This window comes from Alligator mississippiensis, chromosome 11 (genome assembly GCF_030867095.1).
Source record: "Alligator mississippiensis isolate rAllMis1 chromosome 11, rAllMis1, whole genome shotgun sequence".
NCBI lineage: Eukaryota > Metazoa > Chordata > Crocodylia > Alligatoridae > Alligator > Alligator mississippiensis.
This window is the reverse complement of record NC_081834.1, coordinates 68,318,205-68,390,074: the sequence shown is the minus strand read 5'-3', so window position 1 is coordinate 68,390,074 and position 71,870 is coordinate 68,318,205. Positions and strand designations below refer to the sequence as shown.

At 47.8% G+C, this 71,870-nt stretch overlaps 1 long non-coding RNA gene across 3 annotated transcripts; it reads right to left on the bottom strand.

The window, feature by feature from the left end:
• Nucleotides 1-11,266: 11,266 nt before the first annotated feature.
• LOC132244221 (uncharacterized) lies at nucleotides 11,267-40,117 on the bottom strand. Of its 3 annotated transcripts, XR_009455791.1 has the most exons (5): nucleotides 39,915-40,019; nucleotides 39,317-39,498; nucleotides 34,141-34,191; nucleotides 27,079-27,201; nucleotides 11,267-12,461 (listed from the first exon to the last, which is right to left on the bottom strand). It is a non-coding gene; the product is annotated as an uncharacterized LOC132244221 (long non-coding RNA). The 3 variants fall into 3 exon arrangements; XR_009455792.1 differs by lacking the exons at nucleotides 39,317-39,498; nucleotides 39,915-40,019 and adding an exon at nucleotides 40,039-40,117; XR_009455793.1 differs by lacking the exon at nucleotides 39,317-39,498.
• Between the last annotated feature and the right edge of the window lie 31,753 nt (nucleotides 40,118-71,870).

Genomic DNA, 71,870 nt, shown 5'->3' with positions numbered 1-71,870 from the left:
CTGCTGTCACTGCTAGTTGTAGGTAGACAATTATGGGTGCAGCCGCAAGAGGGAACAAATATTGCGGTTTTGACATAGACTTGGAAATGCAGTGTTGGCTACAAATGCCCAACTCAGGATCCTTAAAATTCTGGTTTATTAGGCAGATTAAAGCACTGTAATGAGGTTAAATCACAAACCTTGGAGCTGCCCCCCCCCCACACACACACATGCACACACACAGTAGCGAGCTACAAGAGTCAGGTATACCTATCCCACAGGCGCTGGAGTCTGCCGTCGATGGCCAGTGGAGGCTTCTTTCAGCATGGTGTTATCCTCCAGAAAGGGGGTTGCCGGCTGGTCCTTCTGGCTGGACAGGTCGGGTGCTGGTCAAGTTGGAGATCAAGAGGGCGCTGCTGAGGGTCACTTTTCACTGCTTTTTATCTGTCCTTGGCAGACTTTGGTGACTCCCCAGTTTTCAGGTTTGCCCAATCCAGGGGTCATTGACCCTTGTGGGACTTCCTACTTGGTGGCTACTGGATGGCATCTGCCAGCCCCATCGTCCGCATGTACATGCAGGTTTGGGAGTCTGTTGATGAATTTTGAAAAGGGCTCTGGAAGCGGTTGATCTGGAGATATTCAGCCCAAAAGTTGGTCCCCGGCATTGATTAATTCAGACCAGGGCTTCTAGCCCTTGAGCAGTGAAGTTTAGAATATTCCTGTTTGCTACATTGTCTCCTAGTGATTTCTTCTGTTGGTTGATCTGCGGTTTCCCTAGGTGTTAATAGCCACCTGCTATTGTGTTACGCATTCAATCACTGATTCACTCGCTCTTTCAGGGGCCCGCCTGATACAGGGAAGCAGCAGTTAGATTCCTGCCCTTGTTAATATTGTTACAATGTATAACTTACTTCTGAAAGTAAACAAATTTAGTTGAAAGGTGAGGAGTATAAAATATAAGCTACAAAAGTAATGCCATGGCACACAAATAGATAAAAATACCAAAGTACAAGGGGAGATACAAAATGCACACATACAGTTTTAAAGCACAATTCCTTATCTTAAAGTGAAAGAAAGATGAAGGAAGAAAAGGAAGAAGAGGAAAAACATATCCAAGGAGGGGAGAGCAACTGCAGGCAAGAAGAAAGGGGGGCTTTCTGCTACAGCAGCATCTGTTTCAGCTCAGGCTAACCAGGCTGTTGGAGATCTCAGTTCTGTTACTTGTATCAGCCATCATAAATTTCAGGCAAAACATAAATAACAAGTAAGACATGTTTGGAAAGCTGGTGCAATGTGTCAAATTGAAGTGAAGCTTGCACAGCTCTAGAAGGGGTTATTATTTTATACAGGGAGATGCATATGGACTTTGATTTATGAGAGTTCCCTTGATTCAGAAAGGGAGGCACGCATGAGATCCAAATTCATTGTTATTGATCACAATACCCAATGCACCCAATTTTAATTTGTATTGACTTGGTGTTAAGGTTAAATCTGTGTCACTGTGTTCTCTTTCTCAGCAGTGCAGCACTTCCAGCCAGCACTGTAAGGATGCAGGGTTGGTTCTCAGTGAGCAATGTCCAGCAAGTGAAAGGAATATGTGAGATGCAGAACGATAACTGGAAACTAGCTAGAATGCTAGAATCCATTTAATCAGCTTAGTACTGTATAGTACTGTATGCCGTGCAGGGAAAAGGTCAAGCTGTCTCCACTAAGCATAAAGATGAATATGCAAATCAGAGGATGGACAAAACACCCCAAATTATCATGTATGTCAAGCTAATGCAAGGAAGATTGGTATGATGGCCAAGTAGGAGTCTCTAACAGCCCTATCAAGGAAAATAATAGTCTGCTCAGCATCTTTTTCCTGACTTGTAAAATGAAAAGCACCATTAAAATCAAAGCAAGACCCAATCTTTTTCTTAAGCACTGAAATAACATAATCAATATGTTCCCTCAAATTGTAACGAAGGATCTAAAAGAGGCCAAAATCTGTAACATTTGTTCCATTTTGCAATGTTTTTTTATCTGTTCTCTCTGTTTGACAGCAAATGCAATTTTTGCAAGAGATTTAATTTTATTCAGTGGGCTTCTAATGTAAACTGCTTTTCTTCTTGGCAGCCTAGAAACCAGAAATACCCACTGCACAAAGGCCCCTTTCCAGGAACAGTTCATTTGATGTGTGATTGTCTAAACTGAATCACCATGGAGGGATGTTTTAATTTTTCACTCTGGAGAGGAGGGGGTGCACTTTTGATGAGCCTGAGCCAGCAGCACTTGTATGAGGGAAGAAAACTAGCTATCTATGAACAACTGCATAATATAACGGCATACTTGCTATGCTGAAATGTCATAAGATGTAGGATATAATCCCATTCATCACTTCAAAAAGGAAAATCAGGAAAATGAGAAATAAAAAGCCTCCTGCATTTACATGCACTGAGTTTCCCTATTGCAGGGGTGTCAAGGCATAAATCACAAGTAGGTCCATAGAAATCGGTGGAGTATATTGCTGATCAATTAGCCAGATTCTCCTTTACACTTAAACCCATTCTACTGGGCTCTTGCAACTACATTTGCATCCAGTTTAAGGCCACTTACTTTCCACTGTCAAAGCAGTTTAAAACAAGTGTCAGGGGGAAGATGGGTTGCCCATGTATGAAGGGCTTAATCTTAACACGGTGAGATTTGACTTCCTATCACTGCCAAACTCTTCATGTTCTTATGTTGTCCTGTCACTCTGCCTGGCTACTCCCATTTGTCCTTTTAACCACTTGTAACTTGCCTGAGTTCTGAGCTGCAAGCGCTTTGGGGCAGGGACTGTCATTTTTGTTATCTTTATACGGCTCCGAGCATAACAGGGCTTGAAACTGGATTTCAGTAATGCTTTTAATATGTTGCAGAGGCTCAGGCTGGAAGTTTTAGCAACTAACTTCTGCATGACCTAGTCATTTTCACATGATAGTTGAAGGAAACAGAGGTTTTCTTCGCAGGTCATGGCATTATACAAAGATTTTTATCAAGTCTGCAGCCCTGCTGATGTATGAAAATCTCATTATGTATTTCAAAAAGTATGCAAGCGATGTGATTTTCAGGAAGTGTAATTGCATTTAGAACTGAAAGGTATGGTTTTTTTACAACAATTGACCTTTCTAATAGGCTAGGCAGGACGTCTAGTGGATGCTTCTGCTTTAATGGTCTTAGGGAAATGAGCAAAAGCTGACCTTTAAATGGGGATCCTACTTAGTAATTGCACCAAGAACATATTTGGCATAGGCATGTCATGACCCAAAGGTCTGATTTTTGTGTGTGCTTCGGCACCAGAATTATCCCCGTGGGATTGGAGCTTCATTGTACGGTGGAGTTTTGCTGCACAGAGAACCCGCGTGCAGGAGAGAGTTCCCGCCACTTTGCAGCTGTCTTTGCAGGGTGCATTTTCTTTGCAACACAGAAATGCACGGTGCAAAGAGTTCCCGCCATTCGGATGTAAATTTGTTCCCCGCTATTGGCTAGTTCTAAATTATTCCCACGTGGCGGCTAGCGATTGGCCTGCTAGCCGTATAAGAGACTTGAGCAGTTTCCGCCCAAGCCGAAGAGGACTCCACATCCATCTCGTGGGGACTCTGGGTGCGCGGCAGGGTCATAGATGCCCTGTGTGTTACTCAGAGGAGTTTGGCGGCCTGATCCACCGCCCACCTCTTCCCGTCTTCGAGCAGAAATTTTCTATAAGACGTATCGACGAGTTTTGAGGCACGCTTGTCCTGGACATCCGGAGTTCTGTCTGCGTGGAGCCTAGCAAACTCCACGTGATTGTTCGTGTTTTCTGTTTGTAACCGCAACTCAAGCAAGTTCTCAGCCTGCACCGCGACCATCTCGGTGTAAGTAAACAATCTTAAAATCAACCGTTAAGTGTCTGTGCCTAATTCTAGCTCGGCGCCCACCCTCTCCGACCCGGTGTGCCCGGGCTGCTGGCCACAGCCCGCGTGCAACGCGACAAAGGGCCGCGGGTTCACACCCGGCCTGCACAAGGCAAATGTATAATGGAAATCTAGCCTTTTTTTCCCTTTCCATTAAAAATCTGCACTAAAATAACCAGAGAGACATATGGTGGCTGTTTGCTAGCTGGCTGCATGGGGAAACCCAAGCTTTATGGGATGAACACCCAAGACTTGAACCAAAGAAGTGAATAGCAATCTTAATAGTAAAAATCAGAGTGTGTTAGATTGGGCCCACAGTATAAACACTGTCACTTCTCCAGGGCCTACGTGGGCAGGTGATTAGGCCCAACAGCCTAGTCTAAGGTTCCATCTCTGCTGTAGAGTCACATTGTGAAATTTGGGGGTGGAGCAAAATTCATTGCAGGTTAGAAATTATCCAAAGCAGGTAATTTAGGTACTGTGAAAAAATTGGCAAAGCTGGACAACTGGAACCTTCCTAGTTTCCCAATAAGATGTTGCTTCTGCTCTGTAGATGGCAGTCAGCTTCCTATGGCACTGCTTGAAGAGTGAACTGTGCTATAGACCCCCCCTTGACATGTTATATTTATACTGTAATTAACATATTAATCATGGCATAAGTGGCAAGGGTGATACGTGTGCACTCAATTGCCATAACATGGCAAACCAGCCATAACAATGTTTTATGCATAATGTAGAACAGTTTTACAGCTAGTTTGTATGGTGCCTTAAATGGAATGTGTAGCAGGTACAGTCCAAGATCAACAATCAGCTGATTGTGGGCCTGGCCTAGCCCATGCTGGGACTGATTCAAGACCCCATTGCAGTCTTTGCCTGGAGCCAACAATTCACTGGTTGTTGGCCCCAAGCCTGGATGTGTGAGCAACTACTTTGATCTTGCTGGTCTAGGGGAAGCCTGGGATTATGATCCCAGGCTCCCCCAGCAATGGCAAGTATCAAATATGTGATTGGGATCTGACCCACATGTGACATGGCAGGAGAAACAATTGTTGGGATTGTGGATGATCCAACTGCATCTTTAAATGAATGTTTGCCAGAGCCCACGTTATGGCACATCATTGTCTGAACAAGCGTACAGTCAAAAGAAAGCCACATTTTGTGCTGACTTAAACTCTGTTATTTTAATGAATTGTTCATAAACAGGAAGAGTTTTATATCGCTTCCCATATCAGGCCATTACCATGGCAATTGAGCACCTATATTTCTATTGCATTGTAACTGAAATGCATCAAGTTGTGCAAACTGGCAAAGAAGAAATAGCAAATGTTAGATCATTGGACCTTTTGGACTTTAACCCTCCTCAGAATGAGAGGACTATACACACCCAATTCAGCATTGTGGTGAAATGGAAAAAATCTATTTGATAAGTGAATCCATTCCTTAAGAGCTACAGGATAGAGACACTACACTCCATAGATACCAGCTACTGAACTGATTCTGACCTCTCTCCATGTACATTCACAATCCCTAATCCATTCTGTTTGGAGAGGACCGGGACATTTAAAAACTTAACTTGGAAAATATGGCTTTGTTTCCCAGTTCTGCCAAGGTTTTGAGAGATTGATCTAGCAGTTTCAGTCTGTGTGTGTGTCTCTAGTCTCCCATGCTTATAATAGAAGTGATCATTCTCTTGCTCTGTGTGTCTTGGGTCCACTTACGTTACATGTTCTTCAAGACAGGGACTCATTGAAGGAAGGGTGGTCCAGGAGCGAGGACATGATTTAGAAGGTGTGGGTTCAAGTTCTAGATAAGCTGTGAGCCTGGACAGGTCCCTTAGGACATGCACATGCCACTTCCATTATCCTACAGGTGCTCCCGAGAAGGCTCTGCTTACTCCTAAACACTGCAATATTGGTTCTACTCTGCTTTGCCAAAGCCTGGAAATTGGTGAACATGGCCAATTCGAAGTGCAGAAGACAGTGTATCATGGTCCTGAGGGTATATGAAGTGGCCTGCCTGAAAGTGGTGTTAAGTGCTTGCTGATTAGGTTGTTAAACTGAATCTACTGCCTAATTTGGGGGCTTTGATATGTGTAAGCAGGAGTGAGTGGATGTGTCATGATCTTTTGTGGTGCCTTCTGTATGTTGTGCAGAGGCAATGTAAAGTTTCCTTGACTTTCTCTGCCTCTGATCCTAATCTTTAGAGCTGGGGTGGGCAAAATGTGGCCCACCAGGCCATTCTCGCTGGCCCTCAGGGCCCCTAAAAAATTTAGAAAATTAATATTTAGCTGCCTTAGGCTGCCAAGCATATGGCCCTCGATGGCTTGCTAAAACTCAGTAAGTGACCCTCTGTCCAAAATAATTGCCAACCCTTGCTTTAGAGCAAGGATGGTGTCACTTCTCTCTCTCAACTGTCTGCTGTGAGGATACATTTATTAAAAGTTAGCAGGTACTGAAGCACTGTGGTACCAAAGGGCTGCATAGTATAGCATAGCATAGCATGGATGGATATGTACAGCAATTAGTACACTGAGTACTCTTGGCATTACTGTAACAAAAATAACTACTGAAGACCAAGTGAAGTAAGGTGTTCATTTTCATTGCTATTACTGCCAAAGCAACAGTAATTCCTAAAAAAAAATAAAATAAAAATAAAAAACCCTCTTTGGAGTATTAGCAGGCATAGGCAGTTTGAGGCTTCAGATTTACTAATATCAGCAAGCCTCCCACATATGGAAAGTCCAAGCATTTGGAGATGTATCATATGCCACACAATAGAGAGATTACTTGACAAGTATTTTATTTTTAAAATGTCACTAGCCAAAAATTAATCAGAGGTATAATGCATGTTTGAATTCATTTATATTGCTGTTGAAAGCAATATCTCAAGGGCCTCAGACTGGCGTGTGAAATTTGTTAGCAGGCAGAGCTCTCTCAGTGGATTAGCAAATGTCTCGCCTCTTCCTGCTCAGCAAACTTTCTTGTTTTTCCGTTCCTGACCTTCCTGCATAAACTGCAGGTTTCCATAGGCAAATATTCACACTGCTGGCCACCCTCCTGGACTTCAGCTAAATTAGCTGCACTTGGGTCATTTCCATGAATACTGTGTGTGGCCTGGTTAATCATTCAGGAGCATTGGATTTTCAACGCTAACTTTGCTTTGGCTTTGAAACCTGTGCTCCATCTTCTAAAATAAACCTAAATATAGAGACAGACTGGAGCTATCACTTTGTTTGCCCATTTCTGCTTTACTAAGGCTCAGCCATCATTAAAAGCAAATTGGGAAATGTAAATTCAACTGCTTTGAGTTTGCCAGGACAACAAGCATAAATCAAATTAAATGTATTTATTCAGATTGACAACGCAGTTCTTACTCTATACAACATGATGCCATTAAAGATCCAATGCTGATTGTGGGGTACATACTTATTTCCTATAGTACATTTTCTGCTTGCATTCATGCAGATTTTACTAGTTGAATCCTTACTTACTTTGCTGCCCACGCTGCTTAATTTTAATGTCTTGATGCTATTTATGCTTAATTTTTTAAGCTGCACATTTTCCCAATCCAATTGTATCTCACTTATACTTGAGTCTTCGCTGGTCAGGCTGCATTATCACATGAAACATCAGTTACGGTACATGTGGCATGACATCCATATTTTATTATAGCAAGGCGTTGATTATTCCGATTGACCTGACGTTTGCTTAGTCTCCTATTTTCATTGCCTAACAGGATTACTCTGGTAAACTAATTTTTGATGCATTTTCAATTGAACAATAGACTTGACTGATTGGTCCATAGATTTTACGGTTGCAACTGCAAAACTGAGAAGCTGACAAGTTGTACAGAAGGAGGAGCTCCTTTGTGTAGGGAAAGGAACACCAAATGTATAGGCCTGGAGTTTTGTTCCCAGCTCTGTCACCGACTTGGGCTTTTGTTTACTGTAGTTCAACAACTTCCACTGCTGTCACACTCAGCATATTCTGATTTTTGCTTGCTTGCTGCATTACATTAGCGTTCGTATTTCTTAGATTGCAACCTTTCCTGAACAAGAATTATGGGTTTATGTGATCCTACAGGACTTCCTATCACACGGTTTTGCTTCTCATTTAGGCCTTTGGGCTAGACTGTAATGTAAATATTTAGTAACACTGTTACGTGAGTTTAGAAGTAAGCAAATACATAGGTGCTTTGGAAAATTGAAGAGGGAGGTCACAGGAAAGATGGAAGTGTGATGGAGCTCTTAGTCTAACATAATAATAAAAAATAATCTATCCTATGCTTTCTTAGGCAAAACATGGTGATTTCCCAAATGGTGCTAAATCTTGTGCTGAGGATCTAGATGCACATGGGAGTTTGTGTGATGCACTTGACTAACTTGGACACTTGGATTTTTTCCCCTTTCAAAAGACGTAGAACAGACTTAGCAAGGGTTTAAGCACTCGCTGTTTTCTCTGTCTCTCATATGGTAAAAGTAGTGGATGGGTCATCCCTTGGGCATCAGGGGTATGTAGCAGAGCCTGAGACCAAGATAACTGTGGATCTGCAGCAGCCTTCGTCCGCCTTCATAGCCATTGAGATTTTAACATTTTCTTCAACCTGCCCTGCCACTGAGGACTTGTAGACCCATGGCTGGGTAGGCTTATTATAGTAGCAACCTATACTCACCATGTCATGTCACTGTCAAATGATATATGTGGCTTTTCAGAGGGAAAGCATTGCCATCTGCTGTCCTCACCACATCGTGGAGACACTGTCGCTGCTCGGCCTATGACTGCTTAACGTCTGCTTCCCTGAAGGTCGTTCCACTATCCACCGCCCGTGGACGTGCTGGGTAGCAGTTCAGCCCTGCCCCATAGCCCGTGCCTGAAGGTCTAATCTAAGAGTAAATTTAGAGCCTTTAGCCCTAAAAATGTCAACTTTTGCTGCTTAAGCTGCAGGATTTACAGTTACTAGTTGTACCAGGCTGTTATCTTCTGATCGTGTTCAGTCAGTAGAAGAGGACAACGGCCTGTGTTATCCTGACCTCCAAAACAAGGTCCAGGTTCAGACATGTAACAAAATGCAGAGCTGTTTAGAACGCAGTGCTCATTGCAAGCCTGCGTCTTGTCCCCAAATGGAAAAAAACATGCAGTTTTTTCTGTGCTAAAGTATCATGAAGCAATTAATAGGCTGGGGTCTGATTTTTATGAACTGGCATATGCAGGATGAATGGTTTGGGAGATGAGTTCTGGCAGCCAGATTGACTCATACTGGAAGGAGTGAGGAATTAGTGGTGAAGACATTCAGTGAAACCCCAAGATTCCTATAAAGAATACAGTTCCCAGTCAGTGATCATGAGTTAAGCTATCATTTCAGCGATGCTGTGCAAAAGCCTGGATTTGGGAGGAGATTGAAGTGGTTATATGCTTCCCTTAATTGTTTGCCTATCCCATTAAATGGTAGAGCAAAATTTGGCCCATTTCCTTCTCCTAGTTTTGTCTCCTATATGCTGCTTACCTTGCTGGCAAGACCGGTTCTGTGAAGAGACTTGTTCTGCTTTCTCCCTGTTTGCAGGGTGACTGTGATGCTAGAAACAAGAGCAGGTATATATACAGACACTACCCTAAAACAGGTGTCTTCAGTTATGTTGTTTTCTTCCCTTTTTGGTGCTCATCTCTTCCTTGCTTGTCAGATTTCTTCTGCAGCCCAGGCAATGTACCTGAGCCCTGACTTGGAATAACCTTGTCATTCCAGTCCTTGACTGTTTCTTGAGCAGAGATTGATAGTCATGAAAAATGTTGGTCGATGGGCCATTGTCTGGAAGTCTAGAGCCCCCTACAGAGAGCACTGATGCTGCCTTGTTTGTGAACTAAGTTTTCAACGTTAACCTCCAGGTGAGACCGAGGCAGTTGCATCCTTTGAAGATCTCCTTTCAGCTGAGCTGTACCAGGAATTCCTTCAGCCCCTTTTGGTCATCATCTGGTATCTCTGAATATGAACTTGTTTTTTGTTAATTTAATTTCATTGGGGCAGAGCCTCAGATGATGTAAAATAGGATGGATTTCAATAGAGTTAGGCAGACTTATGGTACATGGTGGGATGGTCAGTAGCTCTGTCTTAATTTACGTCAGAAGAAAATTTGAGACACCATTTCCTAATGAATCAAAGGCCTCTGGTGATGTTGGACAGCAGACTGCTGTGGATTCTCCATTGTTACGGGTTTCTTCTTCCTTCCCCTAGACCAGGGGTTGTCAACTGGGGGTACGCATACCCCTGGGGGTACTTAGGAAAGCTCTAGGGGGTATGCGGCTGCGGCATGGAGAAGCAGGGGGTGGGGCTGCCAACACTTTGCACCATTTGTGCCCCATGTGCTGCTGGTGCTTTTGTTTTCACTGCTGTCGTGCGCCGCTGATACTTTGCCGCGGTTTTGAACACACCCACCCCTCTCGTCAATCAGCCACTGGGGGACTCCCCACTTCTCGACTGCCTGCTGGGGGTACACCGACTAAAAAAGGTTGAAAACCCCTTCCCTAGACCATAGGTCATCAAGAGATCATTTTGGTTGTCATTTCTCATTGTGAGCGGTACCTTACTCCAGCAGAACCTGGCACCAAATCTGAATGGCAGAAAACAATCATGGGTGTTGTATGTCACTGTAGGGAGAGGACAGTGTGTATCTCTTCAAAGTTTTATGTTTTACAAGAACACCCAGGTTTTGTGTGCATGCAAGTGGTGAGCAGAAAAGGCATAACTAGGTTGCACGAAGTGACCTGGGTTTTGAAGGATCAATAATGCTTTTGATGTACTTCAAATGGCTGCTCAAGTGCAGCTCTCCATCTCAGCTTGTATCCATTCCTTCTCTTCCCGATTTCCTTCTCACACCTTTTATCACAGATGTGCTGTCTGCATAGTTACAACAAGCAGCCCAGGCACCCTAATGGACTGGGGAAGCCCCAGTGCCTGGAAACAAAATGCCAAAACATGCAACTGGCCAAACCCAGCGACACCAAAAATAGCTCATTCTAAGAAGAAATATGTTAAAATTATGAATAGGCTCATGTGACATGGCTGCCTGTGACAGCATTGGACTCAGTGACCCAGGAGATCCTTTCCAGACCTATGATCCTAAAAGTCTTTCTTTCCAGCACAGGATCTACTATTAATGGCAGGCTCCACTGAAGGTTGGGGTGGTCAAGTGGTGAGCCTGATCTTTTTTAATCTCTCTGGAGCCTGCCTGAGCTACGCGGGGGCCTGGTGCTTCCCTCCATAGCTGCAGTGCCCCTGGGACCACCTGGGCTGGGTGCCAGTGGTGTGTGCTGCCTGAGGAGCGCCACTGCTGCGCAGTGAACCACCCCCCCCCCCCCCCCCCCACAGCTCAGGGACCTCTTGGCCTGCTGCCTTGATATTGCTCTCTGTTTTTTTTCCCTGCTTCTGAGCAGATATACTATTTTAGTAGTGAATGAGCCATCCAGAAATTTTCCTTCTCTCCAACTGTCCCTACAAGTACTGCAAACACATGAGGCAACCAATGGCTAGGTTATATCTCCCCAGTCTTCCTGCCCAAGAAAAGTGTTCATATCATGAGGCATTTTATTGATTTTTGTGGGAGGTGTCATAGAATCTGCGACTTCTCAACATGAATAAGAATATCAGGATCTGGCCTTAAATTTTATTTTGCCATCTCTTTCTTTTAATTAAAGTAAATAACTTTTATTTTGTGTAGCTGTGCATAAAATACTTCATCTATCAAACTGCACAACATTAAACTATCTTGTAAAAGAGGAATAGCGTACGAGTGATTACACAAACTATAGGTAATATATGTTGCTGACTCTGATACAGTAATAGGAGTTCATCACTCAATGAATAGGTCAAAATCTGTCAAGACTTGCTCTAGGTCTTCATCATTTTCTTGATGTATGCTAAGCAAAGCAAGCCCAGTAAGGCAGCTCCAAGTCAAATTATTGCTCAGCTAAATCTTTACCATTGTCAGGAGTAGTAAAATGGACTCATTCCAGTGTGGTTTCTATTTATCAGTGTTTTATTGATTCATGTATACCAAAGGAGCATATATGTAATCTGGTTCCTCTTCACTGTCGGGTTGTGATTCAAGAGCTCATGCTATGCTAAATACTTCATGAAAGGAGACTTGAGAACTCAGGGTGGGGAGCTCTGTGTTAGTCGTATTAATCCAGATGATAATAATGGGGATAGTTTTCCACAGGCATGACTGATAGCTAGGTTCCTAATTTGCTTTGACTTTCAATGAGAGTTGAGTATCTAACTGCCATGGATACACCTGGACATCTCCTCCAATAGCCAAATGTCTGCAATTGATGCACACGGAAGCATTTTTGTAAAAAAAAATATTGTTACTGGATTTGCAAATGCCAGGATTTGCAGAAGTGGGGAGAGGTGTCCATTGCTGGGTGTTCACTGTGCTCGTATCAAAAGTCCCTTAAAGCTGTTCCAAACTGGGCACCCAAGAAATTGGTCGCCTTTGAATATCTTAACTTTGGGATGACTTCATGCTTCACTGAAATGCGACCAGTTCTGGCTGGAAGACACGATTGTTAATGAAGCCTGTGGGATGATACACAGCACGTTAGGACTGGAAGTGGAGAAGAAGGGTAGAAAAGAATCTGGTTTATATTTAAAACAAGGTGGATTTTCGGCAGGCAGCACATACCTGCCCAAATTAGACTTGCAGATCCAGACTTAATAGCTGATCCCAAAATTTCAAGCAATTTTTAATGGACATAGGCAGGTAGTGTCAGAGTATTATATCTCCTTCAAAAGCTGGCTTTATTTATTTATTTTTTGGTTCACCTTTTTATTGTACCTGCTGCTTAATGTAAGAATGACAGAAGGTACGATTGTAGCTAATATGCTAGTGACAATAAGACAGAAAAGAAAAAGAAACTTCATCCTTGGTAGCTTCAGGGTTCATTCTAGGTTCTTCAGTTTTTAGTCTGGCTCATCTATTGCTCAAGTCATCTCAACTTTTGCCTGAAACCCAAAATAAAACACCTGGGAGTGCAAGCCCCTGCAAAACAAAGCTGCTAAGTTTTGCACCATTCTAATAATAAGGAAACATGTGTCCTGTGCCCTTCCTCATTATTTATCTCATTACCTCCTGACTTTTCCTTTAGTTCTATAATTTCACAATCTTAAAAGAAAATGGCAAAGAAAAAATAAATTCCTCCTACAGTTCTTCAGCAGATGGAAAGTAATAATGTTTTTCTCATGGTCTCTATTTTTCCCCTTCCTTTACGTGCTCTGGGGAAAGAAAAGACACATCTAAGCACTCAGTACCTGAAGAGAAAAAAAAGTGCTTTTCAAAATTTAGAGATGAATCTGAGTGAAAAAATGGATCCAACTCAACTTGAAGTCTGAGGAAGTTCTCTTTCTGATACGAGCTTCATGATTCTGGCCCTTTTTCTTTTGAGCATGTTATTGCAATCCACTGCAGAGATAGGGTAGGTAAAAAAGACGATTTGGCCTAATAGTTACAGCACCAGGCTATGAATCAGCAAACCAAAACTTACACACCCAGCCCTGTCACTGATCTGTTATGTGCATGATGTTGCTACTTTTCCCAAGATGCTGGGCTGGGATTTCCATTTTCAGTCCAAAGTGGCTGTACAGCACTGTCATATCGGAATGGTAATATTTAATACCTGGCCTGGAGTGGTATAGAAACAATACAAGGACAACTTCACAAGAATTGCATTCAGATTGTGTCGACATTGCTTGAGCTGGTTAAGCTATATTTATACGTGTCCTCTCTTTGCCATTGCTATCTACTTTCCACATGATAAACAAGCACATTTTGGGATGAATAAGTAATACATCTCTGATAGAAACCCTTGACAGAGAATATGGAGGTAAATCACACCTGGGCCCTCTCTTCCCTCCTCCACAAGGCAGGGCACCTGACAGTGTAAATCTCAACCAATAGCTAAGTGGAACCCAAAGAAAGGGAAGCGGAAAGCACCGTTTCCAGCTATGATGCCACTTTTCTATTTTCTCTGTTTGAGACATATGCTGAGACCACTGCCTCTTGCATTGACTACCATTATCCGTTGTTTCCTTGTGCTCCCTATCTGTCTCTACTGTCTCATCTTCTACATAGATTGCAAGCTCTTTGGGACTTGGGACACTGCACCCAGCAAAATAGGATTGTGGTTTGTGACAGGGGCTCCTACACACTAAAGCAGAACAAATCAATTCATTATATTTAATCAATGTGGTATTTTAGGACTCCCTGAAATAGAGCAGTATTATTCTCCCTCTTCTATAGCTGCAAAACTCTACTTGATCATAATCCCCACTTTGAAGCCCATGATGACTTTGAGAGGTGTAGGCTATTGGATCTATCCAAAGAACCTCGTCTGGCTTTAGGGCACTTTAAAATAAGCCTGGAGTCAGCAAGGTCCCAAAGCAGATGCCTAACTTCAGAGAATGGGTGAAAACGTGACTGTATTTCATACTAAACATCTGCTTTAGCACCTTGCTTAACTGGGGCCTCAATAGGGCAGCCAATTCTGACTGATGCTATTCCAGGAGATTTTTTTCCCTCAACGTGACATAATGTCATTAATTGTACTGTTCAACCCGTTCACAATATCCATCTCCCAGATGGCTTCCGATAGTCACCAGGAGACTGATGACGATTCCAGTTGACTCCCAGCCAATCTGAGAAGGTTGGTAACCGTAGACCTCACAGAGGTATTACATGAAAGAGCTGGGAAATTTCCAAATTCTCCTAGATTTCATAGATTTTAGGGTTTGAAGAGACCTGTTAGATCACTGAGTCCAACCCCGTTCCCTGGGCAGGAAAGAGCACTGGGGTCACATGACCCCAGCCACATGTTTTTTTCCAATTTCCTCTTAAATACCTTCAAGGAAGGTGACAACACCACCTCCCTTGCAAGCGTATTCCATATTGTGGCAACCCTTACTGTAAAGAATTGCTTCCTGATGTCCAGTCTAAATTTGCTAAATTTCAATCTAAATTAACCCTATCTAAATTAACACACATCTCCTGAGACTTAGCTGGGTGCAGTAACTAAAAGGCTCCTCTTCCTCTAAAGCTTGGGGTGCCATTCTCTGTGCACTGTTTCAGAAACTTCTTTAATCCTGGTTCTTTTCTCTAAAATGAGCAATGTGGGGTTTTTTGCCATCTGTTTTTTCCCCCAAGGTATATACAATGGTATAATTACATAATTGTTCCTTCCAATTCCCAATGGAGGTGCAAAAAAGGAATCTAGGAATTAAGTGTATCCTGCTTTCAATAATTGCAAGCTTAGGAGTTGTGCACAATATGTTTAGTCTCTCCTGGGACATTTGTGCCAAACAAAAGTGTATGGCTCTAGAAGGGTCACAGCCAGCACGTTTCATTCTAGGTGACATGTTGTACTAGTGAGGAAAGCCTAGTTGTTAGTGTCTTCCTTCCTACAGGGTAAACTTAAGTAAAATATAAAATGTCAAAAGCTAGTATGAAGTATGATATCCCTGTGGGCACTCAGAGTGAATTAAGCACATCAGCAACTGAAGAGCTATCTAAGGCTGCAGACCTTACATTTGAAAAAAAAACGATTACAACTGTTACGTATAAAGACACTCCTACCTAGGGAGCTGCTGCATTTGCTAAGGCAACTGAAAGAGCTTTAGGCTCATAAAACCAAAAAGAAGCTGATTTTAAGCATGGAAATCAGAGGAAAATCCACATAATCTCCATATAAATACTCTGTGGGATTATCCTACAAGGCTACGATCATCATCCTGTACTCACTGTTGCTAACAAGGTGAGGCCCTGCTACTTTGCCCTCTGCTTTGAAGCGAATATGTGTATAGATACCGCTCTGATAACTGCAATAAATGCATCCTTATTCTTTATCTAGTACTTTCCTGGCACTCCTATGCAGGAGGTGCAGTCTTGATGCCTTTGATCAAGCTTATTATGAAAAACAGCCACTTCCCCAAGGAGATTTCCACTGAGGACAAAATGTTTCCACATCAACAGATTTTTTTGCTCCTCATACAGAATTTAATGGAAAACGATGTCCTTGCTCTATAACGCTACAGAAAGGCTCAACAATCAAAGGACAATTCCTCATTCTATATTAAATTCAACAACTCTCTAAATTCTCTTGCATCTTCTTAAGTAACCCAAGTTCCTGTTAAGCTGCACACTTCATCTCCCCAGTCAAGCCTCCAGGCATATCCCCATGTACAAGAACTACAAATGGAAGCCATTGGTTTGTCTACATAAGTTGTTCAATTAAAAAAAAAAACAACAAAAAACAAAACAAAACAAAACAAAAAAAAAACAAATGCTGGTTTCCCGTACAAAAAATGCCTCATAAAGCCAACTAGAAATTTATTTTTCTAATAACCCAGGCACTTTCCAGTCACTCTACCTGCCCTTTACCTCCACTCCCTAGGACAGGGGATCATCTTTTCATTTTGTGTCTGTAAAGCATCTAAGCGCAGTGGGCTTCTGGTTCTTTATTGAGGCTTTCAGCACAAATCATAAGAAAAAAATGGAGTGACTGTCATGTCTATTTTACACGTGGGGAATTGAGGCTCTGGTAGGACATGGATACAGCTACACAACACATGAAGGCGTGATTGCAGCAAAAGGGAGGCAGGACTGCACTGACTTGAGCTTGCATAAGTAATACTAGCAGTGAATGCACAACAGTGCTGGGATGACCATGGGCTATATAAGCTTGATAGAAAACTTGGTAGCAACTCCAGTTGCAAGTCCACAGCGATGCCACCATGTCTTCAGTACTCTTGTTGCCTTTACTTGCCAGATGAAAGCCAGCATAGGCATGACCATTTGTGCTATGCTTGTGCCTTCACTTGCTGCACAGACCTAGCCTTGAGGACCCTTATATACCACCTTACCATGCAGGGAGTTTGCAAGAATTAAAACAAATAAAAAAAAAAGTAAGGCAGCAGAATGATGGGAGCCGTGTAAGCCGGTTAAGTAGACTTCCATCACTATAGCTACCCTAATGTAAACCTTTCAAGATAATCTGGCCTGATGTTTTCTGCTCCAGAGGCAGGAAGACTGTTATTTGTAGGATTTTATTTTAAGCTGCTGGCACCGCTGAAAACTAAGAGAGACACCTAGTATGAAAGCAAAGAAGGTTCTCATGGACTATATTTTATACAAAGGGTAAACTCTGCTGAGTTGATGTCAAGCCTTAATTGTTGTTAACCTCCCCTCCCACTTCAGGTGATTGATGCTCACAAAGAAAAACCTTTTTCCCTTTAGTGTTCTTATGACCTTCTTCCTCCAATATGTGCAAGGATAGAAGAGAAAGATATTCCAAATGTTTGAGAGGCTCCTCACAGCTTGCCCATCTGTCCAGTAAACTGCACGCTGATACAAAGGACGCTTTTCATCTTAAGAATTAGATTGTAGAAAAGGTGCTCTACGAAGACCTACAGAAATACAGTGCTTGTATGATGTGCACTCCGTGTTACTTTTATATCCATGCCAGTTAGTGATCAGACTGCTTCTGTTTTAAGAAATATACAGTGGGCCAAATGTATTCATGAGGGTACCTCTGTTTTAGATAAATGTGTTATGAATGATCCTGGCCTTGTATTTTTCATATTAAAAAAAAAAAAAACAAAAAAAACTGTTTTAAACTTTCCTCTCATTTCCAGTGTTGGCCAGGAGTGATTCCATCAGTGTTAACAGAGGGCACAGGAAGAAATGACACTTTTCAAGTGATCTGGCACCTGAAAGAGCTCTACCAGCCCCGACTTAACATGTGCATGAATGCAGAGGTCAAGGTGCTGAATCTATATATAGAGGGAGATAGAGATGGAGAAATATATATATATAAAACACACTCATATATATAGAGAGATAGAGATATATGAAGAAAGGAATATATAGAGCTAGGGAACTATATAAAGATAAAAATATATAGAGATAGATAAATATAGAGCTAGAGATATATAGAGCTAGACATATATAGATCTAGTGATATATGGATATACATATATAGAGAGATAGAGATATATAGAGCAGGAGATATATGCAGCCAGAGATATACAGAACTACAGATAGACCGATGCACAATATACACATATAGAGATCTAGAGATATATAGAGATACATATATATAGACCTAGAAACATATAGAGCTAGGGAGAAATGGGCATAGAGATATATAAAGCTAGAGATTTATGGAGATACATATATGGAGTTACATATAGAAAGAGCTGGAGATATATAGAGCTAGAGTCATCTGGAGATAGAGATAGACAGAGCTAAAGATATCAGCAGATTAAGATATATAGACTTAGATATATAGAGAGATACAGATGTATAGAGGTAGAATTATATGCATCTAAACATATAGATATAGATGTATGGAGGCAGAGATGTATGGAGCCAGAGATGTAAGGGGCCGGAGATACATGAAGCAAGAAATATATGGGGGCAGAGATATATGGGGCCAGATATAAATAGAGGCAGATATATAAGGAGTGAGAGATATACAAATCTGGAGATATATGGGGACAGAGATGTATGGAACCAGAGATATATGGAGCCAGAGATATATGGGGAGAGAGAGAGATGAGGACAGAAATATATAGAGTGAGAGATATAAGGAGCGAGAGATATAAGAAACCAGAGATATCTGGAGGCAGACACACATGGAGCTAGAGCTATATAGAGCCAGATGTATATGGGGAGAGAGATATATGGGGACAGAGCTATACGGAGCCAGAGATATATGGGGACAGAGATATACAGAGCCAGAGACATACAGAGCCAGAGATATATGGGGACAGAGATATACAGAGCCAGAGATATATGGGGACAGAGATATACAGAGCCAGATATATATAGAGCGAGAGATATATTGGGGAGTGAGATATGTATCGGGACAGAGATATATGGAGCCAGAGATATATGGGGACAGAGATATAATGAGCCAGATATATATAGAGCAAGAGATATATTGGGGAGTGAGATATGTATCGGGACAGAGATATATGGAGCCAGAGATATATGGGAAGAGAGATATATAGAGCAAGGAGATATATGGGGACAGAGATATCTGGAAACATAGATATATGGAGCCAGAGATATATATAGAGAGAGAGATACGGGGACAGAGATATATAGAGCCAGAGATATAAGGAGCCAGAGATATCTGGAGGCAGAGACATATGGAGCAAGAGATATATACAGCCAGATGTATATGGGGAGAGAGATATATGGGGACAGAGATATATACAGCAAGAGATATAAGGAGACAGAGACATATGGGGACAGAGACATATGGAGCCAGAGACATGTGGGGAGAGAGATGTATGGAGCCAGAGATATATGGGAACAGAAAAATAGAGTCAGATATATATGGGGGCAGAGATATATGGGCACGGAGATGTATAGAGCCAGAGATATAGGGTGCCAGAGATATCGAGAGCCAGAGATATACGTGTCAGATATATATGGGGACAGAGATATAAGAAACCAGAATTATCTGGAGGCATAGATATATGGGGACAGAGATATATGGGGACAGAGATAAATAGAGTCAGATAACATGGGGAGAGAGATATATGGGGACAGAGATATATAGAGCCGGAGATACATGGAGGCAGAGATATATAGAACCAGAGATATATGGGGACAGAGATATCTGGAGGCATAGATATATAGAGCCAGAGATATATAGGGAGAGAGATATATGGGGAGAGAGATATATAGAGTGAGAGATATAAGGAGCCAGAGATATATGTGAACAGAGATATAAAGAGCCAGAGATATATTGTGGCAGATAAACAGACTCAGATATATACGGGGACGGAGGTAGAGGGAGCCAGAGATAGAGGGAGCCACAGATATAAGAAACCAGAATTATCTGGAGGCATAGATATAAGGGGACAGAGATATAAGTGGACAGAGATATCTGGAGGGAGAGATGTAAGGAGCCAGAGATATATGGGGACAGAGATGTAAGGAGCCAGAGATATATGGGGACAGAGATATAAAGAGCCAGAGATATATGGGGACAGAGAAATATAGAGTCAGAGATATATGGGGTTGGAAATATCTGGAGGTGTAAATATATGGAGCCAGAGATATATAGAGCCAGAGATATATTGGGGGAGAGAGATATGGGGACAGAGATATATATAGAAAGAGATATAAGGAGCCAAAGATATATGGAGTGAGAGATATAAGAAACCAGAGATATCTGGAGGCAGAGACATATGGAGCAAGAGATATATACAGCCAGATGCATATGGGGGTAGAGATATATGGGGACAGAGATATATAGAGTAAGAGCTATAAGGAGCTGGAGATATATGGGGACAGAGATATAAAGAGCCAGAGATATGTTGTGACAGAGAAATAGAGTCAGATATATATGGGGACGGAGATATATGGGGACAGAGATATAAGAAACCAGAATTATCTGGAGGGATAGATATATTGAGCAAGAGAAATATGGGGACAGAGAGATAAGGGGACAGAGAGATCTGGAGGGAGAGATGTAAGGAGCCAGAGATGTATAGAGCAAGAAATATATGGGGAGTGAGATATACGGAGCCAGAGATATAAAAATACAGACATGTCTGGAGGCAGAGATATAAGGCGCCAGAGATATATAGAGCTAGATATACATTGGGAGAGAGCTATAAGTAGGCAGACATATATGGGGACAGACATATATGGGGAGAGAGATTTATAGAACCAGAGTTATAAGAAACCAGACATATCCGGAGGCAGAGATATATAGACCCAGAGATATAAGGAGCCAGAGATATAAAGAGCGAGAGATATATGGGTACAGAGATTAATAGAGCCAGAGATATATGGGGACAGAGATATACAGAGAGAGGTATATATGTGGAGAGAGATATATGGGGACAGACATATGTGGAGCCAGAGACATATGGGAACAGAGATATGTGGAACCAGAGGTATATGGGGACAGAGGTATATGGGGACAGAGGTATAAGAAACCAGACATAGCTGGAGGCAGAGATATATGGAGCAAGAGATGTAATGAGCCAGATATATACGGAGCGAGAGATACATGGGGAAAGAGATACGAGGAGCCAGGTAGATATGGAGCCAGAGATATATAGAGCCAGAGATATATGGGGAGAGAGATATATGGAGCCAGAGATATAAGGAGACAGCGATATATGGGGACAGAGATATATAGAGCCAGAGATATTTGGGGACAGAGATATAAGGAGCCAGATATAAAAGGGTACAGAGATATATGGAGCCAGAGCTATATGGAGCCAGAGATAGAAGAAACCAGATATATCTGGAGGCAGAGATATCTGGAGCCAGAGATCTAAGGAGCCAGAAATCTATGGGAAGAGAGATATATGGAGCCAGAGATCTATGGGGAGAGGGATAGATGGGGAGAGGGATATAAGAAACCAGAGATATATGGGGACAGAGATACATAGAGCCAGAGATATATGGGGACAGAGATAAACAGAGCTAGAGATATATGGAGACAGAGATATAACAATCAGAAATATCTAGAGGCAGATATATATGGAGCCAAATATATAAGGAGCCAGATATATATGGGGAGAGAGATATTTGGAGCCAGGGTTTTATAGATCCAGAGATATATGTGGACAGATATATATAGAGCCAGAACTATGTGGGGACAGATATTTATAGAACCAGGGATATAAGAAACCAGACATATCCATAGCCAGAGATATATGGAGCCTGAGGTGCATGAGGACAGAGATATATGGTGCCAAAGATATATGGAGCGCGATATATATTGCACCGGAGATATAAGGAGGCAGAGATATAAGGAGGCAGAGATTTCATAGACATTAGGGCTGGAAGGGACCTTGGAAGATCATCGAGTCCAGCCCCCTGCCCAAAGGGCAGGAAGTCAGCTGGGGTCATAGGATCCCAGCAAGATAAGTATCCAGTTTCATCTTGAAGGTGTTCAATGAAGGCGCTTGAACCACCTCCGGTGGCAGGCTGTTCCAGACCTTGGGGGCTCGGACAGTAAAGAAATTCTTATAGATTCATAGATTCATAGATGTTAGGGTCGGAAGGGACCTCAATAGATCATCAAGTCCGACCCCCTGCATAAGCAGGAAAGAGTGCTGGGTCTAAATGACCCCAGCTAGATACTCATCTAACCTCCTCTTGAAGACCCCCAGGGTAGGGGAGAGCACCACCTCCCTTGGGAGCCCGTTCCAGACCTTGGCCACTCGAACTGTGAAGAAGTTCTTCCTAATGTCCAGTCTAAATCTGCTCTCTGCTAGCTTGTGGCCATTGTTTCTTGTAACCCCCGGGGGCGCCTTGGTGAATAAATACTCACCAATTCCCTTCTGTGCCCCCGTGATGAACTTATAGGCAGCCACAAGGTCGCCTCTCAACCTTCTCTTGCGGAGGCTGAAAAGGTCCAGTTTCTCTAGTCTCTCCTCGTAGGGCTTGGTCTGCAGGCCCTTGACCATACGAGTTGCCCTTCGCTGTACCCTCTCCAGGTTATCCGCATCCCTCTTGAATTGCGGCGCCCAGAATTGCACGCAGTACTCCAGCTGCGGTCTGACCAACGCCCGATAGAGGGGAAGTATCACCTCCTTGGACCTATTCGTCATGCATCTGCTGATGCACGATAAAGTGCCATTGGCTTTTCTGATGGCTTCGTCACACTGCCGGCTCATGTTCATCTTGGAGTCCACTAGGACTCCAAGATCCCTTTCCACCTCCGTGCCACCCAGCAGGTCATTCCCTAGGCTGTAGGTGTGCTGGACATTTTTCCTCCCTAGGTGCAGCACTTTGCATTTCTCCTTGTTGAACTGCATCCTGTTGTTTTCTGCCCACTTGTCCAGCCTATCCAGGTCTGCCTGCAGCTGTTCCCTGCCCTCCGGCGTGTCCACTTCTCCCCATAGCTTTGTGTCATCTGCAAACTTGGACAGAGTACATTTCACTCCCACGTCCAAGTCGCTGATGAAGCCATTAAAGAGTATCGGTCCAAGGACCGAACCCTGCGGGACCCCACTGCCCACACCCTTCCAGGTCGAGACCGACCCATCTACCACAACTCTTTGGGTGCGACCCTCTAGCCAATTCGCCACCCACCGAACTGTGCAGTCATCCACATCACAGCCTCTTAATTTGTTCACCAGTATGGGGTGGGATACCGTATCGAAGGCCTTCCTGAAGTCCAGGTATACGACATCCACCCCTCCTCCTGTGTCCAGGCGTTTCGTAACCTGGTCATAGAAAGAGACTAGGTTGGTCAGGCACGATCTGCCCGCCACAAACCCATGCTGGTTTCCCCTCAGCATAATTTGCCCTGCCGGGCTCTCACAAATGTGAGCCTTGATAATTTTTTCAAATACTTTACCAAGGATGGAGGTGAGACTGACCGGCCTATAGTTGCCCGGGTCCTCCTTCCTCCCCTTTTTGAAAATGGGGACCACGTTAGCCCTTTTCCAGTCCTCTGGGACTTGGCCCGTGCGCCACGAGCATTCGAATATTCCTGCCAGTGGCTCTGCAATGACGTCGGCCAGTGCCTTCAGCACCCTCGGATGGAGCCCATCTGGGCCTGCCGACTTAAAGGCATCCAGTTCTTCCAAATGACTCTGCACCACCTCAGGATCTACGCATGGAAGTCTGGCACCTTGCTGCTGCCTCTCTACAACCCCAGTGAGAGACTTGTTGTGCCCCTCGCTTAGGAACACTGAGGCAAAGAACTCGTTGAGGAGTTCAGCCTTGTCCCCCCTATCTGTCACCAATTGTTTCTGCCCATTTAGCAGGGGTCCTATTCCTCCCTGGGCCTTCCTTTTACTCCCAATATATCTAAAAAACAATTTCTTGTTGTCCTTTACTTGGGTTGCCATCCTCAGCTCCATGGTAGCTTTGGCCCGCCTAACTGCCTCCCTACAAGCACGAGCAGAGGAGGTATATTCATCTTTAGTGATCTCACCCTGTTTCCACTTTTTATGTGCTCCCCTTTTGGCCCTTAGGCTGCCCTGGATTTCTCTGGTCAGCCATGGAAGCTTCCTGGCCCCTTTCCCTCTTTTGCCTCGCTCGGGGATCGTCTTGCTTTGTGCCCAAAGGATCGTTTCTTTTAGGCACAGCCACCCTTCTTGGGCACCCATCCCATCAAAACTCCTACTCTGCAGTGCTTCCTTGACATTCTTCCTTATGTCCAGCCTGAAATGGTCTTGTAGTAGTTTGTGACCATTCGACCTCATCATCCCTTGGGGCGCTCTGGTGAACAAACGTTCCCCCAGATACTGGTGGTCACCCCTGATAAACTTGTAGGTGGCCATCAGATCACCCCTGAGCCTGCGCTTTTCCAGGCTAAAGAGCCCCAGGGCTCTCAGCCTGTCATCGTAGGGTCTGCTTCCCTGACCTCTGATCAAGCGCGTGGCTCTTCTCTGGACTCTCTCAAGCTTCTCCACATCCTTTTTGAATTGTGGAGCCCAAAACTGGACACAGTACTCCAGCTGCGGCCTCACTAAGGCCGAGTACCGGGGGAGAATGACGTCCCGGGATTTGCTTGAGAAGCATCTATGGATGCAAGCCAGCGTTTTCGTCGCTTTACTAGCAGCAGCATCACATTGCAGGCTCATGTTCATCTTGTGGTCAATGATGACCCCCAAGTCTCTTTCTTCCATAGTGCTAGCCAACATAGCACTGCCGAGCCTATAAGGATGCTGCAGGTTTTTCTTCCCAAGGTGGAGAACCTTGCATTTATCAGCGTTGAACACCATCAGATTCTCATCCACCCACTTGCTGAGCCTGTCCAGGTCAGCCTGGATCACCCGCCTGTCTTCTGGTGTGGTTGCTTTGCCCCAAAGTTTGGTGCCATCAGCGAACTTGGCCAGTCCGCTTCTGACTCCAGTGTCCACATCATTAATGAAGATGTTGAACAGTATGGGTCCAAGGACAGAGCCCTGGGGGACCCCACTGGTCACAGGACACCACGATGAGTGACTTCCATCAATTACTGCCCTCTGGGTCTGATCCCGGAGCCAATTTTCCAGCCAGTGGATCGTGGAGGACCCAAGGTGACAATTGGCCAGTTTCTCCAAGAGGCGATCATGGGACACCAGATCAAAGGCTTTTTTGAAGTCAAGATATATGACATCAATCTCTTCTCCCTTGTCCAGGTGATAGGTCACCTGGTCGTAGAAGGAAATGAGATTGGTCAAGCAAGACCTACCCGCAACAAACCCATGCTGGCTATCCCTTAAGATGTTGGCGTCAGCCAGTCCATGAAGGATGGCCTCTTTAATAAACTTTTCTAAGATCTTCCCTGGGATAGAAGTCAGGCTGATGGGCCTATAGTTAGCCGGATCCACTTTCCTCCCTTTCTTGAAGGTAGGCACCACATTGGCCTTCTTCCAGACTTCGGGCACTACACCAGAGCACCAAGAGTTTTCAAAGATCCGTGCTAGAGGCTGGGCTATGATGCTCGCCAGCTCCTTGAGTACCCTGGGGTGAAGATTGTCAGGGCCGGCTGACTTGAAGGTATCCAGCTTCTCAAGATGTTCCTTCAGAAAGTCAGCATTAATGGAGGGCAGGGGATCACCCTCACCCGGACTTCCCGGCCCTGTAGCTGGCATGGGTGTCCCATGGGGCTGATGAAAGACCGACGCAAAGTACCTATTTAATAGGTTGGCTTTTTCCTGGGCGTCAGTTGTCAGTTGCCCCATCTGGTTCAGCAGGGGTCCAATGTTGCCCCTGCTTTTCCTCTGGCCTCCCACATATCTGAAAAAGGACTTTTTATTGTCCTTGATGCTCACAGCTAGCTGGAGTTCAGTTGCAGCCTTGGCTTTCCTGGTCTGCTCCCTACAGGACCGGACCAGTGCAGAATAATCCTCCTTGGAGGTGACTCCCATCCTCCATCCTTTGTAGGCCTTTCTTTTTAGCCTCAGGAGATATATTGTGCCTCAGATATATATGGAGCCAGAGATATATGGTGCGAGAAATGTATACAGCCAGAGATATATGGAGCCTGAGATATATGATTTCAGAGATGGATGGAGCCAGAGATTTGTGCAGGCAGAGATAGATGGAGGTTGAAACCTATGGAGCCAGAGATATATAGAGCTTGATATATATGAAGCTGGAGATATATCGAGCTGTCATTTTATGGAACCAGAGATCTATAAAGCCAGAGATATATAGCACAGGACATATATTGATCTGTAGTTTTATAAGACCAGATGTATATGTAGCCAGAGATACATGGAAGCAGGTATATATGTAGCCATGGATATATGGAGCTAGGGATATAGGGATCCAGAGATATACGGAGCCAGAAATATGTAGCGTTGGACAGGTATAGATCTGTACTTTTATGAAACCGAAGTTATATACAGCCAGAGGTATATGGAGCCAGAGGTATATAACGTGTGGGATATATAATGACAGAGATATATGGAGTTGAATATATTTTGCACTGGAGTTGTATGGAACCTGAGATAGACAGACCCAGAGATATATAGACCCAGAGATATATAGCGCAGGGCATATACAGATCTGGAATTTTATGGAACCAGAGATATATGACACCAGAGCTATATGGATATGGAGTTTTATGGAGCCAGACACATATAGAGCCAGAGATCTATAGAGCTGGAATTTTATGGAGCCAGAGATATACAGAGGTGGAGATATATACAGACAGATATATATATATATATATATATATATATAATCAGAGATACATGGTGCCAGAGATACATGGTGCCAGAGATATACAGAGCTGTAATTTTATGGAGCCAGAAATATATGAAGTCATAGGTATATAAAGGCAGAAATATATAGAGCCAGAAATAGATGGAGCCAAATATATAATGAGCTGGAATTTTGTAGAGCCAGAGATATATGGAGCTGGAGATATATGGCTCCATATACAGCTAGAGATATAGGATGCTTGAAGTAAATGGACATAAAGGTATATGGAGACAGAGATAGAGATATATGGAGATATGAGATATATACAGATAAAGATAGATAGAGAGAGAGAGATAGGCACACTGCTGAAGAACTGTTGTTGCTTAGTGGCTTGTTATAGAAGAAAAGGGAACTGCAGTTGTGCAGCCACGTGATCCCAGGCATGCTCTCTCACACAAGACTCATCCTCATTTTCTGACCTACAACCAGAACGTTGCCATAACATGTGGTACATACCTTTCATTAGGAGGTTGGACTTTGCTGGGCGCTGTATGACTTTTGAAAGAAGCCTTGCCATTTTCGTACAGAGAATGAAAGGTACTAGCGAATGGAAGAGATTCACAAATATTGAGGACATCACTGTGAAAGCAAAAAAAAATTGAAAATTACAGCAATTACTGGCAAAGTGCAATTAAAATACTCAGGAAACACCAAAAACGTTTGCTTACAGTAGTATAAATGACTAGCTTCCAAAAAAAAAGGAACAACTTTTAAGCTGTTTTTCAACCACAGTGAGTTTCTGTACATCTGGTCCATAAGCACACTTGAACAGGAAGCACAGGGGCGGGGGTCCCAGGAAGCTGGAGACCTGGGTGAATTTGCACAGCTGTCTGTGAGACCAGCATCGATCCCATGACAAACGTGCACGTGGGAGACTGATCTTTCCCAAAATGGAAGTTCTCTCATCCTCTTGGACCTTGGCACCTTCTGGGCAGAGAGGTACCTATACTTAGCCCTATCAGCTGCAACTCAGCCAAAGGCAGGGTGTATAGCTGCATTTGTACAGACTAAATTAATCCCGAGATCCATAAGCATCCGTAAGGAGCAGTTTACACCATCACATGCTGCTTTCCAGAAACCCTCTGACACTGCACTGAGCCCAGTCTGCTCCATGCAAAAAAGTGCCTTTCGTTTTCCCTTCCTACCTCAGCTGAGATGCCGCCAACTTCAGCCTAACCCTGAGACATCCCCCCCCACCCCACCATGAGAGGGAAGAAAAGGGCTAAAGCCTCAGCTCTGCACCACCCCCAGGCAGGGTGCACTCTGGGCTCCTGTCACCACAGACACCCCCACCCAGAAAATCCCCATGGGGAGATGTCGCCTCTCTACCACCAGCACTTAAGCTAACTGAAAGAGTGCCAGCAGCCTTGGGCACAGCCACAGACAGGATACACCCTGAGCAATACCCTCTTGGTAGAAGGCAGGGGCAGACCAAGGTTCAAAGAAAAGGATGATACCAGAACAACCCAGGGAGAAAGGACAGGCAGGCAGCAGGTGTGGTGACACAGTGCCAGAGCAGCAGGGGAAGCACAGCAGGAGGAGGGCTCTGAGGGAAGAGGAGGCAAGTGTCAGCAAAAATGAAATAGGGAGGACTGAAATTGGGCTGAAAATCCAGGAGGGGCCAAGAGGCAGGAGCTGAGGGCAGGGAAAAGGGGGAGAAGGTGCCAAACCAAACAGGGGAGTGAGGTAAGACAGGAGGGTTTAATAAAGAGAGAACAATAAACGGGGACAGGGAGAAGTGCAGCTGCAGTAGCATCCCATGTTTCACATATGCTGAAGACCAACACAGTCAGACTTCCCTCGGCAACCTACAGCCCACCACCAGTTTCAAGCCCCAGCCTACAGCCAACCAAACTAGGGGCTGCCTGTGTGCGCATCCCGAAACCAGGCCCATGGGTTATGGGCAATTGCCACCAACTGTGCCCGCACACCTCTTCCCAACACAACACCCAGCAAATCCCATCAGGAATCCAAACTAGTGGACTCCAACCAGTAAGTGTGAAGTGCACGTTGTCCATGCCAACCCCAACCCCCCATGGTGCACCAAACACGCTACGATTTGCACCTGGTCTAAGCTCTGAGATGCAACCAAACAATCCTTGCATCCCAGTTGCATCAAACCTCTGTCCCCAGCACTGCCAGCCTTCACTCTTACTGCCATGACAAGGCCCTCCCGTGTGCACCCCACTAAGAAGGAGCCCCACAGGGAGCAGTCAAACAAGCTAGCCTATGACTATACAAACTTTAACCCAACAAGCCAGGACTCCCCTGCCGTGCGGAAAACCCCACCAAGTACTAGTTAGGGGATTGCTCACAACACAAGACAGGGCTACAACCTGTCCCACGCCCAGACCAAACAGCTGCCCTATCACCATCACCCAGCCCAGCCAGCCCCACTCACTGCCATCACACAATGTCTACTTCAAACCAGAGATACTCCTATCCCTGTCCAAACCCAAATATGGCACCCAATCCAGACAGGTCTCCAAGCCGTATCTGCATACAACCAATCAAGGCATTCTACCAGTTAGTTCAGCCCCCCAGCAACATAGCCCCCTCACCTCACCTGAGTATCTGGCATGACCCAAGAACATGCTGTCTCTTCCCTGAACACTAGGTTTAGACTCAATCTCCTGGGGGCCTCTCTTGCAACCCATGTCCCAGGCCACAGCCAACGTCACTGCCCCTTCCACTTCCCAAAGTCCCCACGCTGCAGGAAAATAAGCCCCAGCAACAGACTCTGGGTGTAACTCCAGGATGCTCCCAACCAGTCAAGCCACCTCCCTACCCTGAGCCCACAAAATCCAATTAACCGATGCAGAAGCCCCCAAGCTTCCTAGCCTACTCCTAGCTCAAAAAGGCTCCAGGCTCACACACCAAAGGAGCTGAGGCTCTTCTCTCAAAGCCTCAGAGCTCCTGCCTCCAGAGTCTTGAAATACAGCGTGGATACACCCTACTGCTTGAGTACCCAGCATGCCCCAAAGTCTAGTCAGTGCCCCCACAACTACATCCCAACCCCAACAAGATGCCCCGCAATCCTATGCAGGCTGCAGCCATCCCAGCCAGCCCTTGTCCTTTGTGGAAAGCTTCCCCAAACTTCCCAGTGCATCCAACCAAGCCACGGCTCTGATCTCTCCTACCTCTGCCCACAGTCTGTCCCAACCGAATGACCAACCACCCTTCCTGCTCACATGTGGCACCAAACCAGGCTGGGAAAAAATCAAATGTCTTTTTCTAGTGCAGTGACAGTCTCAGAAGCATCCTAAACAGGTATGCCTTCGCCTCACAAAGAAACCATGCGATCAAGTGCACACCAACACTGAAGGATGCATACCTTAGTACCAGTGCACCACTGCTTTAATTCAAGAACATGTCTCAGGGGCAGAGTTATGTTTATGGTAGATATTTAATAAATAATTCAGTGCCTAATTATTTAATAAATAATGCAGGTGTTTATGGTCCTGGGTATAGGAAAGGCTAGGCAACTAATTCATCCCATCAAGTGTCAGGGGTCTTACACATCCAGCCAAAAAGCAATCACTTCATAGTGATACCTATCTTTTTCAGGAAGCAGGGCACACTGCTTAAGAAATGTGGGTACAACCAGGACATTACTGACTGGCTATAAAAGAAAAGAGAGCTGCAGTGATGCAGCAACATGGGCCTCAGGCATGCTGTCTCACGCAACAGCCATCCTGCTGCTTGGATCTACAGCCAGAGTGTAGTCCAGTAAAAGATGCTATCTACCAAAATACGGCATTTGCCCTATATGCTAAATATCACCCTCCCTAAGTACCATCTCCTCCTTAGACTCCCAGCATAATGCAACCCTGCACTGAAATAACTAGGGCTGGACACAAAACCTGGCAGTGTTGTGAAAAACAGCAGAAATCTTACAGGTAAGCTTTCAAAAACCATACTCCTCACTTTCCAATACCAGTGCAAGGCATGTCTCGGTCTCCCCACAATAAATGCCACTAATGACCATACCATGTTTCAGCTGCTCAAGTAGACTAAGTCCAGTGCTCCAATACATGAGGATTTTTATAAGGAAATACAAATCAAGGGAGAGATATTCAGGCCATAGTTTCAGGGCTACCCATGAAACTGAAAATGTTGCTGAGGAGCAGGGGTACAAGAGGGCTGTTCCAGAGGACAGGCTGTACATGGCCAAAGGGTGCCCTTTAAGGCTCAGGTGCAAAACAAGACAAACTGCCATGTCCAGCCTCCAAGAACCTGACTGTCAGAAAGGCTGAACTCCTTTGGGGGAAAAAACACCACCATCCCACCGATCCATTCTCCAGTCTTCCTTGCAAACAATGCGAATGAAAACCAAATCTGGTGTTTTAGCTCTTCAGCAGTGCAAGGGCGAGTAGACTTTTTCAGACATTGGGTCCCCACTGCTCAGCACTGTGCTGGCCGGGCCCCGAGCCCGCCCTCATCGCCATGCGCGGCGATGATTCCGATCCCATTCTGGCCACCATGGGCAAGCTGGGGGCGAACCGGGGTCGTACCGGACCCGTCTCCGGTGCACGCGGGCTGTGGCCGTCAGCCCGGACATGCAGGGTGGGAGAAACTAAGGGATGGTCTTGTGCACCCGAGTTAGAATTAGTCACGGAGGCATAACGGTTGATTGAAAAGATTATTTACTTACACCCAAAGATGGTATCGGTGTAGGCTGGATAAGTTTCCAGACACAGCTCCAGCTTGAACCCTCGTTGGAGGATTCTGACAAAATGATTGCTCCCACGGAGTTTGCTAGGCTCTGCGGGTCTGGTTAAGTTGGTTTCAAAAAGTTTCCCCGGAGTTATTCAGGCTCCGCGGGTCCGATAAGTTTTCCCCGGAGTTTGCTAGGCTCTGCGGGGTTCGAAATTATAGGAAAGGGATACGTCTAGGATTGCGCTCGGCGACGGGGAAAGGCGAGAAGCAAAGGCTCCGTAGGCTCAGCTCTATTGCCTCTCTCTGCCTGCTTAGGGGAGGCGCGCCGGATCCGCGAGGGTCCGCAGCGCTTGGAGATCTTCACACAGAATATCTCTCTCTCCTCCCTCCTGCGGTGTTCGTGGAGTCCTCCAACTTGGGCGGAAACCACACAAGCCTTATGTACGGCTAGCAAGCCAATCGCTAGCCGCCACGTGTGCCTAAATTAGAAATCGGCCAATAACATGGTGTAGACTCTAATACAAATGGCGGGAACTTCTTTGCGGCGAGCATCACTACGATGCAAAAGGAATGCACACTGAAAAGAAGCTGTAATTTGGTGGAAAATCCCCCGTTGCACCAGAGCTCTCTCTAGCAGCAGAGAGCTCTACCGTGCAAAGAAAGCGACAAAAATGGCGGGAAATAATTTAGCGGTGCCGAAGCACACGCACAAACAAAAAATCACAACTTTGGGTTGTGACAAGCACTAGTGCTCGTACAAGTTGAACAGGAGCTTGCACAGGCAGTAGTGAGGAAACCGGAACGGACCAAAAAAACTCCTTCTCTCGGAGACACTAGCTACTATGACAAGTACGTCTATGGGGCCTACCAGAAAAGGGCCCTGATCTTTGGCCCTCTAACAATAAAATACAATCAGTACATGAAAATGGAAACAGGAAGCCAAAAGGTGTGAGGACATGCCCTCAGAGGGCAAGGAAATCAGCAGAACGAAATCCTAGAAAAAAGTAACAGCTTAAAGAGCAAGCAAATATACTGCATGTTATAAAGAATAGTGCTCACAAGTTTTAAGTAACACCACAAATGGTTTGGGAAAACAAACCAACCCAAATTCAGGCCATTACACTGATAGCCTGAGCTTCCAGTGATGGTGGCATTTCAACACAGCCCCAAGTCCCTCCTAAATACAGACACGGGAGGAAAGGCCGGCATCATGCAAAGTGGCAAGATTTTCTATTCTTAACTCAAAAGAGGGGTGTTTGCCCAACTGCTTTTTGGCAGACTCTGATGGAAATAAGGATCACAGCTATCTTTCTCCTTCTGGGTTAACTTGGGTTCAGAAGCAGGATGGAGCCACCATACAGTATATTGCTGTGAGTAAGTGGTCGAACCTGCCCAACTTGACTATAGTGAGCTATCAGTACTTTGCTGTGAAAGAAGGGTTATTAGGAATACCACACAGAAGGTACCACAGGACACATATTTCCAGAGTTTTACCAATGAACCCCTGGGTGGCAAACAGTAGCCTCTGAATAAAGCTCCCACTCCCTAGGGCAGCAGCACTGAGCAAAGGCCAAACCATCCAAGCCCTTAAGCTGGTCAGGATCACTGGATCAGAGACCAAGAGGGGATGCAAAGCAAGTGTAACTTTCTGTCAGCACCAAGGGCTGGGTTCAGATTCTGGGGCCGAACAGCACCTTCCTCGCCCTGGCTCTAGCACCAGACAGAAAGCCAAGAAAGTACGTTCTGACTGGCTGCTCTAACATTTGCAGACTCCCCGCCCCCACCAGCAAATATTCCATGGAGACAGGACTTGTTATAGGGACCAACTCAACAGCACCAACTAAAGGACACCCTAACTATGACATATTCAGCAAAACCAAAAACAGTTCAGTCTTGGCGACTCACAAGGCAACCCACAAGGCAACCCAAGGGAGGTGCCACTTGGCCCAGTTAGTGTGGAAGGAAGGATCACCCACAGCTGTCCTTGTGGGGCTCCAGCAGCTACACAACCCAAAGCACCAAGTGCTGAGTAGGGAGGTCCACACCATAGCCTAGGCTACGCCATGTCAAATCATCCCTGTTCCTCCGTGCTCCCCATCTACTGCTCTACTGTCTCTGCCCCAGGGCTGTTGTCCCCTGGCCCTGCTTGGAGAGCCTCCTTGATGCACTATGTGCCAGTCAGCCTCATGAACCCTCTTCTTCCCTTTCCTGATTTCCCCCCTCCTGCCTCACTGCCTCAACTCTCCTCCTGCTGCCTTGCCTCCTATCCTGCCTCTACTGTACCATCCTTCCTCCTGTCTTTATTTCAATCTTGGCTTCTTTTTCCCTCTTCTTTCTTTTTGTATTTTGGGTAGAGACTGGCCTTTTCGTGAGGCTGTAGTTGGCAGAAGCTTGGGGAAATTCAAGAGCCTCATTTACAGGGTGAAGGGTATGGTGGCATTAGCTTTGTTGCATATAGTGTGGAGGCCTGGAGAGGGCAGGGGGTTGGGCTTTGATGGCTACAGGGCAGGGGGTTGAGTAGTAGTCAGCTTGGATGGCTACTGCTAGGAGGTAGGGTGGGGTATGTTTGGTGGGACTAGCAGATGTGACAGAACGGGCTGTGTAGGTTAGTGCAGCCTTGGTGCTCGGGTAGACAGGACTGCTTGGAATCGGTGGTGATGGATAACTGAGGGCAGTACAGATTCTGAGCTTTACTGAAGAGGTTTGAATTGACTGCGTGTAACCTTGATGTTAGGGCTGATTAGAACGGAGTAGGGACCCATGGACATTGTGCCTCTGCTGCTAGCTTTCACTGGTGAAGGGTAGCTTTCACTTTCTGCTCCAAGTTGACACATGGAGCATGAACAACACGCATTGTACCTCCAGCCTTTGGTCAAGAGCTTTCTGGCTTCTTTCATCTGCAAGCAGGTTCTGAAACACAAGACAACACAGATGTTAAAGCCTCAGCAATGGGCTGCAAGCAAAGGAAGAGTAAAGCTCACTCAATTCTGTCCATGCCTCCTTTCCTTTCTCCTCCTCCTCCTCCACTTCTTTCTGACCTTTCATTTGTGAGAGAGAAATCCACCTCTACATTGTACCCACTAAAATATAAAGCAGATAGACAAATTTCTTTTTACAATAAGAAAACAAGTGGCATGCGCTGTGTGTTATATAACAAATATGTGGACTAAATCCTTATACAAGTGTCCAACAGAAGCTGTCAAAAAGTCTACGGCCAGCTCACTCTTCTGTGCTGGGTATAGTATATCTCAGCGATGCAAGGGCACACGTTCAGCTCAGGCACTCGTCTCTGAAGCATTTGCATTCCTGAAGGCAGAATCTGTTCCTTGCACAAACAGTTACAAGCTTTGTCCCAAAGGTGCACAATTAGTTTGCGTGAAACAGGCTGAAGAGAAAAGTTTCCGTGGACAGGGTAAAAGTCAAGTCATACATTTTAGGTCTAAAATGTACATGTAAAATGCTAGCTGCAAAGTAGCAGGAGATGCTACTATATGCAGCTTTCTGCCACGGTTTAGCAGATGTGGGGAGCTGGCTGAATCCCAGGCCCTGTTCTCCCCACCCCTGCCCACAGAGCCAGGCGCAGTCACCAAGGGGCTGGCAGTCCTTCTTGCTGTCCTGGAACCAACAGTCCTTGAAGGCGGGCTCTGGCTGCGCTCACATGTCAGGTCCCCAGGGCCACGGCACGTGCAGCACTCAAAGCACTCCTCCTCAAATTGGGCGTCTCCCACCTGTCGGTGGGGGATGAATGGGAAAACAGGAAGGAACATGCAGCAACACTCATGCAGATCCCACTCTGGGTCCAGGACGACGTGTTATACTCAGCCACTCTCCCCAGGCCAGAGGCAGTTGCATCTCAGCTCCCTGCTACACCTGGTGTTGCCCCACTCCATAGCTGGCTGCAATGAGGCTGTGCTATATGCAGCTGTGCCCTACCCCACACCTGGGTGCATCCAGGCCCCTTTCTACTCCACAATGCCCCTGCCAGCTCACCGGGAGGTAGGTGCTACCGGGCCAAAGCAGCTGTAAGCTGAGGCCAGGATGCAGTCGGTTCCACTGGAGACGAGGTTAGCCAGGCAGACGCAGCCCTCAGCACAGCCCCCCGGGGAGGCTGCAGAGCAAGAGGTGGGGCAGTGGGAACCATACACGTTGTAGTTGCTGTTGGCCAGGCAGGTGAAAACTTGGGGGGGGGCAGAGAGGGGGGAGGGGGTGAGTGCCCGGGTGCCTGGGTTCCCTAGGAGGGGGGTGGGGGCTGGAGAGTGAGAGCTAGAGAGTCAGGGGGCCTGGATGCTTGGGCCCTGCACTCCAAGCACATGTTGGGACTATGCCAAGCCCAGATACTAACGGGGGCACCAGCAGCATGGCAGGCAACTATGTAGGTGCTGAGGCTCATGCAGAGGGGCTCTTCTGGACCCCAGGAGTTGCACAAGTTGAAGTGACAGGTCCACAAGAATTGCGTGACGGGGCATCTGGGCCTGGCACTACCTGTGGGGGCAGGGGACAGCAAAGCCAGTACCCCTCACTCACAACAAGACCCCATCTCCTACATCCCAATACCCCTCACACCCATCCTGCAGCCCCCCCACCCTACCCAACTGCCCCCAAGTCCTGACCCGCAGCCACCGCCGAAGACCCCACCAGGGTCTCGCAGCTGCCCACTACTCTCGGGTCCTTCTGTCTTGTCCAAGATCTCGAATCTGCAGTCAGTGATGATCTGCCTCCCAAGCTGGCATATGACAGGTGGGCAGGGACCTCCCAGTGCTCCTGTATCTCCCAGTACCCAAAAGTTACCTCCCAATCCCCTCCCAGCCACACTCGCACCCTTCAGTATCCCCCACGAAAAGAGCCCAGTAACCTCCTATTTGCTCCCCAGGAAATTCCCAGTATCCCACAGGGCCTCCCAGCACCCTCCCAGGCAGACCCAGTAAACAGCCCAGCTCCTCCAGTAACCACCCAGTAACCTCTCAATAGCCCCCAGTGCCTTCTAATTCTCCCAGAGAATGAAGAGGTACTCAATTGAGTGGGGGGCAGGAGGGGTGCACTGGGGCTCCTTGTGCCAAGCGCCAGGGCACTGTCATGGCCCTCATAGATCTTATCCAGGCAGCACTGGTCATTCCTGGGGTTTCCATGAGTGTCATCCCATGGACCCCACAGCTGCCAGGCCACTATGCTGGGACAAGCGGAGAAGGGAGGGGAAGGGAGGGGTAGGGAGGGGTTGCGCACCAGGCATGCGGTACCCCGGCAGGGGGACAGGCCTGCAGCATGGGATTGAGAGGACACCAGCAGGGCTGTGAGGGGATGGCTGCACCAGATGCGCAGGCTGCTGACCCCATCCCAGCCCTCACTCTATCCCCAGTGAGGAGCAGGTGACAGTCAGGAGGACAGTCCAGGAACCAACTGCTAGGCAGAAATGGGGGCATCACCCACAAACCATTTACTGGCCAACAGCCACAGCTCCCCAGTATCCTCCCAGTACCTTGAAGGAAGCCTCAGTAACCCTCAGCCCCCAGCTTGTCCCAGCCAGTGCCTCCATTATCTCCCAGTATCTTTCTAGTCCCTCCCAGTGCTCTCACCAGGACACGACACCTCCAGCACGCACTGACAAGAGCACCAGGCAGCTGTATCATGGCCACACACCGCCGGGAGCCTCAGCCCGTGGTCCCCTTGTTCTCACCTTTGACCAGGAACCATGGTCCTGCTGGACAGGTGAACATACATGGGCTCAGGTGGTACACGTGGAGCTGCCCCAGTGCCCCCACCAGCCAGCCAGCTCCCACCCCACAAGTAACACAGTAACCTGTGACCTGACAGTCACAGAAAAGCTACTAGCCCACAAACACTAAAGCAGCTGCCAGCTACAGCCAAGCCCTTAGACCCCCTGCTGCAGCTGCACTGAGGACCTCAAAGGACACCCACCACATCCCTGACATGTGCTGTGCCCAGCACAGACACTGCGACAGAGCCCAGCTGGCATCCAGACCCCACGCGCTGCACTGACCAGCTAGAACAGAGTGAAAAATCCCCTTTCCCATTCCTGGTACTTGTCACCTGCTTCCCACACAGCATCAAGAACAAGGGCCAGCAGCTCTTGCAGCCTGCGCTCGCAGAGTGTACGACTGGGAAAGGAACACGCCCGAACCCCCTACTTCTCTTCTGGACCTGAGGAAAGGGCGTCTGGGCCAGAAGCCTTGTCTGCCACTTCTCCTAACTGCACTCTCAGTCCAATACAGCATCCAAACAAAACAGATCCTTGCCTCATGCATTCCCTGGACCATCAGAACTGCACTTATTCGACCCGACTTCTGCTTCAATCCAGTCCACAAACAGCTGCAGCAGACACAACTCAACACAACTGATTCTTCTTCTTGCTACTTTGCTCTGGCATCACTTCCTTCTTCCCCAGACAAGAGCAAGGCCTGTGAGCTTGTCTGCCAAGCCTCTGAAATATGCAGTTGGTCCAGCATAAGCCATCACCAAAGACCTGGCTTCACATACATGTCTTGGACCATCCTGCCCAGCGCTACACTCCAAGCCTGCTACCACACAGAAGTACGCCTAAGCAATGGGACACTGGCATGGAGGTGAGAAGTGCAAGAGCTCACCACAAATACATCGTGTTAGGAACCTGCCCATCATTGCAGGACCAGATAAACAGCCCTGATGCAGTTTCAAGTGACTAAGGTCTAAGGCAAGAGCTCTGAGCAGATCTGGTTCCAGGCAGCAAAGGGTGAAGGAGATTCCCCAGCAGACACAGTCCTCCTCAATCCACAGGCTCCAGCTGCTCTGTCAGGGTGTGGAGCCCAGGGTCAAAGTCCCTGGGAAAGCCCCTGGATGGGACCCAGCCTCAGTTCCCTGAGAGTGCAGGAAGGGTGGAAGGAGCACCCATGTTACCTCCTGCCACCCTGGAAGCCAGGGCTCAAGCAGTCTCAGAGTTGAGGGGCAGGGGCCAGGCTGCAGAGCCCCATTTCTGAGAAGGATGCAGGACATGTCCTGGAGGTTTGCAATCGCTTCTTCTGCCTGACAAGAGGAAAGAGGCAGGTGGAGGGAAAGCAGGGAGAGGGGTATGATGGGATTCATGGAGGAAAAGATAGGCAGAAGCCCCAGTGGAGAGGGTAGAGGCATGAGGCAGGGGGACAGGCATCCTGGGCAGCTGTGGGAAGGGCTCCAGGCAATGGGGGCTGCAGCACTGCAAATCCCAGGCCCAGGCCTCCCAATGAAATCCCAGGGAGGCTCTAGAGCCTTGGGGTCTTTGCAGGTGAGATTCAAATGATTATTCACCTGTCTCTTTTCCCAGACACCTGGTCCCAAGTGCAGCTGCTAGAGTTGGGCGAGGCTTTGAGGAAGCCTGGAGACTCTCTGCACCTCTCCTGCAAAGTCTCTGGGCTTGCATTCAGCAGCTCCCACATGCACTGGGTCCCCCAGGTTCCTGGGGAGGGGCTGGAGTGGGTGGATGCTATGAGGAACCTTGCACCTACCATACACTGCAGCAGGTCTGTGCCTGGCGGGGTCACCATCTCCCAGGGCAATGCCCAGAACCTGCTACACTGATAGATGAGGCATGTGAGCCCTGAGGACAGTCTCATATTGTTGTGCCAGAAACGCAGTGAAGCAAGTCCTACTGTTGCTAAAGCAAAACCCTTGAGCTGCAGACCCCTTTTCTCCCAGGTCCCACAAGCAGCACTGGCTTGGGGACCAGGGTGGAGAGACAGCACTGTTAGCAGGGGACCAGAATGGACAGCAAGATTTAACTGTCATCACCTGCAAGGATTCCCTCTGCTACACTCCTTGTGCTGCTGATTTCAGGGAAATGCTGGACTTCTCCTTCTCTTGATTATGAGGGCCCAGGCTGTTAATTAGGCCCAGGCAGAACCTCCCCTCCTCACTCCCTACAAGGGTTCAGGGACTGGGGGAGGCAGCAGTGACTGGGACATATGTCAGGGTTGATGCAGACTGATCCCTGATTTTCCCAGATCTCTGCTACCAGCTCCAGCTCGACAGAGTCCAAACCAGGGATGCTGCAGCCCGGAGAGACCCTTACCTTGACCTGTGCAGTCACCAGCGACTCCAAGACAACTTATTACTTCACTCCCTTATAGTGACCATAGACTATGCTGCATCTCTCCAAAACAGTGTGACCCTCTCTGGAGCCTCCTCCAAAACCAGCTTTCCTTGCAGTCCTGACAGCCAGACAGGGCAGTTGTACCATGATGCCAAACAGAGCTGGAGTGGCACAAAAAGGGGAAGCTCCTTTCACACAGACTCAGGGCCCTTTGGCACTCATTTCTCCATGAGAATCAACCCAAAATCTGACCCAGCCCTTCCCAGGCCCTGACCCCAACATCCTGCCTGCCCCTCCAGTGCTGCCCAGCTCCTACTCCAGGGACAGTCACCCTGAGCTCATGCACCCCCATGCCCATGTCTTCCTGCTTACATGGCACAAACTCTGAGCTCAGGCCCCATCACCCCCACTGTCCTGGGAAAGGGCTGAGAGTCCCCCCAGTGCCAGTTCTCAAGAGCCTGCTGAAAGCCTCACAAACCCAGAGCCAGACAGGACTCAGCTCCCTCCCCAGCTCTCATTGCCCCAGGGGCAGAACAAAACCCACAGGGACTAGACAGTGGGGAAGGAAGGGGAGCACCTGCAAAGTGTAGCCCCAGCCTCAGGCCCAGGGGTATCTAGCTCCTGTAGGACATTTCACTCTAGGGTTTCACATCTGAGACCTCAACCTGGGCCCTGGAGTAGGGAGAAGAGACAGCTCTCACCTCAGCTTCCTTTCCCAGCAGCAGGGCAATAGTCTGCCAGGTGCAGCCAATGCCTCCCTGCAGCCAGCTGGAGCAGCTGAGGCTGATGCAGCTGATTGCAATGGCAGCAGCTGATTAGGGCCCTCCTTAACCCTCCCGAGGCTGCTACCCTTTGGCCTGTCCTTCCCTATCCCAACCTGGCTCCTGATTCTGCCCCAAGTTGCTGGGTTTCCCTCCTGGCTCTGGCCTCCCCTCCTGCAGCACCAGGACTGCCCTGCCCTGCCCTCTTCTCCTCCTGCCCTGGTCCCACTGCTCATCTTGATCAGCAGATTCAGAGCAAGAGCTAGTGCTCTGCTTTGGCCTGTGGCTGCTCTTGCCTGGCCTAACTAAAAGGTATCTGAAACCCCATAGCCTGTCTCTCCTTGCCATGGATACGTTGGCAGCAACTGCAAATATCCTCCCAGCATGGGGACTGTGTCACAACTCCATACTGGGCCAGTATGGAAAATCCTGAGGCGTGATTCATTGTCATGTGCATGATTCCCGCCACCTTCTCAAGACCAATCGAGGGACTCATGGTCCTACGTAGGCTTTAGCACTTCCTTGTGAGGTGGAAGCAGGCACCATCCTACTGCCCATCATCACTAGGGACTAGACACCGCAGCTCTGTCCACACAGGTGTGTTTCACAATGACTGTGGGCACTGCCGTGCCCGCCCCACATCCCAGGGCTGATCCCCTGGATAAATTTCCCTCTGGGTGCAGGGACGGGCACCAGGCCTGGGCACCTACAGACTCCTGAGCTGGAAGAGGCTGGCAGCAGCTCACACTGCTCTGCACCCTCTGTGCAGACAAGGAGTCCCCTGTCTCTGCCGCGCTGACTCCCACGTTCCCCCATCCCAACGCTGGTGCCAGGCTCCAGGGCGCTCAACCCACTGGGAAGAAATCCTCCTATTGAGCACAGCTCCACACTCACCATTGCATTTTTTACCCTCATTTGCATCTCATGTACAAACCAAAGACACAATCTGAGCAAAGGAGCCCTCACACCTGCAGCCAACAGAGCCAGCTGTCCCAGCCACTGCTGCCACAAACAAGGCAGGGGGGTGGGATGTAGCTTTGTGCCTCATGCTTCTTCAGGGCAGGCGCTGCCCACTCTTACTGCCATAGCAGCAGCCTCTGCTAATGTGCCAGGCCTAGGGAGAGCTTCAGGTAAGGCACAGCCAGAACAACTGGTCCCTGGGCACCCACAGGCCAAGCAATCATCCTACAGCTCAGTCTTAGGTACACACAATGAGTCAGACCCCAGCCATGGCCCATCTCACTCCCTGAGCCATGGTTGTTGTAAGGGTTTGACCCTGGGAATGTTCCCCTTCATTGTGACTTTACAAAGAAAGGAAGCCACTTCCCAGAAGACAGAGCTGAGAGCACAATGGCCACTCATCTCCTGGCAGTTCCAGGGAAGGTATCTGGGACACTTGGCCATGACTTGCCCACCTGAGATCAGCCAGGGCACATTTCAGATGTAGTGCTACAGCCCAGCCCCTGCTCCCCATGGGCCAGCCACTGGGGTTTGAACAGAAAGTTCTTCCTGGGGCTGGCTATCACCTAAGCAGGGACAAGGGGAGGCAGGAGTTGTCTGTGGGTGCAGACCCACTCCTTAAGCGATGCAGATTCTGCCCCTTCAGGGATCCTAGTCTCTACGAGGCTCTGGGGAGGGGGAATGGGACCATCCCTTCTCTTGCCTCCATTCCAGGCCTGGCCCACTGCTGAGGCCTTGATGACATTGCTGAGTGAGGGACATATCACCATGTGCCTGGAAAAACTAACCCCCAACCCAACACACACACACAAGGGGACATGACCCTGCAGATGCTAGCGTGGTGGGGCAAATGGAGGTCGTTGCACTTTGGATTCACCTGGTATTCATTGCAGCAGCTCTGCAAGGTATTTTCTCCCCCTCAGGAAATTGGTGAGACTGACACACCTGGTTTCACTCACCATAACACACTCCTGGCTAGAAGTGACTCTCCATGCAGGTGCCTGGTGACAGGGGCAGCTGGCATAGTCTGGAGGGGCTGCAAGGAAGCCTGGAGACTTTCTGCACTTCCCCTGCACAGGCTCTGAATTTGACTTTAGCCAATAAGGGATGTACTGGGTCCACACAGCTCCTGGGAAGGGCTGGAATGGGTCACACTTTTATGTCTTAGGAAAGCAGCAAATAATACAACATGGACTCTATGAAAGGGAGATTCACCATCTCTTCAAACAACTCCAAGCACTCCAAGAGCAGTGAGTAGCCTGCCCACACTCCAGGCACAGATCGGGGGGTGGGGGGCACATGTCCCCCAATTCATCCCCTGGGGATGGGCAGAGTGGTGGGAGCTGCTTCCCCCTTCCTGGCCCCCAGACAAGCCATAGCTCTGTCCTGCACCCCAACCTGGCTGCTTAGCACCTGCCCCTGCCCGAGCACCAGCCCCACTCCCTCCTTCATCATGGAGGCCTCTTTTCTGCCCCACCCTTGCCCCTTCCTCCACACAGACTTACCAGCCAGACTCTGCTCTTGAAGCTGCCAGGCCACACTGCTGGTCATGTGCATGCATGTGGCATTTATTGGTGACATTACTGGCCTCATCAGCCAAAAAAGTCAATTGCTAATAATGTCAATATTCATTTAATGATGCCAATACAATATGGACTGATATATTGGTGCACTTCTAGCAGATGCTCTCTTCTTCCTCCTATTTCATCCCCAAAACTCACTGCTGATGAACCAGAATGGCCCAGGACACCCTGAGCAGGACACAGGCAGCTCAGGTCCTGCTGAGCAGAACTGGGGTAATTTGGTCTAGAAGGTGCAGCCCAAGGGGCTAAAACTGGTGGAGAAGCCTCAGTTTCCCTCATGAGATGACTCTCAAACCCAGATCTTCCTTTCTCCACCACTGTCCCATGTCAGCAAACAGGCCCAGGTGTGCTGGAAGCACTGCTGTGAGAGGGTGAGGACCCTGCCCTAGACCTAATGGGGTCTGTGAGCCGCCCTATGACACCATCCACACCCCCTGAGATTGGATTCTGTGGAGGCAACATTGCGCCTATGTGGGAAGTATGGCCCACTCACAGCTGTCAGGGACTGCCATCACCAGGAAGCCTAGTTTTCCCTGATTAAAAAAAAATAAATAAAAATCACAAATTCTCTGATAAAAACACCCAAATCTGTGATTAAAATTAAAGGCCCCCCACAGCCCACCAGGTCCTGCTGGTGTCCTTCTCTCCCCTACACAGCCTCCCCAAGCCCTGCTGGTGTCCCTCACCCCCCATCCACAGCTCCCTGTCCCCCTAGCCTTGCTGAAGGGGCCCCCAGCTGCCAGGGTTATGGTGTCAGGGATCTGGGTCTACAGCTCCCTGCCCCCAGCAGGAGGTCGTGGCTGCCACCATGGAGCAGGAGCCGAGCTCTACTGACTGCTGCCTGCCTGCTGTGGTCTCGGGGGGGGGGGGGTGTGGCTCCCAACCACTGTGTGCACTCCCTGGGGAGCAGGGGTGACCCTTGCCCCCAGATCTGTTTGTGGGACAGGCCCACCAGGCCCTGCTCATGCCCTTCTCTCCCCTACACAGACCTCCCCAGCCCTGCTGGTGCCACTTGCCCCCCTCCTCCACAGCCTCCCCAAGCCCTGCTGGTGTCCCTCACCCCCTATCCACCACTCCCTGTCCCCCCAGACTTGCTGGAGGGACCCTCAGCTGCCAGGGTTATGGGGCCAGGGATCTGGGTCCACAGCTCCCTGCCCCCAGCAGGAGGTGGCGGCTGCTGCCACGGAGTAGTAGCCCAGCTCTACTCTCTGCTTCCTGCCTGCTGCGGACTCAGGGGGTGGCTCCCCACCACTGTGCACACTCCCAGGGGAGCAGGGGGGAACCTTGCCCCCAGATCTGTCTGTGGGACAGAGGCAGGGTGGGCTGTAGGGCCAAACAGATATCTCCTAGTTGCTGTGAGCTCTGTTCTTCTCTGGCAATGCATCCCTTGTACGAGGGACACAAACCTGAGCAGCTAACCCTGCTGCTGCCACACAATCAGGGGACGTGGCAGCAAAGCAGCATGGAGTTCAGTGTCAAGAAGCTTTCCTGTGCTGCTCCACTCTTCCCTGCAGTGCTGGGCCGCATCCGCCAGGCTGTGCAGCTGCTGAAGGAGGGCAGCAGGATGGGAACCAGAGCCTTTAGTGGGCAGCCCATGCCCGCCCCTGCCCCGCACACAAATGTGGGGAGCACGTATCCCTGGCTCCCCAGGAATACATGCCCCTCCCCCCAACCCAGTGTATGAGACTCCCATGGCCCTGTCCCACTTCTTGCTGGGTCCCTGCAGCCATGCATTGTGGCCCCAGGTCCCAAGCACTGCCCAGATTGGCAGCAACCCCAGCCCTCCCCAACTCCCTCCCTCTGGGGGTCTCAGTCCCCCCTCACCCTCTTACCTGTGGGAGATGCTCTCCAGGCTTCCTGGCACCTGTGTCCATATAGATACACATGGTACCTCCTGCCTGACAGCCCTCCTCCTGCTCCCCACAGCCCTTGGGAGGATTGACCTCTGCTGGGTGGTAGAGAAATCTTTGCAAAACTTCAAAATCCATGGGTTTCTCAGCTCAAATGAGAAATACACATTTCCCTTTGGTAATGGGGGGAAATCCACGTTTTACTCCATTTTCCTGTGGGAAATGGAAAAACCGGATCCCAACCCAGACTGCTAATCATATAGGCCTGGTCTCCTACCCCAACTCAGACTGCCCCCTTCTCCCAGGCACTGAACTCTATGAATTAGGGACTGGATCTCTCACTAACATGGTCACAGCCAGGCCAATAGCCCACATGCGAACCTGAGCACTGCCTCTCATCTCTCAGCCTCCCCCACCCATCCCAGCCTTGCCTGAGGCCCAGAGACCCACTGACTCCCTCGAGGTACCCTGCAGTCTCTGCATGAGTGGCACCAGTCAATGCTGTGGCCAGTGGCCAGGGCTGCCATTCAAACTCCCTCACAACCCTCAGGGAATGCTGACATGTCCCTGTCTGGGGAGACACTGGCTGTGCAAACAGCTGACCCACCACACATAGGGACAGCGCTCCAGTGCTGACCTCCCAGCACAGGGTGCCCCAGGAAGGGACATAGCCCAAGGCCTTGGAGACCCTCTGCTCTCCTGCTCCTTGAGTCAGGCCATTTCCCCTTTAAGCCTGGTGGAATCCAGGTCTCCTGGCGCTTCTAGTGCAGGAAAGAAGAGGCAGCCTCCTTCCTTCTCCTCCTCTCCCTCTTCCACACACTTCTAGTCCCTTAGAATTCAAGAAAGGGCACCTCTGCCCCCAGGGACAGCCTCGAGAGCCTAGTGCATTTGTAGGGGAGGACACTGAGACTGAGGAGATGCCTGGTGCTACTGCAGGAAGGAGCATGTGGGACCTGGCAGCCTGGGTGGAAGGCACTTGCTTACACAGTGGCCCCGATTCTGATTTGGCTTCAGATGGAGGTAGCCATTCCCAAACCAGGCAGCCGAGGCAAAGATGGGAACAGGTGGCTGTACAAGTCCAGATCAGCAGTTGTATTGCATCCTGGGGTCTAACCCTGGCAGTGGCTCCTTTGCTACACAAAGCCCCTTGGGACCTGCAGGGCATAGGTTGCTCCATGGCTAAAGAAGCCCCACTGTGCCCCACTAGGAAACAAGGGGTAGAGGACACAACAGCCATTACGTGAGACAGAAATAAAGGGAGAGGGAGGGGAAGCCATCAGCAAATAACACCTGGTTCTGGGCACTGGTAACCAGCTTACAAGTTAGCAAGGATTTAAGGGAAATCTAATGTCTTCTGCCATCCAAGTTCCCCATCAGAATCTGCATGAACACCCCTGTAAAGTAGGTTGTGGGGATATGGGATATAGAGGCATCTGATACGGACACATTCAGCCGGGACAATCCAGCACATCCACACACTCCCAACCGTGCCTCTGGAGATGAGGAGGCAGGAGAGAGGCCACTTCCCTATCACTGCTCTGCCAGCCTCACTCCCCTAGGACTGCCCTGGCAGTGACCATAAGAGGAAAACCTGCTGGGGCTGCTCATGCTCTGACCCCCTCCACATGGGAAACTGAGGCAGCCTGTGTACTTGCCCTGCAAGGGAACAAGCTGGGATCCACTAATGGGGGGTGCAAAGGCTTTTTGATCCATAGACAGCCCTGCCCAGCCCCGAGACTTTCCAGAGACAGTGGAAGACTCCCTGGCATTGCTGGAGGAAACAACATATCCCACTGTAAGGGGCTTTTCTGGGGCCCACTGGAAAATCCCTCAGCTATACCTGGAAGTGGGCACCTGCACCCAGAGACATGACAGATGTGGAAATCAACTAGAAACAACACAGCGCTCTTCCTCTGCAGTGGTAACCGTGGTGGAAATGCCTTCTGTAGAGTCTCCAATAAGACCTTCAAGGCCCTGCCCACACCACGCTGGAGAGCTGGTTCGAAGGGCCAAGGGGTGTACAACGCTGAACTTCTCATGTCAAAAAGCCCTGGGGATTGACTGATTGATTTACTGATTTATTTTAAAGGGAGGATTCCTTCCCTCCCACATGTCCAGGATGGGTTTTTTGAAGTTAGAAATTCAGCTCGTCTTTGCCCTGCGAGAGTGTACCAATATTTGGGAGGGAAAAGGGTGGAGAACCATGGCTGACTGGACAGGAGTGAAACCAGATCACTGTGGGGAGTTCAGGGCCCCCAGGGCTGTAATATTTGAGTGCCAGCGTTACACAGCCAGGGAGCTTTCTGCATCCAGCCCCGGTCTGGTCATTGAGCTAGGAAATATTTTCGAGGAAGAGACAGAGTTTGTTTCAGATACTGCCCCGCCCCACCCCCATCAGGTAGCAGGTCACAGGAAGGTGACCTCAGTCATTACTCTCCAACACTCTGCAGGTCCATTTTGCAGAGGTCCTTTCCCATGCAGCCAGTCGGTCCCCCCCCCGTGAGATTCCCCATTGCCCCACAGTCTGGTGCAGTATTTGTAGCGTGGAGTGCAACGCACAGCCAGACTGACTGGGGGCATTTCCAAGGGGCTGCGTGGGGATTCCCCCCTCCCCAGCATGTATGTGAGAGCTGCCTTGTCTTGCTCTGATGACAACAATCACACTGACAACAGGACTCCACTCCAGCATGTCCAAGTGGGTTTCCTTACCAAACTGCTTTGCAATGCCACAAATGGGGAATAACGGAGGGTAGGATTACATCCTGCTCGGTGGAAACCAGCCTGCCTTTCAGACTATTCTCCCCGTCCTGCCCCAGCACATCCTTGCTAACCCTCATCCTCTCTGTGCCCAGGGCCTGGACCTCGGACACTGCCACAAACTGTCTGTTCAAGGGCAATGCACCGAGACCGTAGGAGTAGTGCTAGAAACCCTCCTTGCACACGTCAAAAGGTAGCCAGCTGTGCTGCTGCCCTGGCCTCACCAGGTGACCTCATGTGGATCTGTGGTGATGGGCTGGTGAGTGCTCAATGGGGCAGGATGCTGTGTTTCCCCCCAGAGAGCCAGAGCAACCCAAACACAGGTCAAGGTTTATAGAGGATCCCAAGTCATGTGACTGTGACCCAGGAATTGAAGGCAAAGGATGCAAATGGGTTGGCATGGCAGGCTCTTCTGAGTTTTGAATTTACCTGGGTCAGTCATGAAAAGGATTCACTTCTGTCTTACTCTTCACCTAAATCTTGAGCTGAGAGAGGGGTCGATTGATTTGCTTCAGAGGGGCAATGGTGACCCCACTGCTGCCTTGGACTGAGCTGCTTGAGAGAGATGTCGTTTGGAGATTTCCCTTGGGGTAATCAGCTCATCAGTGAAAGGGCATCAGTGAGGCCGTGGGATGGACTGTCTAGGAGAGTTGTGGGCTCTCATTCATTGGAGGTATTCAAGAAAATGAAGGATAAGCCTCATCAGGGATGACTAGGATTAGCTGTGCCTTGCCATAGTGGGGTATTTCTCATGCTTCGGAGCATTGCTGGCTGCCACAAGGGTCAGGAAGGGATTCTCCCTGGCTGTCAGACTGGAATGGGCTGTGGGGGTTTGCCTTTCATTGTAGTGCTGGGGCTTGCTCATCACCTCCTTTTCCTGCTTCCAGGTGCCTCTGAGATTTGTAGACCATGGTTGCAGCCTGCAGAAAGTTTGAGCAGGGGAAGAGGTGTTTAACACACCTCCTTGGCCTCAGTCCTCACTGGGGTTTGCCTGGGGAAGAGGCAGTCCCCCCCCCACTGTAGACTGGGCTGCATCCCCAATGGGGTTTGCCTGCCCCCGGGCAGCCAGCCATCAAAGCTCCCAAAGCATCACCTGCGTCTGTGTCCCTGTGCTGTCCTGCTTCCCTCTCCCATGACCCAGGACAGCAGGGAGCAGAGGAGTCCTGGGCCCCAAGCCCCAAGCCCTACCCAGTGGGGCAGGAGCCCCAGCCCTACCCAGATCCCTCCTTATAGGGGCCCCAGTCTCCCTCTTTTTCCATCCAGCCCTTACCTGTTGCAGCTAGTCTGCAGGCTGCCTGGGGCCACATGCATGTCCATGCTCGTGGCCAGCCTGCAGGCAAAATCCATGGGGTGCTCTTGTAAAACAAGAAATGCATGTTTGTCTCTGGTTAAAGATAACATCCAGGGTCAACTTCGTCCTTTCATCAAAATGGAAAACCGGGGTCTCTGGTAATGACAATACATCAGAGCAGGCTGGCAGCATGTCTATAGGTGCCCCAAGTGACCAAGTGGCAGACACAGAAGTTAGGGCCACAGCCTCTGAATTCAAATTACCCGGATCTTAAATGCTGGAGGCTGGAGATAAGAGAGAAATAGTGGGGAAAAAAATCCCTGGTCATGCACTGGTCACTATGCCTTTCAGCAGCCACTCCCTGGGCACGTCTGCATGAAAAGCTCTGTTGCAGTAGCAATGAGCTATGGCAACATAGCGTTCGGGGCACTAACCATGACGCTACTGTGCAGGAACTCATAGGTGGCCCCTGGTGGCCCTGAGCTCCCAAGGGTGAGCAGGGGTCAGGGACACCAGCAGGTCCTCAGTCCTGGGTGTTTGCTCCCTGCAGGCAGCTGTGCCACGCTGCTCTTCTGCTTAGAGAGCTTGAGCTCCACCCCTGGCGCTGTAGCTAAAGACCCAGACAACTGTCCCCTGTAGTGGTGCGGAGAAGGACGGTTCAGCACCTCTGATTTCAGGGGCCTTCTGATGACCCAGTGATTGCAGACAGAGAATGAGGCCCTCTCCAAATGGCATTATCTGCTGGCTTTAATCCCCCACCCTTGCTAGGTGGCGCCTCCACGTTGTCTCAAGGAGTGCTCTGGCCCTTTGTGGCAAGACCCGCTGGTTGGGCTGACTCCTGACCTCTGTCTCCAACTCCCCTTCAGCGGCACAGCCACCCACTTGGGAGCGCACCTTAACTCCAGAATAATGCATCCCAAAAGGAGACTCCTGACTACACGAGAATAAAGTTGCAGACACTCTCAAACTACAATTAGCAGCCTCCACCAGACCTGTTTTTCTAACTCTATATTTTTTCCTAAAACAAATTTAACATTGCGGAATAATCTCAGGTGCAATTTTCTGAAATTTCCTGGGGTGCGGTAGGCAACATGACAGGAGCGAGCGGACTCTGGCCAGAGCATTTGGTATGCTCTTAAACAAGGAAGACTGTTTTTTTGGCCTGCTGGCACCAGCTGCTGTGGAGAAAAGAGAGCAGTCACTTAAAATAGAAGAATAAAGCAAGGGTGTCTGCAAAGGTCATTTAGTCCAATGCCCTTCCTCAAGAAAAAAAGCCTCTCCTGTGGACAGGATTTGATTTTGTACGGGGAAATACCTTGGGATTTCCAACCCACTCTGGTAATTACTCAGCCCTGGCGCTTAGCCACAAAGGCGTCTACAAGCTGAGTGAACAAGGCGTGTGTGCTAGGAAGGTGTGTGTTAGGATGGGGCACTGATCACCAGCGTGACTGGATCCAGCTCTGCAGACTTTCACGCTAGAAGGTCAGGTGCTAACTATCTCTTTCCTGCAGTGCTGCATGGGAGATGGGAGGTAGGGCAGCAATGATGGTTTCTGGGAGGTCAATGAATGCAGATTCAGGAGACCTTGAGTCACTCCCTGGCCTCACTACAGACTTTCTGTGTGACCTTGAGCGCATCACCTAACTTAGGCAGTGTCACTTCCCCATGCATACCTGTGTCGACCCCCATGTCATCTGGTACGGCAGGTCCAGTATCTTTAGATGCTGTCTTGAACTGTTCCATGGAAAGAGGGGAAAAAAGAAGTCAGGCCAGGTCTTGTTTGATCCGCGCTCCTCAGGATTTCTCTTGCTTACTCCTGCTGCGCTCGCTAGCCCCCACTGAAAATGCTTGGTAGCTCTATCACTGCCTTTGCTGCCCACCCTCCGTTCCCTACCAGAAGAGCTCTGCTAGCTCCTCTCTGCACCTTTCTGTGCGTGTCCAGGGTGGCGGCGCTTGCAACACCAGGGTCGGGAAATATTGCTCGACCCCCACAATTTATTCTTGGACTTGACACCTGAGCAATGAAGTGTGGCACTTGGAATTGCTGTGAACAGCACTAAGGGAGAAGATCCCAGCTACCCATTGTATTGTAGGGCTTAGAGCTGCAGATTGCATGGAACGGAAGATGCTCTACAGTAATCCTGCACAACCAGCCAGCCTGAGCAGAGGGGAGGCAGCACAGATACCCTTCATTTCAGGTCATGCTCTAGCGTCTCTTTTACAGAGACCCAGACTTTATTTCAGGACCTCAGGTGAGAGACAATTCATCATACCCCCGCCCTGGTAAGTTGTTCCTGTGGTTAATAACCTGGTGTGTAACAAGAAAATAGGGGGCACCATATTCCTCAAATGAGCCTGTCCAGATGCACCTTCCATTCACTGCGTTCTCTGGAAGATTTAAGAGCTTTTACCAATTAGAAACTTTCTGTACATCGAGGTGCTTTTGGCCCATGCTCAAATTGCTGTTAGGATCGATATTAGGGAAAGGTGCTCAGCCCTACTCCTTTTGAAACCAGTGGAAAAAGACCCCTTGAGTTCAGGGATAGCAAGGTTGGAGCAACCGGGCTAGAGAACAGACTCCACCTCATGGCTAGAGGCAACCTCTGCGTAGAGATGACAGAAAAAATACCAGAAGCAAATGAAAGAGTGAGGAGCCTGCAAAAGGCAAGGGGTCAGCTGGGGAAGCCAAGAGACCTTTTGCAGGCCAATGTCCCGGGGTTGTTACCTGAGGCTTGACAGGATCCTTACCACAGCCTTGTCTAATGAGTCTTCTCTGTCCCAGGCTGGCCACGTGTCCGCAGCCATCCCTGTAAACCAAGGCACATGCACACTCAGCTCACCTGGGACTCATTTCTACTTCTATGAGTGATGTTTCTAGTGTTGTTTTAGCATCACTGCAAAGCAGTGTCCTGCGAGGTTTTGTGCCCACGGGCCTGTCTCGGCCACTTGTGCCCCAGCAGGGAGGGCTGTGGTGAGGTGCACCATGCCTGCTTCTGCACACGCTGCCTTCCCCGCCTGATGCCATGTCCCCACCCGGCGGTGCAGTGCTGCTTGGATCCAGGCAGCTCTCGCTCCTGGCTGAGCCTCCTGATGCACACATGACACCTGATTCCCATTGCAGGGGAGGGACAGCTTGTGCAGAGCTCATGCTGAGACCGTCGCTGCGGCAATCCCTGGTGCAGTGCTGAAGCACACAGGCATGGCCACTGCTTAGGAGGAACCAGTGCATGCTCTTTTTCTTCTGGAGCAGGGTTGTCTCTGTTTTCACGTGTTTTGGTGCTACCTCTGGGTCATGCTTGTATACTGCCTAGTGCTTGGAAGCAAGGGCACCGCTGTTCTGTCCTAATAGCGATGCACATGTGGAGGATGCTGTATGAATGACCTGGTTCTTCCACACCCACAGATCAGGTACAACTTCAGATTCGTTGTGCAGGCTGTTAGTGGGGACGTTTGTGCAGGGAACTGTCAGACAGAAGGAAAACCGTGGGGAAGGTGTGACGAGCTTCCCTTTCAAACACGACTCCCTTTGCCAGAAAAAGTCTGTGCTGGACAAATCCCCAACATGGGTAGCATAACTATCCTCTAGACTACTGTATTTGGAGACCGTCTTTCACCAGACAAATGACCACTGAGATGAAAGGCATGAAGTGATAGACAATTGTAGAGAAATTAAGGGAAATAAATGAAACCCTAAAAAAAATGCAAATTGCATACATTCAAGCTATGTCTGTGCTCCCCGCGATGCTGATAGTCCTCCAACAGCCACACTAAAAACAAAAGGAAAGAGTCATTTGGATTTAGAAAGGAGCAGGAGTAAAGGGCCGTAACATTAGCATTTCAATAGTATTTTTCATTTGTTTCTGTCATATTGAATGAAATAGTTTGAATGTTTGTGATGGTTGCCCATTAGCCAGTTTCAGGAAGAAGATAAGATCTATCTCCTTATCTAGCTCATTGTTTTGGACTACGTGCAAAAGGTCCTGACTTTGCTCGAAGTCTTAACTCTTGAATTTTATCTTTAGAAGGCTTTTACAAAGAGAACCTGAAATTGATTCTTTAGCAAATATCCTGAAGTCTGAGAGATCAAACCCTAGAGCCTTTTGACAAGATTGGTAAGAAAAAGGTCACTTGCAGTGGTATGCAAGTTCCCCAAAGTAATTAAAATGATTAACAAAAGAAACTAATTACTAAGCAAAAGAATCTGTTGAGTAAGATCCAAGCCCAAACTTGGGGGTAATGACAGGTTTGAGTAGGAGTGGCCTAAGACGGCAGCTCATTCAATAAAAACTGTAACTTACTGTCCCAATTTGGAGGTGACTATACTTGTAGAACAACGAAGGAAGAATCGCAAGTGTAGGCCGGATCAGACTGATCACCTGAACCACCCTCTCCGTGAACACGAATCTTTTAGTTCACGCTGAAGCTGCAGAGCACCTGAAAGGGGCTGAAAGAAGGGGACTTAGTCCTATCAGTATTGAGGCCAGCCTATTGAATTGTATTGCTGAGGTGAGCCCATTGAACCGTACTACTGAGGCCAACCCATTAAATTGTACTACTGAGGAACGAAACCATATTTTGGTATTTGGCTTCTTGGAATTCTAGGATTGTAAGTATATTATGAAAAATAATAATATTGATTCAAATTTAACTTTTAGTTGTAATTGTAGTTGTTTTTGTAATACTAATTCTTATAGCATTGTTTGGGAAGGAAGTGCATTTGGAGCATTGTTTCTGATATATGTAATTATTGTGTTCTTAGTGTTTGTGGTATTTCTTAAAGCTAAGCAGTGTTATATATGTAGCAAAGAGGTTTAAAATAAAATTGTGTTGTATAAATTAAGTGTGTAATCATTGTGAAATCGTGCAATCAACTAACTACTCCCCCAGCTAGTGCATCAAAACGAATCAGTAAATTGTGTGGGATTTTCTCTATTCCATAACCCACTAGAGACAGTTTCTTGTTCTCCACACTGACAACGTGCTCAACACAAAGACATGCTTTAGAAACAGGAGGCGAGGGCACTGTCCTGCTGAAATACTACATGGCTGGGGACGTACAGGCTGGAAAGCTGCCTGGGACTCTGCCACTGCTCTGTTGGACAGCCTTGGGTGACATACTTCATCTCACAGGTCTCGTAGGCCCAGTCCAATGTGCTGTTCACCTGTGAAACCGCACTGCTTCCCCCTTATGCGGTTTGGGACTGTAATTCTCAGTGGTGGATTAGGACCACCCTTTGAACTTAGTTTCACATTTGGTGGCTGAAATGACTGCATAACACCTGGGTTTCTTCTTTGCATTGGGAACCAGGATAAAACCTTGGACCATCTCATATCCCCACTTACTTCCCTGTTTTGGCTGCCAAAGGAGCAAGCTTGGAGAGGAGAGATGGGGAGAACTCTAAGCAAGGCCTGGATTATGACCTAGTGGTTAGAGCATGGTGCTGGGAAAAGCCGAAGCAGGTTCAAGCTGTTTCTGGATTGGCAAGACTTCAGACCCATGTCTGCTGCTTCCTGGGCAAGGGGGCACACCAGTTAACTCCCTTCTGGTAAGTAGGGGCAGACAATCCTTGGGCTTGCTCCGTTCTAGCCATATCGCAATCAGAAGTGGAGAAACCCCAGGTGTGGCCTGCCTGTCAGCCCAGTGCTGCCCCAGGGACAGCGCTGCTAGGGATGCCCATGTGTGCTGGGACAGATGCACCCAGGAAGATCTCCCCTCCCACAGTGGGAAACATTCACTGCTTCAAACTAAACAGTTGGAAGCAGCCGGTGAAAATATTGGAGGGGCCAAGACCAGGCCCTCAGCCTCACAAAGGATTTTCTCCCAGTGGAGTCTGGATGTACAGCTGATGTAGCTGGGAGAGATGCCCTTGCTCTAATGCCCCTCTGCTGAACACGTCCTCCCACCAGCTGTGGCTGTGGAGCATGATCTGGGCATGGGGAGGAAGCGCACAGATGGTGGCAGAGTAAATGAGCCGTGTAGGAAGCGCAGAGTCCCTGACACCGTCTGGTCCCACTGTGTTGTACCAGTGAACAGCTCTGGTTACAAGCAAGCAGAGAATGGGGCAGAGCCCTGTGCACCTTCATACCAAACCCAGTCTAACACAGGGACCGCTCTGTCTAGAGACCCCAGATGATCCCCCTCCACCACAGCTCCCACTCTCGCTGCACTGCCAGAAAAAGTTACCTTGATGGTTCAGTGTCTGTGAATGAACCCAACGGGCTCCACAAATACAGAGAGGATTTGACTGGAGTGGTCTCCTCGATCTGCTGCAGCTCTTCTTCCTCCTCCCACTGCTGCTATGATTCAAGGTCATCATCCACCCTCTCCTCTCCCTCCTTATCTTCAGTGCAGTGAGCTGCCAGGTGTGCGAGGAGGTCCACCTCGGGCTGAAGAGCTCTCAGTGTGGCTAACTCCTCTGTCCCTGTTGGGGTCTTGTCTGCACTTGTACCCGGGACTGCCTCTTCATCGCGCCATGACTTAGACTCTGAACCAATAAACCCATGGGAAAGAGCCATGTCGGCAAGCCTGTCTGGGTGTGTTGTGCTTTGACTCAGTCGGTCGCTCACCACCCATAGAAGGGGGTGATCGGAGAGTTCCTCAATTATGACGGTAACCACTTCTTGTGGAAGATGTGCATCAAAACCTGTTACGTCATTGTACAGGTCTTGCTCAGATCCAGATTGTTGTGGCATAATCAGGTAGTACTTTCGACCTCCAGGAATAAGTGCTTCTTCCTGCTCTGGACATCACGGTGGCTCTTCCCCTGTAGCCGGCATAAAGCTGATTTGATGTCTGGGCAGGCCTTCTTCCATAACCTGGTTCAGGTTCTCAGCAAGTGTGCTCACCTCGGCCCTTGATAAAAGTCTCTGGTGCTGTGAGCTTCTGCCAGCAGTTGCATCCTTCAGCAAGGAAGTCTTTTCTGCTTCCATCTCCGCAATGGGAAAGAGGAATGAAAACATGGACAGATTTCCTGCTAGTTATGATAAGAGGAACTATTTTACTCAGGTCCGATGGTAGGGTGCTTGGGTTCTCCAGAGGCTCAGAAACATCTCTGGGTGTATCTCCAACAATATTGTCTGCTTCTGCACGGCAGTGAAGTGGTGATTCCCAAGAAAGAGAGCTCTGCAGTGGACTCCTGGAAACCTCTTGGAAGACCAAGTCACAAAGAGATTTGGAAAGTACCAGGCACCCATTTCCTAAGCAGTTCTGCATGCTGACTTGAGACTGAAACTGTGCCAAAAGCTTGTCATAAACCGAATCAGCAGTGGTTTGAATCACAGCATCCTCTCTGGCATGCGGATGGTCAGTGTGCTGGCTACAAGAGTCATCGTCTTCAGAGATTTTTGCCATCACTTGTCTGATTACCTTCAGGGGAAGCAAGTCAAATCCTGCAAGCTCTGTTTTCTTTTCTTTCGGGGAAGATGTGCTGGCGGCGGCAGGGAGACTATCAGAGAAAAGCCTGCTGATTATATCTTCCAAATATCTGAGCCAGACCTCCGGAGTAGATGGTGTGGGACTTTGGCATTGGGAGGTGCTTTTGGTAGCATCCTCAAAAAGCTTCTCATCCATTTTCCCAGGCTCTAGAGGTTTGTACCGAGCTGGAGGGGGTGCTTTTGCTAAACGTTGGTGATCAGTGATTTGTCTCCTTTGCAAAACACTTAACCCCTCTGCTGACACACTCCTATGCTTTTCCTGTTTTCAACAGCTGTGACTTTAGGAGCACTTTCATGCTGAAGGTCAGACAAACTGGAGTGAATAATTTGGGCCGTCAAGGTATCTATGTCAGGGAAGAGACCCTAATCCTCCGAAAGATGCTGGCCTGTGGCCTGACATCTGGACAGCTTACTTAACACCGAATCGACCAGCTCTGTACTAAAACGTGAAGGATTGCTTCCACGGATCGTGCTGTCCTGAGCAAGGAAGTTTTGGGAAGGGACATGTTTGTTCATGAGGTCATCTTATGTTTTGTGGAAAAAGGCGTCGGCACAGATACCGGCAGGCGAGTGCCAGGGCTGAGGCTTAATGGTGTAACTTGGCAGTGGTGCTTCCTCTTCAGGGAATATTTTCTTGCATGATGACAAGCAGGATTTCTCGCAATCTGTTTGCCAAGCTGGGGTAGAGTCGTGCTGGACCGGACTGCCCTTGGCTTGATGAGTACGTCCTGGGGGGATGGAGAAGGTTTGAGCCCCAGAGCTTCTGCACAGTAACACACCTTTCTGATGCCCCCTGAGTGGGGGTTTGCAAGCTCGGGGACCTGAACTTGTCGTGGCATTTGCCCTTCCCTTTGGACCTGTTCCCCGGAACCAAGCACTCGTTCCTGGGCATTGGTCGGTGAGAGTAACTTTCTAAGCATGCCTGTTTTAGGGCGATCTTGTGCAACATCAGAGGAAATATCTTCCTTAATGAGATGGGTTTCCAATTGGCCATCTTTTTGTGTCAGTTTGTATTGAAAGCACCTTTGGCCACGGGGAAATCGCTCAGCTTGGAAAGTCTGCCTGGGATGCTCAAGCTGAGCTCCCCTGCACATGGGGAAATGATTAGCCAGACGAGGAGGTACTGCTGCCGGTTCAGGCTCAGGAAGATTGTCTTCCCAGACCTCTCTGCCAAGACCTGGAGATGAGCCAGGTGTGTGCTGAGAAAAAAGTGAGGTTAGTTTTCCTCTACTCCCTTTCTTCCCACGTCCTGGTGAGCTGGCGGGTGTTATCTTTCTGCCTGTGCAGACACACTTTTTGGCACTGGCCTCCTCGTCTCTCATATCTCTCTTGGTTATTTTACTCGCTTCATATTCCATTATGGCTGGATAGAGGATATCTGTTACCTCATCCATAAACCATGTCATTATATTTGTAACTGCATCGGTCATTTCTTTGGTCTTGTTTTTCTGTAGCAGGAACAAATGAGAAAGGGCAATAAAGTGTTAATGAATTCCTTCATTCTCCCTTCTGCACAGGACAAGAGCGCTCTACTGGGTGCAATTCAAACTTTTAGGATAAATAATAATAGCCCCCCATGAAAAGCGACCTCAATTCATAGATGCTTGGGTCGGAAGGGACCTCAACCAATCACCGAGTCCAACCCCCTGCCCATGCAACAAAGAGCGCTGGGATCTGTGTGGGATATAAATCTAACAGAATAAATATAGGAAATAAAGAAAGAGCCAGTTCAGGAAAGATCAGTGAAGGACCAACTAGGGTCAGCATTGCTTCTCCCTGAGCCTGTTTCTGAAGGGCCGACATGAAGACCATGGAAGAAAATGCTGACCATCTTGAAGGCCAGCCAGGGGAGGTTTGTCACTGATTTCAGCGGGGCCAGGGTTCCCCCTCAGGAGCCAAGGGATGACTTAATTTTCACCCACGCTCCCTCTGCCGAGAAAACACTTATCAGCTAGCTCACTTCTCCTTACAGAAAAAGAATCAATTAATTTGCAGATGTTTAATCCATCTCCTACCAAAACTCGAAGGCTGTGCTCTGCCTGGGCAGTGCCGCCCCCTGCTCTTCCTCGCAATGAGGCATCTAAACACTGTCTGCTGTGCAGCTTTTATGTTTTTCAAGGACGGTGCAGGCTTATGTTAATGAGCACCCTTGCTCCAGTGCAGGAGGAACATAGTTTTTCCCCCATTTTGCACTTATCAGCTTTGACCCAGTTCCACTATCTACTAATCTGTGGCCACCGGGCCGTAGTGCCTTCGGTAGTTTGGTCACTCCATTGTTTCCCTTGGTGTTAATCAAAGGTCATCTGTCACACAACCCATCCCAACACCGCACATGGTCTAGCATTATATCCTGCTCATTTGTTTCTGAAAAGAGAGTGGAAGATTGTGGGGAACGATGCCATTTGGGCGGGCGAGTCCTGCACAACAATACATGTCATGGCAGGTGCAGGTCATCTTCCAGTTCTGACATCTCCCCATGCCCTGACTTCTTACCTGGGAGGAGGATCTTTTCTTGTTTGTGCCTTTATTAGCAATTGCCACAAATCTAGGCTGGTGGTGTCCTGACATGAAAAGCAGTAAAGTCTAGGACAGTCTGAACTGTTGAGTTGTAAACTGCTTGCAGGTCTGGGAATTTGTGTCGCAGGCTTTGCTATAAAAGCCCAACTCTGGGGGTGAGTAAGGGTAAAAGCTTGGCCCTACTGAATTAAATGGGAGTTTGGACAGTGACTTTGGTGTAGCCAGAGTTTTGCCCGAGGTACATAACCATTTTACTGGAAAGACAGTGAAAAGACAGATGCAACAGTGGAGACAATACTAGGAGATCAGGACCTTGGAGCATTGTAGCACTCTGCTCATCAAATTTAAAAACCACCAGGGCCCAGTCGGCTCTGCGTTGGACTCTGATCCTGCAAACATTGATGCACCGTGCTAAGAAGCAAGTATGGAGCACTCCTGTTGAGCTCCCTGGGATCACAGACATGCTTGAAATAAGGCACATGCATCTTGTTAGATTGTGGTTACAGTCATCAACTTCTTTGTGACCGTCTAGATAGAATTGCCAGCAGACCCATAGGTTACTATTAACTCTAGCCATTTAAAGCTCACCTTGTTAAGGTATATATGATATCTATACATATATATGGAAATTGTACTGTGGCTTTCTTTCTAACCTTCATTGCTTTACGAAGCACATTGTGGGTTTTTTTTGCTTTGTCGTTTTTTAGGTCCGTCCATCTGAATTTTTTTTTTCTGAGAAGCTTTTGAGTTTTTTGTACTCCATCGAAACCCTGGCTGAATCTGCTGAGAAACACAAAAATGGTGGGTTACTATCACTTCTGCTGCAATCAGTGTCTGCTCCACCCCCCTTTTTACCTGGGTTTCTTTTTGCTAAAGGGATTGTGGTTTTTTTGAACAGATTCCAAGAAGTTGCTAATACCATTTGTGAACTAGAGCTTGGAGGTTGGCAAACTGTTACAGTGGAGTGTATTGCTGGTGAATCAACATGGGCCATGTCCTGCCTTTGCAAAGGCACAATGAGAGGGGAAGGATGCCCCTTCCCCTGATGAGCCATGACAGGGAGCATGCTCCATCTCTTTCTTTTCTAGGTCACCTTCTCCATGCATTTTAGAGTAAGGACTTGCAGTGGGATCTGAGATATCCAACTGAGTGCTTGGATGCTGGGCTGGGAGTCAGGAATGAGGAAAAATGGCAGTGGGACCAGGTCAAGTTGGAGGGGACCCCAAAGCAGAGGTCAGGCATGTTGGGGGCAGAGAGTGTGCACAGGGCCATGGGGTCACTCGAGTGAAGCCCTCTTCAGACTCCTGAATATCCATGAGACTCCCCACTATTGTGCTCTCAGCAAATTTCTGCGAGCCTTACTTATAAAGTGTGTCCCTCCACGCACACCTCTCTCTAAACTGGTGGCCGGAGAGGTGGACAGCCCATTGGGTCACAATCACCTTGCGCTAAGCAACCCCCTGGTCATTGTCTCCTAGCATCAGATGCTCTGCCCCATGATTGGCTATGCCTGACTTATTTGAATAAAGGCCAAATCCTTCCTCCCAGTAGGGTTGGAGTACTGCTGTAGCCACAGTGGTCTGGGCAATATGCAAGGATCAAATTGATTTTAGTGACATCTTTTCTTGCACCCACCAAAAATTTGGGAAAGTATTCCCCACTTCAATTTACATTTTTTCTGCCATGTTTTTTCTCTTTGTTGCAGTCATTTTGCTTAGTTAGAGAAGTTTCTGGGCACCAGGTGCCCTTCTTCTGTGTTTTTGTCTAACATTGCTCCCAAATTTGACCCTTGGTCCAATAAAAGTCACCCCCAAAAGTGTCCCCACCACTCTCTTCCTTCTCACTTGCACAGCCTGCATCAGGCACAGAGAGACAGAGTCCCTAGCCACATGCTTGACTTCCTTACTCCCTCCTCCTCTCTGCCCAACCATTCTCCTTCCTGCCCACCCACCTGAGCCCTCTCGGTGCCCCCAGATCCCTTCAAGCACAGCACAGCTGCTCTGCACAACCAGGGGTAGGACTAGGGGATGCAGGAGGAGAAGGGAAGGGAGAAGTAAGGGAGGGTGGAAAGGCCCCTGTGGATGTCAGAGGAGGGTGGGGGGAGCTCTTGCTCAATGTGCAGCAGTCCGACTCTGGTGCTGCTGTACTGAAAACTAAAGGTTTGCTCCAAGTCAGAGTGGCAGACAGCTGGCCAGATGAAGAGAGCTGCAGGAGAATATGGGGTCAAAGCTCCCACCCATTCAAAGGGGACATCTAGAGATTTCATCCCCAGTCCAAACATTTCAGGGGGTCTGAACTGGCTGACATTTGGCAGAGATCACAACTGGCTCTTACACCAAAGTTATTCTCATGTTGTTGCGTGCCAGGGCCCTGTGACCTGGGTCTGAATTACAGCCTGTGACTGAGAAGGGCCATAGCCCTGAACTCATTAACCCTGAGGAAGGGTTGGGGACCAAGAAGAGAGAGGGGCCCAACTGCACCGCTTGGCCCAAACTGGAGAGCTTCTGGGGTGGCACCTTTGGGGCAGGAGGGATGGGCAGATAAGACAGGTGGCCCTGCAACTAGAGATAGGAATCAGATTATCCCTTACCTGTATCAGCTTCAGCCAGAGAGACCTGCCACCACGAATGTGTGTTCAGGACTGAGCCTCTGGCCTGGGGCTCTGGAACTGGTTGCGCAGGCTGATGTCATCCCTCTATGAGGTCACTGCCCCTCTGGCCCAATGGCTGATCTCCTATCGACTCATGACTGTGAGCTCACGGTCTGCCTCACCCAGCTGGACTCATCCCCTGCCTGTAGCAGCCCCTTCACCATCTAGTCCAGCATATCCTGTATCCCATTGCTGATAGTGCCAAGTGCCCGAGGCTGGAGATACCAGGACAGGACAACCCCGTCCTGCACAAGGCGGAGGCTAGCCTGGCCAGCTCTGCCAAATCCGTGTAGTGTGTGCAAGATGTCCAGTAGTGTGTGAGACAAAACCATGGGTGTTTAACTCAAGCACTAGCCCCCCCCTGCCCCGTGAAACACATGTGTAGAGTGGCTTCAAGAGCCATTCTGATGCATGTGATGCTCTGGGAGTTATATTAGTGTCCCATGTCGAAAAATGGCAGTGGGGGTGCTTTAACTACAGCTTATTGAAAGAGCTTTAGTTAAAGAACCCCGGCCACCATTTTTCAGTGCAGGGACAAGGATACACATGACGCTGGAGTCTGCTGGAGCATGGTATTTGCCAAGCTGTAGCAGACTCAAGTCTGTTCCCACATGCCTTGCTGCATGTCTATGGGCACCCCAAGTGACAAAACCAAGTGGAAGACATGGGATGATCCTCTCCAAAACCAATATGCCCATCTTTGTTTCATGACTTTGCTTTACTTACATTTCTTTTATAATTAACTGATGAAATTATTGTCTTCATACTATAGTGTACAACATATTTACAAAAAAATGAAGGTGGTGGGTTAATTCTGTAGCTTTGTACATATAATGACACTTGACTTGGGTCATTTTGTGTTAAAACTGTTGAAGCGGGGAAGTAATGTTTCATGCATGCATCTTACTGACTGTGCCACCTAAAATAAATGCCATGAATTGCAAGATGAGGAATTGAAGACTTTTGTTTACCAGTTGGTGTAATCCATTATTTGGATATAGACAAATATCCAGATACTGGAAGGTTGGATGACCTGCAGATACTTTGGAGGATAGGAGTAGAATTCAGATGGATGTGGATAGACTGGGAAGCTGAGCAAGAAACAACATGAAGTCCAAGGAAATAAATGCAAGTTGCTGCACATAGGGGAGAGTAATCAAAAGCACAGGTACAAATTGAGTTATAAATGGCTGGGTAGTATGATTCTTGAAAAGGATCTGTGGGGTCTGGTGGATCACAGACTCAACATGAACCAGTAATTTGATGTAGCTACAGAAACATTAATGCACTTTGGGCTGCAACAACAGGAGTATTAGATGTAAAACATGGGAGGTGATAGTACCACTCTACATGGTGCTAATTAGTTTTCACCTAAACTGCTGTGTGAATTTCTGGGCTTCACATTTTAAGAAGGAATATGAAGAAGTTAGAAAAGTTCAGTGATAGGTGACAAAAATGATAAATGGTTGGAAGGCAAGCCATGTTAAAAAGAGATTGAGAGAACTATTTAGCTTGCAGAAAAGGTAATTAAGAGGCAGATCACAGCAGTCTTGAAATACCCGAAAAACTGCTGTAAAGAAAAGGGTGAACATTTGTTCTCACTTGTGGAATAGGGAAGGACATCAAGCTTCAAATGACAGTGAAGTATATTTAGGTTAGATTTCAGGGGGAAAAGCACCCTTGTTTCTAGACCAGTGTGGACATGGAATAGACTGCCCGGGAAGTTGTGGAGTTTCCTTCTTTTCAGGTTTTCAAAAAGAGGATAGTCAATGCTCACAGATGATTTAGAAGTAACAGTCTTGCATTTGTGCAGGGGGGTGGACCACAGGATCCTTGAGGCCCCTTCTAACCCTATGAGTTTATTATAATTATCATTGTAAAAGCATCATGGATTTATATTGTGGATTAAAACCATCAACTGCAAGTGAATGGACACAGAGACAGAAGGATTACTGTGTGTTTTATTACACAATCTCTATTTTTTTTTTCTTTTTCCTTTTAGAGGGTAGACACACAGACGGGAACTAGCAGTCCTTCTAACACTCATGTCAACTCGAGTTCCAGCCCTTCAGACTGTCACAACCCAAGTTGTGAGTTTTTGTTTTGTGTGCTTCAGCACAGCTAAATTGCTCCCCGCTAAATTGTTCCCGCCAAATTGCAGCTTCTTTGCACGGTGGAGTTTTCTGCTGCAACAGAGAACCCCGGGTGCAAAAGAAGTTCCCGCCAATTCGTAGCTTTCTTTGCAGTGTGCATTTCTAAGTTGCAGCACGGTGATGCACGTTGGAAAGAGTTCCCATTTGTATTCTAATTCAAGCCCCATTATTGGTTTATGTTAAATTATTCACACGTGGCAGCTAGCGATTGGCCTGCTAGCTGTATAAAAGGCTTGTGTGGTTTCCGCCCTAGTTGGAGGACTCCACGAACACCAGGAGAAGGAGACTTCGCGCTGTGTGAAGATCTCTAAGCGCTGTGGATCCTCACGGGCACGGACCCAACGCATTCTAACCAGGCAACAGAGGTCTGATCAGCCTCTAGCCTCTCCCCGTCGCCGTATGATCCTAGACGTATCCTTCCCTGCTCGCCAAAGAGATGGATCCACGGAGCCTAGCAGACTTCGTGTGAGTGAGTCTATTCAGAGCTCTTTACCAGACGGACTTTCTCCGGTTGGTCCGAGAGGCTCGTGGTTTAGAGCCTCCAACCGGATGGGCTAGAAGAGTGTTCCCGGAGGAACTCTAGTCCGCCTCTCTTCTTTTCTATCCACAACTGTAACTCAAGCAAGTTTTTCAGCCTGCACCGCGACCATCTCGGTGTAAGTAAACAATCTTAAAATCAACCGTTACGCATCTGTGCCTAATTCTAGCTCGGCGACCTCCCTCTCCGACCCGGCCTGCCCGGGCTGCCAGCCACAGCCCGTGTGCAGAGCGACGAAAGCGACCCGGGGTCAGACCCGGCGCGCACACACACATGCATGAACTAAGGTTTTGTGAACTTGTCCAGTGATACTAACACAGCACTTTCCAAAAAAAAAAAAGTGTTTTAAGGGAAATTTCCTGATCAACTTTACTGTGTTTTGATCATAGTAAGGGAGGGTTGCCACATCACTGGGAAAAAAAAAAAATTCAGAGCCACAGATATCTGTTCACCACTGCTCAAACAAGTTGTGGTTTTTAAAAAATTCCCTAAAGAAAGTTAGGTGCTTACTTTAAATGAGATTTAAGGTCTCAAACTCACTTGCCTGTTTCAAAATATTCATAAGATCCTAGGACTGGAAGGGAAAGTATTGCTTCTTCCAATGATATCTTTGGTCCTAATACAAGAATGCTGCTCTCTGGGTGCATCTATTCATGCAACTAGCACAGCTGAATGAACTCCAGCACAGTTCTTGCTGGAGTTTCTTGTTCCTGGGTGCAGAATTAGAGTAGATGGCATTAGATTAGCAGTTTGCTCCCAGTCATTCTAGGCAGTGGGGGGCCACAGAGGACGAGGGGTGGGGTGGGAGACCTGTCCATGGCTCCTGTGTAGAGATAAGGATCTCAGTCCAGCTCAGTGGTGCTGGCTTGGGGTAATGCCTTGTGCCCGAGTGTGTGTGGAGTGGGGAAGGGACAGTAAGCACTGCCAGGACTGGGGAGAGGGGAGACACGAGGGGGAAGTGGGAACAGGACTTTCCTGTAGGGTTTGTTAAAGACACCATCAGCATGCCAAAGTGAGAAACAAGGATCACATGTAACAAAGAGGATCAAAGGCCAGACCCTTGGAGGGTAGGTGGGTGGCAGAGCGGTCATGGCTGGTCCTGCTGAATGAGGTCCCCCAACTGGCTGGTGGGTCTGAGCCTGGTTCCTCCTCTCCCCACTGCAGCACTGGTCAATTTAAAGGGGAATAAGTACAGCGTGTGCAGCCCCCAGCCATTCTCAGTCTGATTCAAGGGAAGGCTGATTTTGGTATTTCCCTGCAGCAGGGATGTGTGAGCTTCTGCTGCTTTCATATCTGCTCAGAAGACAAGGGCTTCACAGGCCCTGGGATCCCAAGTTATATGCAGCTGGGAGGTGTCCCTCACTTCAGGACAGTTCCCGCCTCTCTCAAAACTCAGGCCTGACCCCTGTGCCCCCTGCCAGCCCAGGGCTGGCAACAGAGAAGCCTGGAGCTCACCCTGGCTGCTGCAGGGTGGCAAAACAGGGCAGATGGGCAGGAACAGCCCTGCACTCAACTGTTCCCACTGGGATCAGATTTGTTCCTGATACAGGTGCATGTGTATACATGTGGCCAGGTGCAGTTTAGCGGGCTGATACTTTTTTACCATGCAACACTATTTTGCCATATTGTGCTGAGATGCTACTGCAGAGTAGTGTAACAGCTGCACAGGAAAGTCCTAGGACTGGAGAGGAGGATCCAAATCCATTTTTGAGAGAGATGGGGGCAGAGGTACAGCCCTCCTACCCCCGCACTGGAATGGGAAGTGAGACTTGCTTTGGGAGCCAACATCAGGACAAGGAAGAGCCTGTATAGGTGTTGACTGGGAAGCAGCCACGGTGGTCCTGGAAGTGGCTGATGAAGGGGCTCAAATTCTCAAAAATGACAGGAGCCATCCTCCCACCATCTAGTGGCGGATCCAAGTAATAAATGTGTTGCTATTTATTACAATGAGAGGGAAGGTTTAATTGTTAAAGGAAACTTTTTTTTTTTATCAAAAGGATATGACCATGTGAGTGTAATCAGTTCGGGAGTCTGGTGTAAGGGAACAACCCCCTGTATTAGAATTATTCACTTAAGGTTACATTACTAGATTGTTTTCAAATGATTGGTTTCATTATTCTCTATTGATAACATATATATGTATATATGCCTTCTTTTTTATTAATCTCTCTCTCTTCCTGTATATAGTTGTATATATAATAAAGAAACCCATCTGTTCATTGGGCTTGGAGTAAATCCTTGGGTGGTGAGGGCCACACCCCTACCCAGGGACACCCCAGCCAGCAAATCTGCCTGAGGGAGATCCTAGGGCTATTGGCAAATTGAGGATCTGAAATCTGGCATATTGCCTGGCCTAGTACCCCAAAAAAGGTTAACAGTAATATTAGTTAGTAATAACTAATAATAATAACTAATAATATTAGTTAGTAATAACAGTAATATTAGGCTATTGCACAGTAGTGTCACATAGTTACTCTGGTTACTGTGCATTTATTTAATAGTTAACTTTTACAAGTACAAAATACATACGCAGTAACCACTGTGCAGTAGTGTCTTGTGTAGATGCACCCACTGGGCCTTTTTTTAATGCACAGTAACCTTGAGGTTAACCTACACTTAAAAAAATAAAAAAAAGCTCTGCACCCACCAGCTACTGTAGCAGCTGTCGCAGTCTCTGGGAGCTCATGGCAGCGCCCCAACACAGTGCGAGGTAGTGGGGGGGCTGTGAGGATCACACTGATGCTTGGCAGGAGACAGTGAGTGGAGGTCTTTTTTTTTTCTTGTTTTTTCTGGTTTTGTTTTTGTTTTTAAGGTCCTGGGATGCTGGGACTGGGTGGGGCAGCCATTTATGGGGCTGGGAGAGCGGGTTGGGGATCGAGCCTGTTCAATTCGGAGATTCGGCAAATTTGGCAGCGGACGAATCTCTGAATCAGATTTGGCTGAATCGATTCAGGAAAGTGATATTAGTCACTGAATCAAATCACTATCCCCGAAATGGCCAAATTCGAATCCGAAGTGAATACTAGCTTTTTTGCACAGGCCTACCACAGCTGATACATATCCTGACCCCAAAATAGGAAATAATAGATAAAAGATGATCAAACTAAAAAACAAAACAAAACTTTTTTTTTTTTTTTTGCTTTAAAAGACATGAATCCAGGAAGACTTGTTTCTTGTTCTGTGCTTCAGAGGTAAGCTGGGCTCTAGGGAAGTCCTAAGAAGTCCTAAGAAGAGAAATGTGGGTAAATCACCTTCCTGCAGCATTAGTCCTTCCAAACCAGGGAAGTTCACTGTCTTCTGCAGAGAGAAACTGGTTTGGGTCTATTTCTGTCAGGTCAGTCTTGAAGTGGAGAGAAAGCTCCTACTAAGATATTTTGACTTGTGAAGATTTGATAGTGGCAGGGAAAAGGGAAATTAGGTAGATCAGGGGAGGGAACATAAGCAAAGACTCCCGGCACTGGAGGATCAGATCACAAGCTGAGAAAAACTTCCTATTGCTGTTGTAAGTTTATTAGTCAAATTAACTGTGGGTGGTTGGTAAGAAGAGGGATGTGTATAGAAATTAGATAGACCAGTAGAGGGAAAATAAGCAAAGAATCTGGAGGATCTATCATAAGCTGAGAAAGAAAAAAAAAAAAAAAAAACTTCACAAAGACTGTTGCAGTAAGTTTTTAATAGGAATTAAATACGGTTGGTTGGCAAGAAGGGCGGTGTGTGGGGTATTTAAGAACTTGAAAATGACATTCAACTGGAAAGCTCTCAGCATTTTAATAGCAAGATGTTCAAAATGCTTCAGCTGGTCAAAGAAAAAAAGAAAAGAAAGAAAAGAAAACAGCTCCCTTAAGAAATCTGAACTTGCTACCAAGAACCCACACATTTCAGTGCTTTACCAACTTGAGAGTCCTAAAACAAAAGCTCCTGGAGGCTGCACATCTTAAACCAAATTATTCCTCTACCCCCATATTGATAGTTCTTCCTCATAAATTGATGGTTTTGAAACAAATACATTTATTGTGAAAAAGTATGTTTAGCAAAAGACATTTTTTTATAAGAAACATCATTCTAGGCTTAAATTCTAAGCCCCACGGCAGAGATTCAGTATTGCCCAGCAACACCGGGATTATAATGCCACGTCAGTCATTGCATCCAGATTTTCTTGTTTTCCAGAAAAATGTCTGAAGGAGGGAGCAGTCAGTAAACCCTGCAGTTGATCCCCCAGAAAATGTCTTTTACATATCCGAGTGCCTCTCAAATTAGGGTTTTGGGGACCCAACAAAGTGAGATGAGGAAATGCATAATGAGAAGCATCCTTTGCCCAAAATAGTTTCAGGTTCTTGTACCCAAATGATAAAGATCCATGACACAACATGGAGATAACAGGAGGATGGTACTGGCTTATCATGGCATAGAGATGACCGTCTGGATGGGGATGGGGACTATGTAAATCAGCAAATAAGCACGTGGCAGGGAGAACTCGGTATAGATTCCTTTCAGACAAGGTGACACTTAGGATGCTGTCTATGCTTATGCTCTATATAGCAGGGAAGAGGGAAGTGGGATGGGCTAGCATTTTATTTACCAGAATCTTATTGTAGTCACAACTGCTGTGTTCAGTGTGCCTGATCTTGCTGCAGCCTTAAAGTTTGCTGAGCTTCTTGCTTTTCCTGCTGTAGCTCTTAAAAATCCGATACAAAATCCAATACAAAATCTGGTCTGCCAACTTGATGAAGGGAGATGGTTTCATAGTGAAAACTGAAATGAGGAGAATGAGAGCATGAAGCAATTAAAAGGCAAACCCTCTGAGATATTGCATAACCAATATTCATAATTATAAACATTGTTTTGTTCTGAAATATTCTCTCTTTGGTGGTTTGGTTATGTACATACACACACACACACATCTCTGGAATTTCTATATATGCGGAATTTCTTTATAGTCAAAAAACTGTATTCCCAGCAATAATACTTTCCACTGACAATTTTACAGGACTTAAATACAGACAGTACTGACAGTTAGTTCATGAGGTGTTTCTGACATGAGATAACCTCCTGTTATATTTGTAACTCTGATCCTGACCACTGTCCTTGTCCTTCCTACATAGGCCTTGCACAATGCACTGGAAATGTCCAATCGAATGACTGTTACTGAGTTCCTCCTCCTGGGCTTTTCTGATACTCAGAAGCCCCAGATCTTACACTTTGTTATCTTTCTAGCAGCATACCTGACAGCCCTCATGGGGAATCTCTTCATCATCACAATTGTAACTCTAAAACTATGAACTTCATTCTCCCATGTTCTTTTTCTTGATTAATATGTCTTTCCTGGACCTTGGCTCCATCGCAGTGACCGTGCCCAAATCCATGTCTAATTCCCTATTGAACACCATGTCTATCTCCTACTCTGGATGTGTTGCCCAAGTGTTTTGTCTCATCGCCTTCATGGGAGCAAATTTATCCCTTCTCACAGTTATGGCATATGACCGGTACATTGCCATCTGCAAACCACTGCATTATGAGATAATAATGAGCAGGAGAGCTTGCATCCAGATGGCTGCCTGTGTTTGGGCTGCTGGTGTCATCAACGCTGCACTGCACACTGGGAACACTTTTACCATACCTTTCTCCCACTCAAATACGTTCAACCAGTTCTTCTGTGAAATACCCCAGCTGCTCAAGCTCTCCTGCTCTGACACATACCACACTGAGCTGGCTGCTCTTGTCTTCAGTTTGTGCTTAGGTTTAGGCTGTTTTGTTTTCACCATTGTGTACTATGTTCAGATCTTCACTGCAGTCTTGAAAATCCTGTCTCAGTGGGGCCATCAGAAAGCCTTCTCCACCTGCGTTCCTCACCTTATTGTGGTCTCCCTGTTTCTTTTCACTGCCATCATTGCCTACTTGAAGCCCATCTCTGACTCCCCGTACCCTCTGGATCTCCTGGCAGCTGTTCTGTTTTCTGTGGTGCCTGCATTGATGAATCTGGTCATCTACAGCATGAGGAACAAGGAGATCCAAGCTGCCCTGAGGAAATTGCTCCAAAAGTTTTGAGGAATCCACTCCAGAAATTTTAGGTCCATTATTATTTCATGACTTCACTTTAGATAGATAGATAGATAGATAGATAGATAGATAGATAGATAGATAGATAGATAGATAGTGACAAATTGCTTTCATACAATCATGTAAAACCTGCTTATAAAAATGAAGGCGGTTGGCTAAATGTTGTAGCATGGTAAGGACAATGATTCATAGATTCATAGATGTTAGGGTCGGAAGGGACCTCAATAGATCATCGAGTCTGACCCCCTGCATAGGCAGGAAAGAGTGCTGGGTTTAGCTGACCCCAGCTAGATGCCTATCTAACCTCCTCTTGAAGACCCTCAGGGTAGGGGAGAGCACCACCTCCCTTGGGAGCCCGTTCCAGACCTTGGCCACTCGAACTGTGAAGAAGTTCTTCCTAAATCCTAGAATCTGTGAAGAAGTTCTTCTAGTCTAAATCTGCTCTCTGCTAGCTTGTGGCCATTGTTTCTTGTGATCCCCAGGGGCACCTTGGTGAGTAAAATCTCCCCAATTCCTTTCTGTGCCCCCATGATGAACTTATAGGCAGCCACAAGGTGGCCTCTCAACCTTTTCTTGCGGAGGCTGAAGAGGTCCAGGTGTCCTAGTCTCTCCTCATAGGGCTTGGCCTGCAAGCCCTTAACCATACAAGTGGCCCTTCTCTGGACCCTCTCCAGGTTATCCACATCCCTCTTGAATTGTGGCACCCAAAATTGCACACAGTATTCCAACTGTGGTCTGACCAGCGCCCGATAGAGGAGAAGCATCACCTCCTTGGATCTATTCGTCATGCATCTGCTAATGCACGATAAAGTGCCATTAGCTTTTCTGATGACTTTGTCACACTGCCGACTCATGTTCATCTTGGAGTCCACTAGGACTCCAAGATCCCTTTCTGCTTCCATGCCACCCAGCAGGTTATTCCCTAGGCTGTAGGTGTGCTGGACATTTTTCCTCCCTAGGTGCATCACTTTCCATTTCTCCTTGTTGAACTGCATTCTGTTGTTTTCTGCCCACTTGTCCAATCTGTCCAGGTCTGCTTGCAGTTGTTCCCTGCCCTCCGGCATGTCCACTTCTCCCCACAGTTTTGTGTCATCCGCAAACTTGGACAGAGTACACTTCACTCCCTCGTCCAAGTCACTGATGAAGACATTGAAGAGTATTGGTCCAAGAACCGAGCCCTGCGGGACCCCACTGCCCACACCCTTCCACGTCGATAATTGACCCATCCACTACAACTCTCTGAGTATGAGACTCTAGCCAATTCACCAACCACTGGACTGTGTAGTCATCCAAGTCACAGCCTCTTAACTTGTTCACCAATATGGTGTGGGATACTGTATTGAAGGCTTTCCTGAAGTCTAAGTAAATGACATCAACCCCTACTCCTGCATCCAGGTCTTTTGTAACCTGGTCATAAAAAGAGACTAGATTAGTCAGGCATGATCTACCTGCTACAAACCCGTGCTGGTTTCCCCTCAGCATAATTGTTCTTGCCGGGACCTCGCAAATGTGAGCCTTTATAATTTTTTCAAAGACTTTGCCGAGGATGGAGGTGAGACTGACTGGCCTATAGTTGTCCGGGTCCTCCTTCCTCCCCTTCTTGAAAATGGGGACCACATTGGCCATTTTTCAGTCCTCCAGGACTTGGCCCGTGCGCCATGAGTGTTCAAATATTCTCACCAGTGGCTGTGCAATGACGTCAGCCAGTGCCTTCAGTACCCTCAGATGGAGCTCATCCGGGCCTGCCGACTTAAACGCATCCAGTTCCTCCAAGTGCCTCTGTACCATCTCAGGGTTTACGCTTGGTAGTCTGGCATCCTCCTGCTGCCTCTACAATCCCAGTGAGAGCCTTGTCTTGCCCCTTGCTTAGGAACACTGAGGCAAAGAACTCATTGAGGAGTTCAGCCTTGTCCCCCCTGTCTGTCACCAATTGCTTATGCCCATTTAGTAGAGGTCCTATTCCACCCTGGGCCTTCCTATTG